The sequence below is a fragment of the Phyllostomus discolor genome, chromosome 6, assembly GCF_004126475.2.
Source record: "Phyllostomus discolor isolate MPI-MPIP mPhyDis1 chromosome 6, mPhyDis1.pri.v3, whole genome shotgun sequence".
Classification (NCBI taxonomy): domain Eukaryota; kingdom Metazoa; phylum Chordata; class Mammalia; order Chiroptera; family Phyllostomidae; genus Phyllostomus; species Phyllostomus discolor.
This window is the reverse complement of record NC_040908.2, coordinates 164,275,765-164,342,337: the sequence shown is the minus strand read 5'-3', so window position 1 is coordinate 164,342,337 and position 66,573 is coordinate 164,275,765. Positions and strand designations below refer to the sequence as shown.

General features: G+C 53.7%; 4 protein-coding genes across 5 annotated transcripts in view; 2 read left to right on the top strand and 2 right to left on the bottom strand.

Annotated features, from left to right (window-relative positions):
• PLAAT2 (phospholipase A and acyltransferase 2) overlaps positions 1–4,735 on the top strand; it is an 18,441-nt gene extending 13,706 nt beyond the window's left edge. The window contains exon 4 of the mRNA XM_036029620.1: positions 4,679–4,735. Coding sequence (XP_035885513.1) covers positions 4,679–4,720 — 42 coding nt within the window. The 3' untranslated portion in view covers positions 4,721–4,735. The remainder of the gene's footprint in view (positions 1–4,678) is intronic.
• A 23,615-nt stretch (positions 4,736–28,350) lies between these two features.
• On the bottom strand, positions 28,351–34,306 carry LOC118501017 (phospholipase A and acyltransferase 4-like). Its single transcript, XM_036027597.1, has 4 exons — positions 34,274–34,306; positions 32,150–32,258; positions 30,037–30,305; positions 28,351–28,748 (listed from the first exon to the last, which is right to left on the bottom strand). Exons 1-4 carry the CDS (start codon positions 34,283–34,285, stop codon positions 28,626–28,628), a joined length of 513 nt encoding a protein of 170 aa, XP_035883490.1. The 5' UTR covers positions 34,286–34,306; the 3' UTR covers positions 28,351–28,625.
• Positions 34,307–38,637: 4,331 nt separating this feature from the next.
• On the bottom strand, positions 38,638–48,069 carry LGALS12 (galectin 12). Of its 2 annotated transcripts, none has more exons than XM_036029618.1 (9): positions 47,703–48,069; positions 45,851–45,939; positions 45,527–45,740; positions 44,663–44,782; positions 44,040–44,078; positions 43,383–43,409; positions 42,706–42,794; positions 39,414–39,564; positions 38,638–39,043 (listed from the first exon to the last, which is right to left on the bottom strand). In XM_036029618.1, the coding sequence occupies exons 2-9, from the start codon at positions 45,889–45,891 to the stop codon at positions 38,897–38,899; spliced, it is 828 nt and encodes a 275-aa protein (XP_035885511.1). In that variant the 5' UTR covers positions 45,892–45,939; positions 47,703–48,069; the 3' UTR covers positions 38,638–38,896. The 2 variants fall into 2 exon arrangements, with proteins under 2 accessions (XP_035885511.1, XP_028373041.1); XM_028517240.2 differs by having other exon boundaries at positions 47,565–48,068.
• Positions 48,070–57,426: 9,357 nt separating this feature from the next.
• The window catches only part of PLAAT5 (phospholipase A and acyltransferase 5), a 14,058-nt gene continuing 4,911 nt past the window's right edge, over positions 57,427–66,573 (top strand). Inside the window, exons 1-4 of the mRNA XM_036030019.1 lie at positions 57,427–57,455; positions 58,966–59,094; positions 60,352–60,460; positions 65,242–65,350. Of these exons, the coding sequence (XP_035885912.1) occupies positions 57,427–57,455; positions 58,966–59,094; positions 60,352–60,460; positions 65,242–65,350 (376 nt within the window). The remainder of the gene's footprint in view (positions 57,456–58,965; positions 59,095–60,351; positions 60,461–65,241; positions 65,351–66,573) is intronic.

Sequence of the window (66,573 nt, the reverse complement as noted above, 5' to 3'; positions counted from 1 at the left end):
TTTGAGCACCCACCGTGTTTGACCAAAAACAGCATGAGCCCCGTGCCCCACCCTTCCTGTTCACCCCATCTCTCCCCAAGCAAATTTTTGTTTCCCTGGGTGGAAAAGGTCCTAAAAGTGACGTGTTTTGCTGATGTGGGAGAAGTGACACAAGAAACGGCAGCAGCGCTGAAAGGCATCAGAATCAACGAGTCAAAAGCAGGTCTGAGCAGTGGAGAGAAGGTCTCGATGGTTGTGCTGCATCCAGCAGAGAGTGCTTTCAAGATGACTGAAGTTTACACATGTAAGAATAAATACATCTCTTTTATAAATAAACTCCAATGTTCTGGACCCCCCTCATATAATCAATATTGGACCTAAGACACATTGTCGGACATTCCTGACAGCGCTGTGGCCAGTGGGGAGGCCCACACAGGAGCCGCCAGCTCCCGGGGCCCCCAGTCCATCCCACTGGGTCCGAGTGTCATGTTCTAGGTGGGGTGGGTGGGGAACAGTGCGCACAGCAACTGAGCACACCCAGTTTATGGTTCCGACTGAAGGCTGAGGTTCCCACTGAGCGCCCCTCCCTTAAGAAAGTGCCCCCAACATGCAGGCACAGCCCAGACCCTGGACCCTGGACCCCGGGGGCTGCAGCTCTGCTCTCTGCTCTAAGCCTCCCGAAGTGTCGCCCTGACTAGGGGGGTAGCGTTCACTAGTTTCCATCCGTTCAGACATTGTTACGACTCTGTCAGGGTAGCTGAGAGCTTACAGAAAATGGACAAGATGCAAAGATTATTCTGACAACGGACTGCTTCTGGGGACAGTGCAAACCCTCGTGTCCAAGGTTAGGGTGACAGGCTCTGGGGGACACGCAGCCCTGGCCCTCAGTCAGCAGTCCCACCCCAGCATCCCTCCATCCTGGACGGCACTCACACCTGCGTCCCACATTCCCCTCCGACCTGGCAGGCCGGCCTGCCTCCCCTGCTCTCCAGGAGCTAAAGAGAGCCTCGGGGCCCGCAGGTGCGTCTGTGAGAGGATGCTCTTCGTGACGTGTCACCGTGAGAGCTGCCTCTGTTGAGGACAACTAAGTCCACACTCAGGACTCCTTTTCTGTGAAATCACGTGAGTGCCCAGGACAGAGCACTGAGGAACCTTGTCCTTTATGTGACCACAGACACTCAAAGCCTTTGCTGGTTTCAGTGACATCAGCCCTCACCTGCCCTGGTAACCGGGCACCGAGCTGCAGAGCCCCCAAGGCCGAACCACCTGGCTGCACTGGGGCACCCATGAACCTCCTTCCCTGCCCTGTCAGGTACTGGGTGACACACTGGGGTGATTCAGAGGGACATGGATGTAGGGTGACCCACCCACTGCTCAGGGAGAAACCAGCTCAGGTTTCCCATGGTGGCATTTGGCTTTGAGGTATTCTCATTATGTTAACAAAACTTTGAAGATTATACTTTCACAGTCCTTACTTGTAGAAGTCAAATGAACCACGTAGCCATCTCCCATGTAGATTGCCCAGTGCTGGTAGATAGGACGGGAAATCTCAATCAGGTCTCCAGGATTGCATTTGCTACTGAACTGGAAGAGAAAATGCCAGAAGGGTGTACACAGATGTCCAGGCCCCAGAAAAGGCCCCGCTTGTAGACCCTGCTTGGCTTGAGGACCCCTGGCTGGTGCTCATCACCTGGTGAGGGTGTGTGGAGCACCCGTTTGCACTGGTTTACAGACTGAGGCTCAGAGAGGGGGCAGGGAGTGCAGGGAGCACCTGGCGGGAAAGCAGCTGCACTGGGTCTTCTCTGCCCCGGGTCTCCCAGTCCCTGCGTCCCTGCCCCCTCCCCTCCGACAGCTCCTTCCTGGGCCCCAGTACACTGCCCAGGGAGTGGCCGTTTCGTCACTGGAGAATATTTCCGTTTTACTCTCCTTTTCTACCTGACCTCAGCAAATAGCAGCCCCTCCACTGCCCTCACCCCAGGACACCCGATCTGAGGCCAGGGGTCAGCTTCCCTTTGCCCTCCTTCCTGCCAACACCCAACACCGGTGTTGACCCTGGAAGTTTCTCCTGATTCACGTCCTTGCTCATATCCTCACAATGACTTGGTTCAAGGCCTCCCGGTTCCCCATTATGTGACCCTCATGGTGTCCTGAGCAGCCCCCTGCCTCCTGTGCCTCCCCCTCCCCCTCCAGTCTCCCCAAGACCCACTGTGGCCTTCCCACAGGGCCCACCTGGAAATGACCTTTGTCTGACCTCAGAAGGGCCCATCTGGAAATTGTTGTCTCTGGCCTTAGGGCTCAGGCTGGCCCGTGGGCAGCTCTCAGGCCCCTCATGCCGACCCTTCCTGGACCCCTGGCCCTCCCAACACTGCCGCCCAGGCCACTGCAGGCCTTGCCTTCCCACCAGGCAGCTCACTCCCACCTCTGCCCCTCTGCACACACATGTGCTTCTCTGTCCTCCTCTCCGCCTGTCCCACCCCCACACCTCCTCTCCCCACATCAGACAGACACCCCTCCTCTGAGATGCTGCCCTGAAGTCCCCAGCCTGGCTCAGCTGACACACTCTGGGTCCCCAGGCCCCGGGGACCTGCACCTCTCCCCACAAGGACCACGTGGCACTGCAGGTCCCTGTGCCTGTCTGTACCCCTCTGGGCTTTGAGCTCCAGTCAGGGAGGTCCCTGTGTGCTGGGCCCTCCCTCCTGCATCTCCAGGATCCCCCCCCTAGGGGCCTGGTCTACAGTAGGAGGGAAGGAAGTGTGTGAGGAGGAGGAAAGTGGGGCGGTCAGCAGGGTCGGGATTCCCCAGCTCCTCCTCTCTGTGCCCAGGGCAGGGTGGACCCAGTGCCGGCTCCATCTGGGGCGGGGTGGACACGACTAACTAAGGCCAGGCCAGGGTACTGTGCAGAGTAGCAGGGGACAGACGGAGGTGGGCTTGGGCCCCTCTGGGTCAGAAATGGTTCCCCAGGGACTTGCCCAGTTTTGTGTTTCCCCCAACACAGCCCTGCCCCTGGACCCAGGATGCAGATGGACGGGCTCCGGAGTGTGCAGTGCGCCTTCCCAGAACCCCCTCATTTCCAGGAGTAGCCCGAGACCAGCGGTTCCTTCTCAGCTAAACACACACAGAGCTCGGCCTGCCCCCCTGGGGACGGGTGTGAGTCTGGACCCCAGGGTGACAGGAGGGGAGCTGTGGACTCAGCACGCTAAAACTCCAGGGCACAGTGCCAGGCAGGACCACCTGTGTTGGAGCAAAGGGGGGAGAGGACAGACTGGGGCTGAGAAGGCCCCGATCTGGGGTGGCAGCAGACGGAGACAGGCCAGGGATTCGCTCACTTCCCAGGTCCCCCCATCAGCCTGGACACCCAATACCCTCCCAATTGGGGGCCCCAGGTCCCCCCATGGTGCCAGATTAGGAGACAAGGCTCATTTGCCTGAAGACCTCACTGCCCTACCCATAAAAAGAGCATTCGAAGCAGCATAGTTTTCTCTAAAAGTCTCCAAAGACGAGCTCTGGAGGTCAGAGGGCCAGAGCACAGGCGGGGCCCTCGCAGGAGGGGAGCTGCCCGCCGCCCAGAGCCACCGACAGGAAGGTGCGGGGACTTACCTCGGAGCCCATGGCGCTGCGTGGTGGGTGCTGCTGGTGGGACAGGCTTTATATGGAAGCTGAGAATTCCACTTTCAGTTTCCTTATGATACTAAGAACAACTGATTACTAAATAGCTTTAATGTTTTTTAAATTTGTGGATTCCAGCACGAGAGGAAGGGGGGGAGAGAGAGGGAGAAGCATCGCTTGGTTCCCCCACTCATCCATGCACTTCAGTTGCTCCCTGTGTGTGTCCCGACCGGGGGTCAGGCTGGCCACCGCGGTGCCTCAGGTTGACGCTCCAACAACTGAGCCACTAGCCAGGGCTGAACGTGCTTTGAAGGGAGACTCGGGATTTCTCTGAGGGGACAGGCCTATAATTACATGCATGAAACCATGGGGTCACTGGGGCTTGGAAGCCACGTTACAATGTACCCAGGCCCGGCACAAGTGTCCCGACACCAGGAAGGGGAGGCAGGAGCACCCCGAGCTGTCCACCCCCAGGTGCCACAGAGGCCCCTGCCTCGTAGCAACTACAGGAAGTACAGGAGCCGCAGGGCAGGACTGTCGGGGTGCTGTCCTCCATGGGGAAGCTTCTAGAAAGTGGGCGCCTTGGCATGAGGAGGCCCAGCAGCCCATGGCCGTTAGGAGGCACGGGGCTGCGAGAAGCAGACATCATCAAAAAGGGGCTTCAGCAGCCTGGCCCAGGAAGATGGAGGCAGCTGACTCGGGGTCAGCTCAGCAGGGCACCAAGGCCACAAGTGACCCAGGCCCTCCCGTCTTCTCTCTCGCTGGTCCGAAGGCCTGCAGCAGCCTCCAGCACCACCGGCCACAGAGAACGAGGCCACCCCGAGCACCCCCTGCATCTGCAGGAGAGGCGCCTTGTGCTGAACAACACCAGGAACTTTGTTGACTGGGAGAAGGTGGTGACGGGAGACTCACTGGTCAGGCAACCAGTGGGTACCAATCTGTCACCTGACCCACCGTGACAGAATCCGTTCTTTGTGAGGATTGGACTAGTCTGATGGCTTGCAATAAATCCACAGACCAGTGGGTGAAACAATGGAAACGTGTTTTCTCACAGTTCCAAAGGCCGAAAGTCTGAGTTCAAGGTGCTGCCAAGGTCAGAGTCTCTGTGTACATGCAGACAGCCAGGGCCTCATGAAGCCCCACGTGCCCTTCTGTCAGTGCACCCACAAGGAGCAAGTGCATGGTCTCTGGTATCTTCTCATACGAGGGCACAAGTCCCCTGTGGGTGATGCTGAGGGTGGGCTGATGGGGTTGGGGGACCCAGGACCTGGGGAGTGAAGGAACCCCCTGGCCTGTCTGCCTTGGCTGCTGCTGCAGGTCGGCGCCTTCTCAGCCCCAGTCTGTTCTCTCTCCACTTTCCTCCAAGACATCTGTCCTGCTTGATCACATGCACTTGAACTTTAGCACACTGACTGGGCAGCTCCCCTCTTAGCCCGGGGTCCGGACTCACACACGTCCCCAGGAGGGGCAGGCCGAGCCCCTGTGTGTGCAGTGGAAAAGGAGCTGCCGGACTCGGGCTATTCCTGGAAATGGGGGGATTCTGGGAAGGCGCATTGCACGTTCCACGGCACACCCACCCCATCACTGCCTCTGGGGAAGCATTCATTGCAGCCAACAGTAATGTGGGCTGTTCCCTGGGCAACCCCTTTCTTCTCCAGACAGTGTCCCTGCTCACCTGCGTCTGCCCCCTGACACTGTGGTCAGTGCCCAGGCCTGGTCTTAGTTAGACATTCAGTTTCAAAGTCAAAAATCCCCCAGTTTTCCCCAGATGGAGCCGGCACTGAGCCAGCGCCCTGCCCTGGGCACAGAGAGGAGGAGCTGGGGAATCCTGCCCCACCTTGCTGGCCGTCCGACTTTTGTCCTCCTCACACACTTCCTTCCTTCCCACTGCAGACCAGGCCCCTTGGGGGATCCTGGAGATGCAGGAGGGAGGGCCCAGCACACAGGGACCTCCCTGACTGGAGCTCAAAGCCCAGAGGGGTGCAGACAGGCACAGGGACCTGCAGTGCCACATGGTCCCTGTGGGGAGAGGTGCAGGTCCCTGGGGCTTGGGGACCCAGACAACGTCGCTGAGCCAGGCTGTGGCCCTCAGGGCTGCTGTCAGAGGAGGGGTGTCTATCTGATGGGGGGGTGGGGAGGAGGAGTTGAGATGGGACAGGTGGTGGGACAGAGAGAAGTGGGGGTGTGTGCAGAGGGGCAGAGGCCTGAGGGAGCTGTGTGGTGGGAAAGGAAGTCCTTCAGTCAGTCTGATGGGAAGTGTGCTGGGGGATTCAGGGGGGTCAGGAAGTATGGGCAAGAGGGGCCTGAGAGCTGCTCAAGGCCAGCCTGATACCTGAGGCTAGAGGAAGGTCATGTCCAGATGGGCCCTTTGGGAAGCCACAGTGATTCTTGGGGAGACTGGAGGGGGAGGGGGAGGGACAGGAGGCAGGGGGCTGCTCAGGACACCATGGAGGTCTCATAATCTGCAACTGGGAGGGGCTGAACCAAGTCATTTGTGAGGAGAAGAAAAAGGAGGTGAATTGAGGAGAAAGGTCCAGGATCAACACTGGTTGTTCGGTATTGGCAGGGGAGGAGGGCAAAGGGAAGCTGACCCCTGGCCTCAGATCGGAAGCCTGGGATGAGGGCTGTGGGGGTTTGTCATTTGCTGAGGTCAGGCACATAAAAAGGAGAAAAAAATGAAAACTGCTCCGATCACAGAGCTGCATGCACAGGACCAGGGAGAGCCCTGGCAGCGGAGACCCAGCAGGCCGCCCTCCAGCTGACTGCTTTGGGGGCTTCCTCCACCACTCTGAGCCTCAGTTTCCCCACCTGCACAAATGGGTGCTGCCTCCTCCCCTGGACACTGGGAGGGTGGCAGTGACGGTAGGAAAAGTGCCGGCAGAGCCTGCTGTGTGACAGCATCAGCCCCCTCCCAGTGCGGGAGGCTGGGCAGCCCCACCAGGGCCCCTGGAAGGCTCAGCTCCCTGAGGATGCTGTCAGTTCCTGACTCTCACTCAGGTCAGCAGCTCCAAGGGTGGGTGTCCCGGGGCCAGAGGGAACAGAGTATGAGGCGGGGCCTGTTGGGGCCATGGACGGCCAGGGCCAAGGCGGGATGGAGCCGTGAGGGTCCGTGTGTGAAGGACAGAGAAGCTCCAGGCTCAGCTGTGTGCCCACACCAGGGGCCCCAGCCTCAGGGAAGGGGTCTCAGCTGCGGGCTGTTGTGTCAACATGCTTGGCACACATGCACAGTGCACCTGCATGTGCACGTCTGTGCTCCGGTGTGTGCTCGAGCACCCAGCACACACGCAGCACACATGAGCTCAATAGGCACACTCACATGCATGACATACATACGTGGGCAGATCTTCACTATCCCAAGACACAAGGTTGTTTTTCAAGGCTTCCAGCCTTCGGCACAACCAGATCCCAGCCTCCCAGTTTCCCACAGGGCCGCCCCTCAAATCCACAGCAGGCTGAGGGCTACACAGGAGCCAGGGACCCCCTCACGCACACCCTCAGCAGGTGATGAGCACCAGCCAGGAGGTCCCAGGCCAAGCAGCATCTCTCCAGGCAGGGGTTTTGCTGGGGCCTGGAAATCTGTCCACACCCTTCCAGCATTATCTCTTGCAGGTCAATAGTGAATGCAATCCTGGAGACCTGGTTCAGATTTTCCGCGTTGGCTACCAGCACTGGGCACTGTACGTGGGAGATGGCTACATGGTCCATGTGGCTCCTCCCAGTAAGGACTGTGAAAGTATAATTTTCAAAAGTTTTGTTAACATAATGAGAAAAACTCAAAGCCAAATGCCAGGTTTCTTCCTGAGCAGTGCGAGGGCTCACCCTCCATGCATGTCCCTCTGAGTCACCCCAGCGGGTCCCACAGGGCCTGACAGGGCAGGGAAAGAGGTCCGTGGGGGCCCAGTGCAGCCGGCCGCTTCGGCACTGGGGGCTCAGCAGCTCGGTGCCCGGTTACCGGGGCAGGCGAGGGCTGATGTCACTGAAACCAGCAAAGGCTCTGAGTGTCTGTGGTCACATAAAGGACAAGGTCCCTCAGTGCTCTGTCCTGGGCACTCACGTGATTTCACAGAAAAGGTGTCCTGAGTGTGGACTTAGTTGCCCTCAACAGAGGCAGCTCTCGAGGTGACACGTCACCAAGAGCATCCTCTCACAGACACACCTGCGGGCCCCGAGCGCTCTCTTTAGCTCCTGGAGAGCAGGGGAGGCAGGACGGCCCGCCAGGGCCAGGTCCGAGGGGAGTGCGGGACGCAGGTGTGCGTGCCGTCCGGGACGGAGGGATGCTGGGGTGGGACTGCTGATGGAGGGCCAGGGCTGCGTGTCCCCCGGAGCCTGTCACCCTGACCTTGGACATGGGAGTTTGCAGTATCACCAGAAAGAATCTTTTGTCAGAATAATCTTTGCATCTTGTCCATTTTCTGTAAGCTCTCAGCTACCCTGACAGAGTCATAACAATGTCTGAACGGATGGAAACTAGTGAACGCAACCCCCCTAGTCAGGGCGACACTTCGGGGGGCTTGGAGCAGAGAGCAGGGCTGCAGCCCCCAGGGTCCGGGGTCCAGGGTCCGGGCTGTGTCTGCATGTTGGGGGGACTTTCGTAAGGGAGGGGTGCTCAGTGGGAACCTCGGCCTTCAGACGGGAACCATAAACTGAGCATGCTCAGTTGCTGTGCGCACTCTTGCCACCCCCCCCCCGCCCAGAACGTGACACCCGGACCCAGTGGGATGGACTGGGGGGCCCCACCAGCTGGTGGCTCCAGTGTGGGCCTCTCCACTGGCCACAGCACTGTTAGGAACTTCTGAGAATGTGTCTCGGGTCCCATATTGATTATATGAGGGGGGTCCAAAACATTGGAGTTTATTTATGAAAGAGATGTATTTATTCTTACATGTGTAAACTTCAGTCATCTTGAAAGCACTCTCTGCTGGATGCAGCACAACCATCGAGACCTTCTCTCCACTGCTCAGACCTGCTTTTGACTCGTTGATTCTGGTGCCTTTCAGTGCTGCTGCAGTTTCTTGTGTCACTTCTCCCACATGAGCAAAACACGTCACTTTTAGGACCTTTTCCACCCAGGGAAACACAAAAGTTGCTTGGGGAGAGATGGGGTGAACAGGAAGGGTGGGGCACGGGGCTCATGCTGTTTTTGGTCAAACACGGTGGGCGCTCAAAAGGCTTTGACCTCTTCGGGAAATACACAAGGGCACCGACGGGAATGGAGAACAAACACGGTTTCCAGTCATTGTTCACGGCGGCTGAGCCGGGGCACAGCCAGTATTCTCATTATCGGGAGGGGCTGGTCAGCTAGACGGGGATCATTCTCATAACGGACAACAAGGCAGCCACTGGCCACCCCATCACTAACACCATGAAAACACATCACAGCTTGTTCAGTCAAAGGAGCAACATCTGTGACTCCCCCAGTCACGTCTGGGAAGGGACGGACACCAAGAGCTCAGTAGCGGGGTCCCTTCGCCCTTCCTTCTGGTCTTACTACTCTCTCTCTCCCCACCCAGTCTTCCCCCCACCCCCGCCTTTCCCGCAGTGCCTGACCCCAGTGTCTATGAATCCAGGTGAGTACCTGGGGGCGGGTTCCTCCAGCATTGGCTCCATTCTGAATAGACCTGCTGACTGATGAGGCGGGGGGCTGCATGTATCAGGTGAACAACTGGTTGGACAAGGAGCTAAAACCACTGCCTGTGGAGCAGATTCTCAGTTCTGCCCAGAGGATGATTGGCAAGAAGTTGCCATATGATATCAGCAAAAAAAATTATGAGCAGTGTGTCACCGAACTGAGATATGGTGAGCCCAGATACCTGCAGGTAAGACCCTCTCTGGGTGGTCCCTTTCCCTCCTGGAGGTCTGCTTCAGGTGGGGTGACCAGGCGTTGCACCCAGAGGGAATAGTTACCCTGAACTATGCAAAAGCGGGCTCTGGGGGATCCCCTCTGGCAGGGAGGCGGGACATCTGAGAGCCCTTCTCAGGTCTGCTTCTGATCCTCTCAGGGTCTTTGCACAGGTCACCTCCTCTCTGGGCCTCAGTTTCCCCATGTGCAGAAGAGGTGGTAGGAGGACCTCTGGGGCTCTGGCCAGCCCTGTCTCTTCAGGGTCCTTCACCTGCAAGTCCCCCTAAAGGCAGCCCCTGGGGCCCCTGTGTGTGGTCAGGGAGCATCTGGGCCCACCCAGCACCATGGCAGGCCAGCTCTCCTAAGGCCCCAGAGACCACTGGGGCAGGAGGTGCCCGGTCAGTGGACCCACGTGCCAGCTCCAGGACACCTTTGTGTCCAACCTGGGCACAGCTTTAATCCCTCCCTCTCCCTCTCTTCCCAGTGTGTTGTCCCAACATAGCCAGCTAGTGAGGGGCAGGAGCAGGATTCAAAGCCCAGTTGCCCTGCTCTTCACTGCTGAACCACAGCGCCCCCACATCTGGGGGCCCCGAGGCTGGATGGATGGGACCTGGGTGAGAGAGAGTGGGGGCAGGTGGGGCAGGTGTGCAGGGGGTAAGGGTTCGATGCTGAGGTGGGGTGCATGTGTCCAGCCAGATGTCCAGGCGGACATGTTGAGCAGCAGATGGACATGTGAGTCTGGAGTTCAAGGCTGAGGGGGGCCTGGAGGGCCAAGTTTCCAGGCTGCCCTTGTGAACAGTCCACAGTGTGGCCATGGTTTCCCAGGGTCTCCCCTCAGCTTCTGCCACAAGCGTCCCCCTGCAGGGGGCAGCCCCAAGTAGAGCCCAGACCACAGAGCCGTTCCCATGTTGATCCCAGAGCTCTGGGCCCAGGACCCCAGGCACAAAGCCTCCTCCCCACCCACCCAGGCCAGGAACACTCGGCCTCCCCCAGGGAGTGCACACAGAGGACTCCATCAGCCCCTCCTGCCAGTTGGCTGGACAAATCCAGACAAGCCCACCACTGAGAAGTGGTCACCACTTCTGTTTCCCAGGGAATGGGGCCAGCATCCTGTGTGGGAGAGGATGCTGGGCTCGCCTTGGGAGGGAGGGAGGATCTACCTGGACTGGCTGAGGATCTGACAGGGGCTGCCCACTTTCAGGTTGAAAATGCAGTGAAGAGAACAGAGCTCCTTGGAGCCTTAGGTGCAGTTGCTCTCGAAGCAGCCACCCTTGCTGAATCTGTAGTGAGGAACTGATCTCACCCCAGTGACAGCCTGAAGAAGCCACAGGATCCTGCCCTCGAAGCCGCTGAGCAGCCAACCGCCCCCACCTCTGCTGTCTCCCTGACCCTGGCTCTCGGGCAGCCCATAGTTCTGTCCCTCGCTCTCCCTCTCGCTGACCAAAGGATGGAATAATTGTACCAAGACCTACAATGAATAAATGTATCTGTCTTTCCCTTCACAGAGGAATTCCACTGTGTGTTGTGTAGACTTCTAAACCACACGGGAGGAGGTTCAGTGTCTGTTGGGGACACCAGCAAGCTCTGGCCATGTGGCCCTGGGGGACGCTCCTGACTCCCAGGCCTCAGGTCCTTCTCTCCGAGATGGACTGGGGTCCATGTCCCGGTGACAGCGTGAGGGTCGGGTGAGACAGTGGGCAGGAGACCCCTGCCCCTGTCTGGTCTGCAGCAGGAGCTCAGAGGACCGTCCCCGTGGTTCTGTGCAGACCAACCCTTGTTCCCACTGGACATCACTCCTTTCACTCTCAGGGGCAGAACACCAACACGAGATGCTCCCCCCACCACCATCCTCCCGTGGAGTCCCGCCCTCTGGTACTCGGAGCCCCTCCCAAGGCATGACCCTCCCCCAGTGACCCCCCTCAGGCAGCCCCCCTGGTAGAAAGTGCTGCTTTTCTCTTTGAACTCAGGGACCTCCTCCTCACCACCTGTGATAGCAGAGGGAATGCTCTCATCTCTGGGCGCCCCCCTTGCCGAGGCTCCAGCTGCCCCCGGGGGGGATGCTGAAGACCCCCACCCCCACACTGAGGGCAGGACACCCCTCTGTGGGACACTGGGATGGGGGTGCCTGGCGTCACAATTGGCCCAGACTGGTAGAATGGGCAGCAGTGAGAGCGGCCCCTGAGGTAGACTAAGGACCTGGGGTATGATGCTGTGTCACTGCAGGTTCAGCGATTGTGACAACAATGTCCCCTCGGGGGCTGTGGACAGTGGGGGAGGCTGTGCATGAGTTGAGTCGGGGGGTCGGGACATCTCTGTACCTTCCCTCGGTTTTCCTGTGAGCCTAGAACTGCTCTAAATAGTAAGCCTTTTTAATAAGTTATCAGACATGATATATTTGACTTTACAAAAATTTGATTTTCTTTTTTTTAATATTTAAAAGTATTTTATCTTTTTTCCTTTGAAAATTTTTTAATTTAAGTTGTGGAAGTACAATTTTCTATCTTTTACTCCCATCCCAATCCACCCACCCAACCTTCCCCTCCTCCCTCCCATTTCCACCGGCCCCTAGTTTTTATCCATGTGCCCTTATACTCGTTCCTGTAAACCCTTCCCCTTTTCCCCTGAAATTCCCCTGATATTCCCTCTCTTCTCCCCTCTGAACTCTGCCAGTCTGTTCTTTATTTCAGTGTCTTTGGTTATATTTTGCTTGTTTCTTTGTTTTGTTGTTTAGGTTCCTGTTAAAGGTGAGATCATATAGTATTTGTCTGTCACTGACTGGCTTGTTTCACTTAGCGTAATACTTCCCAGTTGCATCCATGCTGTCACTAAGTGTAGGAGCTCCTTCTTTCTTTCTGCTGCATAGAATTCCATTGTGTAAATGTACCATAGTTTTTTGATCCATTCATTAGTGATGGGCATCTAGGTTACTTCCAACACTTGGCTATTGTAAATTGTGCTGCTATGAACATTGGGGTGCATAGGTTCTTTTGGATTGGTGTTTCAGGGATCTTACGATATAATCCTAGCAGTGGAATTGCTAGGTCAAAAGGCAGATCCATTTTAGTTTTCTGAGAAAATTCCATACTGTTTTCCATAGTGGCTGTACCAGTCTGCAGTCCCAACAACAGTGAAATAGGGTCCCCTTTTCACCACAACCTCTCCAACACTTGCTTGTTGCTTTGTTGATAATGGCCATTTTGACTGGTGTCAAGTGGTATCTCATTGTGGTTTTAATTTGCATCTCTCTGATAGCTAGTGATATTGTGCACCTTTTCATGTGTTTCTGGACCCTCTGTATGTATTCCCTGGAGAAGTGTCTGTTCAAGTCCTTTGCCCATTTTTTAATTGGGTTGCTTGTCTTCTTAGAGTGGAGTTGTGTAAGTTCTTTATATATTCTGGAGATTAAATCCTTGTCTGAGGTATCATTGGCAAATATGTTTTCCCATGCAGTTGGTTCTCTTTATTTTAATACTGTTTTCTTGAGCTGTGCAGAAACTTTTTATTTTGATGAGATCCCATTTGTTTCTTCTTTCCTTTATGTCCCTTGCTCTGGGGGACATATCAGTAAAAATGTGGCTGCGTGAAATATCTGAGATTTTCCTGCCTATGTTTTCCTCTAGGACTTTAATGGTGACATGGCTTATATTTAAGTCTTTTATCCACCTTGAATTTATTTTTGTGTGTGGTGTAAGTTGGTGCTCGAGTTTCATTTTTTTTTGCATGTAGCTGTCCAGTTTTCCCAACACTATTTGTTGAAGAGACTGTTTTTACTCCATTTTATGTTGCTGTCCCCTTTGTCAAATATTAATTGACCGTAGAGACTTGCGCTCATTCCTGGGCTCTCTGTTCTGTTTCATTGATCCATTTGCCTGTTTTTATTCCAGTACCAGGCTGTTTTGATTACAGTGGCCTTGTAATATAGTTTGGTATCAGGTATTGTGATCCCTCCTACTTTGCTTTTCTTTCTCAAAATTGCAGCAGCTATTCAGGGTTGTTTATGGTTCCATATAAATTTTTGAAGTGTTTGTTCTATGTCTGTGAAATATGCCATTGGTACTTTAATAGGTATTGCACTGAATCTGTAAATTGCTTTGGGTAGTATGGACATTTTGATGATGTTAATTCTTCCAATCCATGAACATGGTATATGTTTCCATTTGTTTATGTCCTCTTAATTTCTTTCTTCAGTGTCGTGTAGTTTTCTTTATACAGGTCTTTTACTTCCTTGGTTAGATTTGTTCCTAGGTATTTTATTTTTCTTTTTGCTATGTCAAATGGGATTATTTTCCTGATTTCTGTTTCTGCTGTTTCATTGTTGGCATACAGAAATGCCTTTGATTTCTGGATATTGACTTTGTATCCTGCAGTTTTGCCAAATTCGTTTATTACATCAAGCAGTTTTTTAGCAGAGTTTATAGGATTTTCTAGGCATGACGCTATCATGTCATCTGCAAACAGTGACAGTTTTTTTTCCTCCCTTCCAATTTGGATGCCTTTTATTTCTTTTTCTTGTCTGATCACTGTGGCTAAAACTTCTAGTACTATATTAAATAGAAGTAGTGAAAGTGGACAACCTTGTCTTGTTCCTGATCTTAGTGGAAAAGATTTTAGTTTTTGCCCATTGAGTATGATGTTGGCCATAGGTCTCTCATGTATGGCCTTTATTATGTTGAGGAATGCTCCCTCTATTCCCACTTTGCTGAGTGTTCTTATCAAAAATGGGTGCTGTACCTTATCAAATGCTTTTTCCTCATCTATTGATATGATCATGTGATTTTTGTCTTTGCTTTTATTTATGTGATGTATTACATTTACTGATTTCCAAATATTGAACCATCCTTGCATCCCTGGAATGAATACCACTTGGTCATGGTGTATGGACTTTTTAATGTATTGTTGGATGTGGTTTGCCAATATTTTGTTGGGGATTTTAGTGTCTATGTTCATCAGTGATATTGGCCTGAAGTTTTCTTTCTTTGTTGTGTCTTTATCTGGTTTTGGGATTAAGATGATGCTGGCTTCATAAAAAGAGTTTGGGAGTCTTCCATCATTCTAAATTTTTTGGAATAGTCTGTGAAGGATAGGGATTGGCTCTTCCTTAAATGCTTTGTAGAATTCACTGGTGAAACCCTTTGGACCTGGACTTTTATGTGTTGGGAGTTTTTTGATTACTGCTTCAATTTCATGTGCTGTTATTGATCTGTTCAGGCTTTCTGCTTCTTCTTTATTGAGTTTTGGGAGATTATATTTTTTTTAGAAATTTGTCCAGTTCACCTAGCTTTTCAAATTTCTTGGCATACAGTTCTTCATAGTAATTTCTTACAATCCTTTGTATTTCTGTGGTGTCAGTTGTAATCTCTCCTCTTTCATTTCTGATTGTGTTTATTTGGATCCTTTCTCTTTTTTTGTTGATGAGCCTGCTTAAAGACTTGTCAGTTTTGTTTATCTTTTCAAAGAACCAGCTCCTGGATTCATTGATCCTTAGAATTGTGCTTTTATTCTCTATGTCATTTCATTCTGCTCTGATCTTGGTTATTTCCTTCCTTCTGCTTGCTCTGGGTTGTCTTTGTTCTTTTTCCTCAAGTTCTTGTAGATGTAGGGTTAGGATATTTGGTTGAAATGTTTCTATCTTTTTTAGGTAGGCCTCTGTCGCTATGAACTTCCCTCTCAGGACTGCCTTGGCCATGTCCCATAAATTTTGGGTTGTTGTGAGTTCATTTTTGTTTGCTTCCAGAAACTTTTTGATTTCTTCCCTTTTTTCATTCTTGACCTATTCATGGTTTAATATCATTCTATTCAATCTCCATGATTTTGAGTGTTTTGGGTTTCTTCCCTTGGGGTTGGTTTCTAGTTTCAGTCCCTTGTGGTCAGAGAAAATGCTTGGTATAATTTCAATTTTCCTAAATTTGTTGAGGCTTGCTTTGTGTCCTATCATGTAGTCTATCTTTGAAAATGTTCCATGTGCATTTGAAAAGAATGCGTATTTTGCTTCTTTGGGATGAAGGGCTCTATATAAATCCATTAAGTCCATTTCCTCTAGGGCATTGTTCAATGCTACAATATCTTTGTTGATATTTTGTTTGGAAGATCCGTCCATTTTTGACAGTGGGGTGTTAAAATCCCCTACTATAATTGTGTTGCTGTCAATATCCTTCTTAAAGTCCTCTAAAATTTTCTTTATGTATTTGGGTGCTCCTATGTTGGGTGCATATATATTTACAATGTTTATGTCTTCTTGGTGGATTCTTCCTTGAGTATTATGAAGTGACCTTCTGGGTCTCTTTTTATGGCCCTTTTTTGGAAGTCTGTTTTGTCTGATATGAGTATTGCTACCCCGGCTTTTTTTTTTTCCTGTTCATTTGCTTGGAAAAGTTGTTTCCAGCCCTTCACTTTTAGTCTGTGTAGATATTTGTCCTGAGCTGGGTCTCTTGTAGGCAACATATGTGTGGGTCATGCTTTCTTATCCATTCAGCTATTCTATGTCTTTTGATTGGAGCATTTAATCCATTTACGTTTAAGGTTATTATTGATAGGTACTTATTCATTGTCTTTTATGTACATGTGTTCCTCTCTCTCTCTCTCTCTTTTCCTTCCCTTCCTTAAAGCAGTCCCTTTAGCATCTCTTGCAGTGCTGGTTTGGTGGAGGTGTATTGTTTTAGACTTCTTTTGTCTGGGTAGCTTCTTATTTGACCTTCTATCTTGATTGAGAGCCTTGCTGGGTAAAGTAGCCTTGGCTGCAGACCTCTGGTTCTCATTACTTGGAATATTTCTTTCCAGTCTCTTCTGGTTTGGAGTGTTCCCATTGAGAAGTCAGCTGCTAACCTTATTGGGGCTCCCTTGCATGTTACTTCCTGTTTCTCTCTTGCTGTTTTTAAGATTCTCTCTTTGTCTTGGTATTTTGCCATTTTAATTATGATATGTCTTGACGTGACCCTCTTTGGGTTCCTCTTGATTGGAACTCCCTGTGTTTCCTGGATTTGTGTGACCTTTTCTCTCATCAAATTAGGGAATTTTTCCATTATTACTTTTTCAAATAGGTGTTCTATTCCTTGCTCTTCTTCTCCTCCTTCTGGTATCCCTATTATACAGATTTTATTACGTTTCATATTGTCTTGCATTTCTCTTAATCCCTCTTCATTCTTTCAGTGCCTCTTTTCCTTTTCTTGCTCTTTCTGGGTGTTTTTTTCTACTTTGTCTTCTGGCTCGCTGATTTGATCTTCTGCTTCATTGATCCTACTTTTGATTCTTCCTACTGTGTTCTTCAGTTGAGAAATTGTATTCTTCATTTCCTCTTGGCCCTTGTTAATAGTTTCTATTTCCTTTTTCATGTTGATGTAGTTTTCAGTGAGTTCATTGTAGCTTCCCTGTAGTTTCTTCTTTTAAATATGTTTTATTGATTATGCTATTACAATTGTCCCATTTTCCCCCATCACTCCCCTCCACTCTGTACACCCTCTCCCACCCATCCCCCTTTAGTCATGTCCATGTGTCATACTTATAATTTCTTTAGCCTCTACATTTCCCATACTATTCTTACCCTCCCCCTATCTATTTTCACCTACATTCTATGCTACTTATTCTCTGTACCTTTTCCCCCTCTCCCCTCCTCCCACTCCCCTGTTGCTAACCCTCCATGTGATCTCCATTTCTGTGGTTCTGTTCCTGTTCTAGTTGTTTGCTTAGTTTCTTTTGGTTTTGCTTTAGGTGTGATTGTTAATAATTGTGAGTTTGCTGTCATTTTACTATACATGTTTTTTCTTTATATCTTCTTTTCTTAGATAAGTCCCTTTAACATTTCATAAAATAAGGGCTTGGTGATGATGAACTCCTTTAACTTGACCTTATCTGAGAAGCACTTTATCTGCCCTTCCATTCTCAATGAAAGCTTTGCTGGATACAGCAATCTGGGATGTAGGTCCTTGTCTTTCATGACTTGGAATATTTCTTTCCAGCCCCTTCTTGCCTGTAAGGTCTCTTTGGGGAAATCAGCTGACAGTCTGATGGGAACTCCTTTGTAGGTTACTGTCCCCTTATCTCTTGCTGCTTCTAGGATTCTCTCCTTCATTTTTACCTTGGCTAATGTAATTATGATGTGCCTTGGTGTGTTTCTTCTTGGGTCCAACTTCTTTGGGACTCTCTGAGCTTCCTGGACTTCCTGCAAGTCTATTTCCTTTGCCAGAATTGGGAAGTTTTCTTTATTATTTGTTCAAATACATTTTCAGTCTGTTGCTTTACCTCTTCTTCTGATACCCCATAATTCAGATGTTGGAATCTTCAAAGATGCCCTGGAGGTTCTTAAGCTTCTCCTTGTTTTTTTTTGAATTCTTATTTCTCCATTCTTTCCTGTTTGGTTGTTTCTTTCTTCCTTCTGGTCCACTCTATTGTTTTGAGTCCCAGTTTCCTTCCCATCACTATTGGTTCCGTGTGCATTTTCCTTCATTTCTTTTATGGTAACCTGCATGTTTTCATCTAATGTGCACCCAAAATCAACCAATTCTGTGAGCTTCCTGATCACCAGTGTTTTGAATTGTGCATCTGATAGGTTAGCTATTTCTTGATCACTCAAAAGGATGAGTTGTGGGGCACTGATTTGTTCTTCTATTTGAGCCATCTCTCTCTCTCTCTCTCTCCTTTTTTTTTTTTTTTTTGGTCTGGTTGCTCCTGTTCCGGTGAGGGGTGGAACCTTAGGTGTTCACCAGGGCTGGGCACTCCAGTTGCTAGATTGTGATGTTGTATGTGAGGGCCGGGGTTGAGAGGGAACAATGGTAGTAGCTCCGTTCTCTGTGGGACCTCAGTCCCTTCCCTGGGATCCTGGGTTGCACACTCTGCCCTGCTCCACAATCGCCACCTCACTGGGTCTGCCGCTGCCACTTGCGTACTCAGGGTCCACCTGCTGCGATCTTGTGTGCCCCAGATGCCTTTTGTGTTCCTGGTTGCCTTATGTGCCCAATTCTCCTTGTTCTCCGTGCCACAACCTGCACCCAGGTGCTCTTCTTTGCCCCTTCTACCAGTCTGGATGAACAGGTCTATTTCAACTTCTTGGCTGTCTGATTTCCATTCAGATAAATTTTCTGTCAGTTCTGGGTGTTATTCTGCCTCTGAATTGTTGTTGTTCCAATCTTGGTTGTGTGTGAAGATATGGCACGTTCACCTATACCTCCATCTTGGTCAGAAGTCTCTCCTCTTTCAAATGATTCATGTGTACAGTCCCTCCTTTCATTAAATGTGCATTAAGTATACTTATTCTATAATCTGTGTCTAATAATTCCAATATAGAAAGGCTTTGTGAGTTATTCACCTCTGTTTTTTTCCTACTCTGTCTTAATAATAGTGGCCTATTTCTTGTTTTGGTTTCGTTTTGCTTGGTAGCTTTAAAATTTTTCGCTGATATATCATAATCCCTGAACTTTTCTGAGGAAATTCTCCTTTAGAGAACACTTGCATTCCCTTCAGCAGCTGTCAAGGGGCCCAGGCATTTTATTCTTCTTTTTTTATACACTCACCCAAGAACATTTTTTTTTTCATTGCCTCTAGAAAGAGAGAAGGGGAGAGAAAGAAACATTGATGCGAGTGAGAAGCATCCATGGGCTGCCTCCTGCAGGTGACCACACCAGGGCTAGTGCACATCTCGACTAGGGTCCCTCTGGTCCCGGTCAGGGATCATGGTCACCCCAACTGGAGCTCAAACCCACAATCTCAGTTGTCACCTGACCGGGGATTGAACACTCAACCTATCAGTTCAATTTGTATTGAACTTATTGGGGTGATATCACTTAATAAAATTGTGCAAGTTTCTGGTGTACAGGGCTATAGGGCGTGATCTGTGTGTTGTACTGTGTATTCCCTGCACTGAGTCAGATCTCCTTCCGTCTCCGTTTATCCCTTTTACCCTCTTTCCCCTCCCCCGCCCCCCACCCCCCCACTTCCCTCTGGTCATCACCACACTGTTGTCTGCATCTAAGAGAATTTTTAAAATCCCTTCCCACTTTTTTCCAGCCCCCAACCCCTCTCACATCTGACAGCTCTATCTATGAGGTTGTTTCCATTGTGTTAACTTTGTTCATTAGATTCCATGTATAAGTGAAACCATGGTATTTGTCTTCCCCTGACTACTTCACATCACTGAGCATAATGCTCCCCAGGTCCATCCATGCTGTCACGCAAGCTGATATTACTCTTTTACAGCCGAGCAGTATTCCACTGGGTAACCGTACCACAGCTTTTATATCCGCTCCTGTACTGACGGGTATTTGGGCCGCTTCCAAAACTCAGCTGTTGTAAACAACACTGCAATGAACATAAAGGTACAAAAAATAAGTTTTTAAAAAATTTAACCACCTCAGGCCGGGCAGGGTGGCTCAGTGGGTTGGAGCATCATCTTGACACCAAAGGTCTCCCATTCAATTCCTGGTCAGGGCCCATACTTAGGTTGTGGGTTTGATCCCTGGTTGGGGCCATGTGAAAAGCAACCAATTGATGTTTCTCTCTCATATCAATATCTGTCCGTCTCCCTGTCTCTCTCTCTCCCCATCCCTCCCTCCCTCCCTCTCTCTCTCTTTCTCTCCTTTAAAATTGATTTATTAAAACAAAATCAATAAATATACCCTCAGACAAGGATTAAGAAAAAAATTTACCACTGCAGAGTTACCCTCTGCTACTTCCTAGCATGCCCTGGGCGGGGTCTCAGAAGGGCCGGGTCCCATTGTTCTCCTGCTTCCTCCCAGGCTTCTGCCACCAGTGACCCTACTGAGTGGCCAGTCCATCTGGCTATTGTCTACGGCCACCACCACAGCCACAACACTCTGACTTGGGAATTCGGGGTGTCACCTCCCCTGGCTGTACCTGCCCACACAGGAGGAAGCTGGTGGGTCCTTGACCCCCTCCCTGCAGGAGAGACCAGGCTGAACCCTCACACGGGGCTCCCCTGGAGGCTCAGGCTCTGAGGCTGTGGGACAAGTGAGGAACTTGTCCACGCTGCTACCAAAGGGGGCCGTGTGCTGACTCCTAGGCTGAGATGTCAGCTTCCGTGTGGGGGTTCCAGAAGGGTCCATGCTTGCCTTGCTGCCAGGCTCTCTCCGGGTCAGGGGCCTAGCTGCTCTGTGAGGCCCAACAAGCAGGAGGCTGAGATGCAGGAGGAGGCTTCTCACCTGTTGCAGTCTAAGGCCCCCCAACAGGAGAGGGAGCTTGGGGGTCAGATCCTGTGAGTGTGGTGACCTCAGGCCTCTAATTCCAGGGAGCAAATCTCCTCTGGGACAAGACCCAGGCTGTCAGCAGCTCTGGAGGGACCAAAGGTCATTGCCAGCTCCAACCCCACCCCCCAAGTGCCCCAGTAGCAGAGGTGCTTAAAGGTGGAGGTGGCTCACCCATTACCTCCTCCAAGTGAACCTGCCTCTGAGGTCAAGCCTAAGATGCATCAGCAGAGGGGATTAGCCTAGTGAGGTCACCTGACCCATCAGCTATCAACTACCACCCTGAGCCAGGCTGCAGTGAGCTGAGCCAGTCAGAGTCTCTCTCAGGAACTTGAACAGGGACCAGGCGCTGCAGGCCTTGCAGGACATGCAGTTGAGCTGATGTAGGAGGAGAAGGCCCAGCATGGTGGGGGCCATAATGGTACTGGTTATTTCTGGAACCAAGAGACACAGAGTAACAGGAGGAACAGGGAGCCTCAGTCACAGGGTCTGGGTCACGTGTGTGGCCAAGACTCTTCCTCTCAGTTCCAGCTGCTGAGGTCCCGGCCCCTGAAGTCCAGTGCTTCCCAGTCTTGTCCAACACAGGTGTGTCTGCCCCCCCCTGCATCCTCAGGCCATAAAAAGAACACCCCACCCCTCCCCCTGCCCACAGAGGAAACCTGAGAAAAGCACTGAATGGCCCCAGGGCTTGGAGCTGGCAAGCAGGCTGCCCCACTGCCCTTGGCATCATCGGGTAGGATGAGCTGTGGAAAGGCCTGGCCACCCCGCCTGGCTTCAAGCTCAAAGACAGGGCATACCCAAGCTTGGGTAGCTATGGAGCATCCCTGGGCGCTGGCTTCCTCCTTTCTAAACCAGAGGATGTGAGCTCTTCCAATGGACCACAGGCGTTCAGATGTCCCTGCAAGACTCAGGATGGGGCGGACTGGTGCGGGGCAGACATCCAGGTCCTAGTCCCAGCTTCCCCCACTGGCTTGTGGTCTAGAAACTATCACCGGTCCCCTCTGAGCCAGAGCCGGGGGGACCTCAGCACGCTAGGGTGACATTTCTTAAAAAGTAGGAAAGGCAGCCAGTGAGCAAGATGAGGCCTGACCTGGAAACCCAGCGCCCCACTCACCACGTGGCCTCAGACAAGTCCCTCTCTTGTCACGGGCCTTTTATCAGTTACAGATTGAAGGTACTGGATGAGGTGATGTCCACACTCCCCCAGCTCTAAGCTCTCTGATTTGCTTCTAAAGGAGACCTCAGCCTCCTGATCACCCAGGCTTCCAGGGAAGCTGGAAAGAGAAGTGTACTGGATTGGCCCTGGAACCGTTGGGGAGGCAGATGAGTTTCGTCCTCTTGCCAGTAGAGGGCGGCCTCTCCTAAACTACTGGGAGCTATTTGCACATGTCAGCAATTTACTTTAGGATGCGTATTTACCCAAAAGAGATGAAAATGTATGTTTACATGTATAAAACAGACCTGTATGGGAATACTTACTATGGCTCTAATAATGGCTATCAAAAATAAAAAAATTGGAGTTCTGGCCAAGATGGAGGCGTAGATAGATACGCTTCACTTCCTTGCTGAGCCAAAAGAAGGACAACAACCAATTTAGAAACAAAAACAACCAGAACTGCCAGAAAATTGAACTGCAGGGAAGTCCGACAGCCAAGGAGTTGATGAAGAAACATTGGTCTAGACTGGTGGAAGGGGCGGGGACTAGAGCTGGGGCAGAGAGGATGCCAAGTAAGGCGGTAGCTGGGGGCTGGAGGGTCCCACATTCCTGTGTGCATAAACTGGGAGGAACAAGTGGGGATAGAGACAGGCCGAGCAACCCAGAGTCCCAGCGCAGGGAAAGAAAGCCTCAAAACCTCTGACTGAAAACACCTGTGAGGATTGAGGCAGCTGAAGAAACTCCTGGCCTCACAGGAGAGTTTGTTGAGAGACCCACAGGGTCCTAGAGCACACACAAACCTGGGAATCAGCACCAGAAAGGGTAGAGCCACTTGTGGGAGGTGAGGGAGGTAACTGAAATCAGGGAGAGAGCCAAGCAAGGGACATTGTTCCTTCTCTTACCCCTCCCCCGCACACAGTGCCACAAAGCAGGGACTTGGTTGCCCCGCCCTGGTGAATACCTAAGGCTCAGCCACTTACTACATAACAGGCAAGCCGAGACAAAGAAATATGGCCCAAATGAAAGAACAGATCAAAACTCCAGAAAAACTAAGCGATGAAGAGATAGACATCGTATTTGATGCAGAGTTAAAAACACTGGTAATCAGGATGCTCACAGAAATGGTTGAATAGGGTTCCAAAACAGAGGAAAGAGTGAAGGCTACACACAGTGAAATATAGGGAACCAACAGTGAAGGGAAAGAAACCAGGACTCGAATGAAAGTTTGGAACAAAAGGAAGAAATAAACATTCATTCAGAACAGAATGAAGAAACAAGAATCCAAAAAATGAGGAGAGGCTTAGGAACCTCTGGGACAACTTTCAGTGTTCCAATATCTGAATCATAGGGGTACCAGAAGGAGAAGAGGAAGAACAAAAAATTGAAAATTTATTTGAAAAAATAATGAAGCAAAACTTCCCTAATCAGACAAAGGAACTAGACATGCAAGTCCAGGAAGCTAAGAGAGTCCCAAAAAAGTTGGATCCAAGGAGGAACACACCAAGACACATCATAGTTACATTAGCCAAGATGAAAAGATAAGGAGGGAATCTTAAAAGCAACTAGAGGAAAGGAGACAGTTACCTACAAAGAAGTACCCATTAGACTATCAGCTGATTTCTCAAAAGAAACCTTGCAGGCAGGAGGGGGCTGGAAAGAAGTATTCCAAGTCATGAAAGGCAAGGACCTACATCCTACACCTATCCAGCAAAGCTCTCATTTAGAATGGAAGGGCAGGTAAAGTACTGCCCAGATAAGGTCAAGTTAAAGAGTTCATTATCACCAAGCTCTTATTAGGTGAAATGTTCAATGGATGTATCTTTATTAAGAAAAAGAGGACCAAAACTATGAATAGTAAAATGACAACAAACTCACAACTATCAACAACTGAATTTAAAAACATCAATAGTCTAAGAAAACAACTAGAACAGGGAGAGAATCACAGAAATGGAGATCACAGGGAGGGTTATCAGTGGGGGATGGGGAGAATGGGGGTGGAAGATACAGGGAATAAGAAGCATCATAGGTAGGCACACAGTAGGTGGGGTGGGGGGGTCAAGAATAGAACAGAAAATGAAGAAGCCGAAGAACTTAAACCTCCGACCCACGGACATGACCTAAGGGGGTGGAATGTTAGAGGGAATGAGAGTACCAAGAGGAGGGACATAAAGGGGAGAAATCATGGACAATTGTAATAGCAAAATTAAAAATATATACTAAAAATAAAAATTAAAAATTAAATGCAAAAAGAATTTAAAAGCCACCCCAAGGTGCTTCAGCTTGTGAACAGAGAACAGGTGACCTCACTAGGCCAATCAGCTCTGCCGATGCAGCTTAGGCTTGACCTCAGAGACAGGCTCGCTTGGAGGGGGTAATGGGTGAGCCCCCTCCACCGTTCAGCACCCCTGATACTGGGGCACTTGGGGGATGGGGTGGAGCAGGCACTGACCTTTGGTCCCTCCAGAGCTGCTGACAGCCTGGGTCTTGTCCCAGGGGAGATTTGCTGCCTGGAATTAGAGGCTGGAGGTCACCACACTCATAGGATCTGACCCCCAAGCTCCCTCTCCTGTTGGGGAGCCTTAAACTGCACCAGGTGGGAAGCCTCCTCCTGTATCTCAGCCTCCTGCTTGTTGGACCTCACAGAGCTGGGCCTCACAGAGCAACTGGGCCCCTGACCCGGAGAGAGCCTGGCAGCACCAAGGCAAGCACGGCCCCTTCTGGAACCCCCACATGGAGGCTGACATCTCAGCCTGAAGTCACACACGGTCCCCTTTGGTAGCAGCGTGGACGGGTTCCTCGCTTGTCCCTCAGCCTCTGAGAGCCTGGGCCTCCAGGGGAGCCCTGTGCAAGGGTCCAGCCTTGTCTCTCCTGCAGGGAGGGGGTCAAGGGCCTGCCAGCTTCCTCCTGTGTGGGCAGGTACAGCCAGGGGAGGTGATGCCCCGAATTCCCAACTCAGAGTGGTGGTGGCTGTGGTGATGGCCATGGAGAATGGCCAGATGGACTGGCCACTCAGTAGGGTCACTGGTGGCAGAGGATGGGGAGGAAGTGTGAGAAGTTGGGGACCTGGCCCTTCTGAGATCCTGCCCAGGCCACACTAGGAAGTAGCAGAGGGTAATTCTGCGTGGTGAATTTTTTTCTTAATCCTTGTCCGAGGATATATTTATTGATTTTGTTTTTAAGAGCCAGAGTTTGGGAAGGAGAGAAAGAGAAACATCAATCAATCGCCTCCTGTACATGCCCTGACCGGGGATCAAAATCGCAACCTAGGGACATGCCTTGCTCAGGAATCAAACCCAAAACCTCTTGATGATGGGACGACCCTCCAACAAACTGAGCCACCTGGCAAGGCCTGAGGTGGTTAATTTTTTAAAAGATTTATTTTTTTTGCACTTCTATGTTCGTCACAAAGTTATTCATAATAGCTGAGTTTTAGAAACAGCCCAAGTGCCCATCAGTAGATGAGTAGATAAAAAAGCTGTGGTATATTTGCACGATGGAACACCAACTGGGAATAAAAAAGAACAAAATCTTCCCTTTTGGGACAGCATGGATGGTCCTGGAGAGCATTAAGCCCAGTGAGATGAGCTGGTCAGAGGAAACAAATACCACAGTTTCACTTACGTGTGGAATCTAATGAGCAACATAAACAAAGCAGAATCTGACGCACACAGAGAGAACAGACTGACCGCTGTCAGAGGGGCGGGGCTAGGCAGGGCCGGGTGCAGAGGGTGGTGACCAGAGGGGAAGGCAGGGGAGGGGAGGTAGGAGAGGGTAAAGGGGGATAAATGGTGGTGGTAGTGTGACAGAGCAGACCTGGGGGGAGTGAACAATATAGTATTACCAGAGGGATGCCCCCTTTTTCTCCGAGGTTTCCCCCACCATCTACTAGGTTCGCTTTGCCCACTGCCAGAGGAAAGACGTCTCTCAATGCCAGAGACTGGTGAAAAGGAAAGGAATTATTTATTTAAAAGTTATACAGACTTAGAGTAATGACTTAATGTCTTCACTAAAATACCAAAATTCTTTAGAATACCCACAAACGTACAAGGTTCTTTCTTCTCCCCTTTGCCCAGTCCAGGGCACAGTATCTCGGGCAAAGAAGCAGAAGTCCATGGTTCAGGCAGCCCCTCATTTCTGGCACCATCCACTGTGTCACCACCACGATCTCCAGTTAATCCAAAGCCACGTGGCACCTGCTCATGGCCCAGCAGCAAGAGTCCTTTCACCCCTTTCCTTCCAGGCAAAGTGTCTCCTGCTTCCTAAACCACGTAGAAAAAGGGAGCCCATAAAGCCACATGGTCCTAACTCTCGCCCAAGCCTCATAGTCCCAACCTACTCTGCCAAAGCTGTGTGGTCCCTCTTGGTATGGCTGCTGACCCTGGGTTTAAATGCCCGCCCTAATCTTCCTCTGCAGCCCCATTTCTGACTCCTCCCACAACCAGTCACACCTGCCAGCATTCCCGCATTCCTCCAGCTCTACTGGGCTGCCATAGTAAGTCCGGGCAGGCATGGTCCTGTGTTGTGGAGACAATCATCTGCAAGCTGTCACACAGGCTCTGCAACTAGGGGCAGTTGCCTCCCAGTTACATCCCGGGTGGAAGTAACTTCCATCCCGCTGGCTCAAAGCATGGCCACAGCTGTTTAACACATCTGTGAAACCAGCTAAAGGTTACAGATATTGTAAACGACCATGCCAGGGGTTAGCTGCAAAGCTGTTGCTGTACAAAACAGCTCTCCATGGCCCTGCTCCATGCGTCCCATCCCCCAGCTCAGACTGGTGGGGGGTGAGGACATCATATATATATTTTTCTAATATTTCTCGGACACCCTGAGTTCTGGGCCCCATTACAAATCCCTATTTGGGGCCCCTTCTTGGCTGCACCCTGTAACAGTAGAAGATGATGTCGTGTGGTGAACATACATTCCAACATACAGATGATGTGTTGTAGAATGGTACACCTGAAACCAATATAATTTTATTAACCCGTGTCGGTGCCATAAATTCCATAGACATTTTTAAAAAGAAAAAAAATATGTCGTCTAAAATGATTGTGCTGCCCCAACTGGTAAACTCGGTTGGTTGGAGTGTCATTCTGTAACCAAAATGCAGCAGGTTTGATTCCCTATCTGGCCACACACCTAGGTTGCAGGTTCAATTCCTGGCTGGGGCGTGTGAGGTTCCCCAGCTGGGATGCACACAGTCCTGGTCCAGGCGCGGGAAGGAGGGAGCGGGTCACTGCTTTTCCCTCGCTTTGATTTTTCTCTCTCTCCTTTCCTCTCTCCCTTCCCCTCTCTCTAGAAGCAATGGGAAAAAAGTCCTTGTTTAGGGATAAATGATAGTAATTATAATAAAATGAGGTTCCCGCTTGGCAGCTGCTTATGGGAATGTGAGTCTTCTCTAAAGGAGAACGTTCTCAGAAAAGTTCTAGAAAAACATGATCACATCAAAAATGTAAAAGCTAACAGGCAAAAGGAAACCAAAACAAGAAACAAGCCTCTGAGAGAGAGAGACAGTAGGAGAAAAACAGAGCGGAATGGGACTCACAAAGCCTTTCTATATTGAAATTATTAGACACAGATTATAAAATAGGTACATTTAATCTATATTTATATGAAAGAAGGGATTGGACACGTGAATTATTTCAATGAGGAAAAAAGGAATATTTTTAAATGATGGAGTAGATCTGATAAAAGAAACTGAGTGAGTATTTGGGAATACAAAAGAGAATAATGAGAATATTTTGCCATGAAGAAAACCAAATTTTGTAAAGTCAAATACATCATGTCTGATACCTTATTAAAAAGACTTACTATTTAGAACAGCTTTGGGCTCACAGAAAAACCGAGGGAAGGTACAGAGATGTCCCGACCCCCCCGACCCCACTCATGCACAGCCTCCCCCACTGTCCACAGCCCCCGAGGGGACACTGTTGTCACAATCGCTGAACCTGCAGTGACACAGCATCATAACCCCGGTCCTTAGTCTACCTCAGGGGCCGCTCTCGCTGCTGCGCATTCTACGGGTTTGGGCCAATTGTGACCCCAGGCACCCCCATCCCAGTGTCCCACAGAGGGGTGTCCTGCCCTCAGTGGGGGTGGGGGTCTTCAGCATTCACCCCGGGGGCAGCTGGAGCCTGAGCAAGGGGGGCGCCCAGAGATGAGAGCATCCCCTCTGCTAGTCACAGGTGGTGAGGAGGAGGCCCCTGAGTTCAAAGAGCAAAGCATTACTTTCTACCAAGGGGGCTGCCTGAGGGGGGTCACTGAGGGAGGGCCATGCCTTGGGAGGGGCTCCGAGTACCAGAGGGCGGGGCTCCACGGGGAGGGGGATGGTGTTGGGGGGAGCATCTCGTGTTCATGTTCTGCCCCCTGAGAGTGAAAGGAGTTATGTGCAGTGGGAACAAGGGTCGGTCTGCACAGAACCATGGGGACGGTCCTCTGAGCTCCTGCTGCAGACCAGACAGGGGCAGGGGTCTCCCACCCACTGTCTCACCCGGCTCTCACGCTGTCACTGTAACTTGGACCCCGGCCCATCTTGGAGAGAAAAACCTGAGGCCTGGGAGTCAGGAGCGTCACCCAGGGCTACACGGCCAGAGCTTGCTGGTGTCCCCAACAGGCGCTGAACCTCCTCCTGTCTGGTTTAGAAGCCTACACAACACACAGTGGAATTCCTCTGTGAAGGGAAAGGCAGATACATTTATTCATTCTAGGTCTTGGTACAATCATTCCATCCTTCGGTCAGCAAGAGGGAGAGTGAGGGACAGACCTGCGGGCTGCCCGAGAGCCGGGGTCAGGGAGGCAGCAGAGGTGGGGGCGGTCAGCTGCTCAGCGATTTCGAGGGCACGATCCTGTGGCTTCTTCAGGATGTCACTGGGGTGGGACCAGTTCCTTGCTCAGTTGCAGATTGAGCAAGGGTGGCTGCTGCTGCAGCAGCCGCCTCTTTGGCTCTAGCCAGCAGTGCGTCCATCTCAGCGTTTCGATCCTGAAAGTGGGCAGCCCGTGTCAGATCCACAGCCCATCCAGGCAGATCCTCCCTCCCTCCCAAGGCGAGCCCAGGGTCCTCTCCCACACAGGATGCGCCCCCATTCCCTGGGAAACAGAAGTGGTGACCACTTCTCAGTGTGGGCTTGTCTGGATTTGTCCCGCCAACCGGCAGGAGGGGCTGATGGAGTCCTCTGTGTGCACTCCCTGGGGGAGGCCGTGTGTTCCTGACCTGGGTGGGTGGGGAGGAGGCTTTGTGCCTGGGGTCCTGGGCCCAGAGCTCTGGGGTCAAGGTGGGAATGGCTGTGTGGTCTGTGCTCTCCCTGGGCCCGCCCCTGCAGGGCGATGCTTGTGGCAGAGGCTGAGGGTAGACCCTGGGAAACCATGGCCACACTGTGGACTGTTCACAAGTGCAGCCTGGAAACTTTGCCCTCCAGGTCTCCCTCAGCCTTGAACTCCAGACTCACATGTCCATCTGCTGCTCAACATGCTCGCCTGGACCTCTGACTGGGCACATGCACCCCACCTCAGCATCGAACCCTTACCCCCTGCACACCTGCCCCTCTGCCCCCACTCTCTCTCACCCAGGCCCCACCCACCCAGTCTCGGGGCCCTCAGATATGGAGGCGCTGTGGTTCAGCAGTGAAGAGCAGGGCAACTGGGGATGATTGGCAAGAAGGTGGAGTACGATATTAGCAGCAAAAATTGTGAGCACATCCCCTAACTTCTTGAATCCTGCTCCTGCCCCTCACTAGCTGGGTGTGTTGGGACAACACACTGGGAAGACAGGGAGGGGGAGGGGTTAAAGCTGTGACCAGGTGGGACACAAAGGTGTCCTTGAGCTGGCACATGGGCCCACTGACCGGACACCTCCTGCCCCAGTGCTCTCTGGGGCCTTAGGAAAGCTTGCCTGCCATGGTGCTGGGTGGGCCCAGACGCTCCCTGACCACACACAGGGGCCCCAGGGGCTGCCTTTAGGGGGGTCTTGCAGGTGAAGGGCCCTGAAGAGACAGAGCTGGCCAGAGCCCCAGAGGTCCTCCAACCAGCTCTTCTTCTACACATGGGGAAACTGAGGCCCAGAGAGGAAGTGATCTGTGCAAAGACCCTGAGAGGATTAGAAGCAGATCTGAGAAGGGCTCTCAGATGTCCTCCCTCCCTGCCAGAGGGGATCCCCCAGAGCCCGCTTTTGTATCGTTCAGGGTAACTATTCCCTCTGGGTGCACCGCCTGGTTGCTCCACATGAAGCAGATCTCCAGGAGGGAAAGGGACCACCCCTGAGAGGGTCTTACCTGCAGGCATCTGGGCACACCATATCTCAGTTTGGTGACAAAATGCTCACAATTGTTGCTGCTAATATCGAACTCCACCTTCTTGCCAATCATCCTCTGGGCAGAACTGAGAATCTGCTCCACGGGCAGTGGTTTTAGCTCCTGGTCCAACCCGTTGTTCACCCGATATGTGGATCTCTTCACCACATCAGTCAGCAGCACCTTCTCTACCATCGCTGTCTTGCTCAGAACAAAGCCCGCTCTGGAGGCGCTTGCTTCTGGGGAGTCACCTGGAATTGGAAACACTGGGATCAGGTGCTACAGGAAAGGCGGGGGTGGCAGGGGTGGGGAAAGAGAGGGTAAGACCAGAAGGAAGGGAGAAGCGAGCCTGGTACTGAGCTTTCACTGTCCGTCCCTTCCCAGACGTGACTGGGGGAGTCACAGATGTTGCTCCTTTGACTGAACAAGCTGCGACGTGTGTTCATGGTGTTCGTGCTGGGGTGGACGGTGGCTGCCTTGTGTTCTGTTACGTGAATGGTCCCCATCTAGCTGACCAGCCCCTCCCGTTCATGAACATGTTGGCTGTGCCCTGGCTCAGCCGCCGTGAACAAGGACTGGAAACCGTGTTTGTTCTCCGTTCCCCTCGGTGCCCTTGTGTATTTCCCGAAGAGGTCAAAGCCGTTTGAGCGCCCACCGTGTTTGACCAAAAACAGCATGAGCCCCATGCCCCACCCTTCTATTCCCCGATCTCTCCCCAAGCAACTTTTTTGTTTCCCTGGGTGGAAAAAGTCCTAAAAGTGATGTGTTTTGCTGATGTGGGAGAAGTGACACAAAAACGGCAGCAGCACTGAAAGGCACCAGAATCAACGAGTCAAAAGCAGGTGTGAGCAGTGGAGAGAAGGTCTCGATGGTTGTGCTGCATCCAGCAGAGAGTGCTTTCAAGATGACTGAAGTTTACACATGTAAGAATAAATACATCTCTTTCATAAATAAATTCCAATGTTTTGGATCCCCCCCTCATATAATCAGTATTGGACCCGAGATACATTGTTGGACATTCCTGACAGCGCTGTGGCCAGTGGAGAGACCCACACCAGAGCCGCCAGCTCCTGGGGCCCCCCAGTCCATCCCACTGGGTCCAGGTGTCATGTTCTGGGAGGGTGAGGGGTGGGTGGGGAACAGTGCGCACAGCAACTGAGCACGCTCAGTTTATGGTTCCCATCTGAAGGCTGAGGTTCCCACTGAGCGCCCCTCCCTTAAGAAAGTCCCCCCAGCATGCAGACACAGCCCGGACCCTGGACCCTGGACCCTGGGGGCTGCAGCCCTGCTCTCTGCTCCAAGCCTCCCAAAGTGTCGCCCTGATTAGGGGGGTAGCGTTCACTAGTTTCCATCCGTTCAGACATTGTTACGACTCTGTCAGGGTAGCTGAGAGCTTACAGAAAATGGACAAGATGCAAAGATTATTCTGACAAAAGATTCTTTCTGGTGATACTGCAAACTCCCGTGTCCAAGGTCAGGGCGACAGGGTCTGGGGGACACGCAGCCCTGGCCCTCGGTCAGCAGTCCCACCCCAGCATCCCTCCGTCCTGAACGGCACACACACCTGCGTCCCCCACTCCCCTCGGACCTGCCGGGCCATCCTGCCTCCCCTGCTCTCCAGGAGCTAAAGAGAGTGCTCGGGGCCCGCAGGTGCGTCTGTGAGAGGATGCTCTTCGTGACGTGTCACCGAGAGAACTGCCTCTGTTGAGGGCAACTAAGTCCACACTCAGGACACCTTTTCTGTGAAATCAGGTGAGTGCCAGGACAGAGCACTGAGGGACCTTGTCCTTTATGTGACCACAGACACTCAGAGCCTTTGCTGGTTTCAGTGACATCAGCCCTCGCCTGCCCCGGTAACTGGGCACTGGGCTGCAGAGCCCCCAGTGCCGAAGCAGCCGGCTGCAATGGGCGCCCACGGACCTCTTTCCCTGCCCTGTCAGGTACTGGATGACTCACTGGGTGAGGCACATGGATGTAGGGTGACGCACCCACTGCTCAGGGAGAAACCAACTCAGGTTTCCCATGGTGCCATTTGGCTTTGAGTTATTCTCATTATGTTAATGAAACTTGAAAACTACACTTTCACAGTCCTTACCTAAAGCAGCCAGGTGGACCACGTAGCCATCTCCCATGTAGAGCGCCCAGTGCTGGTAGCCAACACGGAAAAACTGAATCAGGTCTCCTGGATTGCATTCGCTACTGACCTGCAATAGAAAATGCCAGAAAGGTGTACACAGATGTCCAGGCACCAGAAAAGGCCCTGCTTGGTGACTTACTGCTTGGCCTGAGGACTCCTGGCTGGTGCTCATCACCTGGTGAGGGTGTGTGGAGCACCTGTTTGCGCTGGTTTACAGACTGAGGCTCAGAGAGGGGCAGGGAGTGCAGGGAGCACCTGGGCGGGAAAGCAGCTGCACTGGGTCGTCTCTGCCCCGGGTCTCCCAGTCCCTGCGTCCCTGCCCCCTCCCCTCCGACAGCTCCTTCCTGGGCCCCAGTGCACTGCCCAGGGAGTGGCCATGTCAGGACTGGAGAATATTTTCGTTTTACTCTCCTTTTCTGCCTGACCTCAGCAAATAGCACCCCTTCCACAGCCCTTACCCCAGGACGCCCGATCTGAGGCCAGGGGTCAGCTTCCCTTTGCCCTGCTTCCTGCCAACACCCAACACCGGTGTTGATGCTGGAACTTTCTCCTGATTCACGTCCTTGTCCATCTCCTCACAGATGACTTGGTTCAGAGCCTCCCGGTTCCCCATTATGTGACCCTCATGGTGTCCTGAGCAGCCCCCTGCCTCCTGTGCCTCTCCCTCCCCCTCCACTCTCCCCAAGACCCAATGTGGCCTCCCACAGGGCCCACCTGGAAATGACCTTCCTCTGGCCTGAGAACTCAGGCTGGCCGGTAGGCAGCTCTCAGGCCCCTCAGGCCAACCCTTCCTGGCCCCCCAGCCCTCCCAGCACACTGCCCCCCAGGCCACTGCAGGACTTGCCTTCCCACCAGGCAGCTCACTCCCATGTCTGCCCCTCTACACACACATGTGCTTGTCTGTCCTCCTCTCCGCCTGCCCCACCCCCACACCTCCTCTCCCCCCATCAGACAGACACCCCTCCTCTGAGATGCTGCCCTGAACTGCCCAGCCTGGCTCAGCTGACACTCTTGGGTCCCCAGGCCCCGGGGACCTGCACCTCTCCCCACAAGGACCATGTGGCACTGCAGGTCCCTGTGCCTGTCTGCACCCCTCTGGGCTTTGAGCTCCAGTCAGGGAGGTCCCTGTGTGCTGGGCCCTCCCTCCTGCATCTCCAGGTTCCTCCCCATAGGGGCCTGGTTTGCAGTAGGAGGGAAGGCAGTGTGTGAGGAGGAGGAAAGTGGGATGGTCAGCGGGGCCGGGATTCCCCAGCTCTTCCTCTCTGTGCCCAGGGCAGGGTGGACCCAGCGCCGGCTCATCTGGGGAGGGGGGAGGGGGTGGGGGTGATTTTTCACTCTGGATCTAATGTCTAACTAAGGCCAGGCCAGGGCACTGTCCACAGTAGCAGGGGACAGACGGAGGTGAGCTTGGGCCCCTCTGGGTCAGAAATGGTTCCCCAGGGACTTGCCCGGTTTTGTGTTTCCCCCAACACAGCCCTGCCCCTGGACCCAGGATGCAGATGGATGGGCTCCGGAGTGTGCAGGGCACCTTCCCAGAACCCCCTCATATCCAGGTGTAGCCCAAGACCAGCGGTTCCTTCTCAGTTAAACACACACAGAGCTCGGCCTGCCCCTCCTGGGGACATGTGTGAATCTGGACCCCAGGGTGACAGGAGGGGAGCTCTGGGCTCAGCACGCTAAAATTCCAGGGCACAGTGCCAGGTGGGGCCGCCTGTGTTGGAGCAAAGCGGGGAGAGAACAGACTGGGGCTGAGAAGGCTCAGATCTGGGGTGGCAGCTGAGGGAGACAGGCCAGGGATTCGCTCACTTCCCAGGTCCCCCCATCAGCCTGGACACTCACATATGTCTCTTCTTTGGGACCCCAGGTCCCCTCATGGTGCCAGATGAAGAGACAAGGCTCATTTGCCTGAGGACCTCACCGTCCTGCCCACAAAAATAGACTTTGAAACAGCATAGTTTTCTCTAAAAGCTTCCAAAGATGAGCTCTGGAGGTCGTCTTTGGGCCGGGAGCACAGGCGGGGCCCTCGCAGGAGGGGAGCTGCCTGCCTCCCAGAAACACCGACAGGAAGGTGCAGGTACTTACCTGGGAGTCCATGGTGCTGTGTGGTGGGTGCTGCTGGTGGGACAGGCTTTATATGGAAGCTGAGAGTTCCACTTTCACTTTCCTTATGCTGCTAAGAACGACTGAATGCTAAATAGATGTGGTATTTTTTTTAATTTGTGGATTCCAGCACAAGAGGAAGGAAGGGAGAGAGACAGAGAGAGAGAGGGAGAAGCATCGCTTCGTTCCCCCACTCATCCATGCACTTCAGTTGCTCCCTGCGTGTGTCCCGACCGGGGGTCAGGCTGGCCACCGCGGTGCCTCAGGTTGACGCTCCAACAACTGAGCCACTAGCCAGGGCTGAACGTGCTTTGAAGGGAGACTCGGGATTTCTCTGAAAGGACAGGCCCATAATTACATACATGAAACCATGGGGTCACTGGGGCTTGAAAGTCTGAGTTCAAGGTGCTGCCAAGGTCAGAGTCTCTGTGTACGTGCAGACAGCCAGGGCCTCACAAAGCCCCATATGGTCTTCTGTCAGTGCACCCACAAGGAGCAAGTGCATGGTCTCTGGTGTCTTCTCATACAAGGGCACAAGTCCCCTGTGGGTGACGCTGAGGGTGGGCTGATGGGGGACCCAGGACCTGGGGAGTGAGGGAACCCCCTGGCCTGTCTGCCTCGGCTGCTGCTGCAGGTCGGAGCCTTCTCAGCCCCAGTCTGTTCTCTCTCCACTTTCCTCCAAGACATTTGTCCTGCTTGATCACACGCACTTGAACTTTAGCACACTGACTGGGCAGCTCCCCTTTGTCAGTCCCAGGGTCTGGACTCACACACGTCCCCAGGAGGGGCAGGCCGAGCTCTGTGTGTGCAGCGGAAAAGGAGCCGACGGACTCGGGCTATTCCTGGAAATGGGGGGATTCTGGGAAGGCGCACTGCAGGTTCCAGCATGCTTCACCTGCACCCCTACTCCTGGGGAAGAGGTTTGTTGCAGCCAAAAAATTTTCAGGCTGTTCCCTAGGTAACCCTTTTCTTATCCAGACAGGACCCAAGCTCACCTCCCTCTGTCCCCTGCTACTGTGGACAGTGCCCTGGCCTGGCCTTAGTTGGACATTAGATTCAGAGTGAGAAATCCCCGCCTGCTCCCCAGATGGAGCCGGCGCTGGGCCCAGGCACAGAGGGGAAGAGCTGGGGAATCCCAGCCCCACTGACCGCCCCTCTTTCCTCCTCCTCACACACTTCCTTCCCTCCTACTGCAGACCAGGCCCCTATGGGGAGGAACCTGGAGGTGCAGGAGGGAGGGCCCAGCACACAGAGACATCCCTGACTGGAGCTCAAAGCCCAGAGGGGTGCAGACAGGCACAGGGACCTGCAGTGCCACGTGGTCCTTGTGGGGAGAGGTGCAGGTCCCCGGGGCCTGGGGACCCAGAGAGTGTCAGCTGAGCCAGGCCGGGGACTTCAGGGCAGCATCTCAGAGGAGGGGTGTCTGTCTGATGGGGGAGAGGAGGCACGGGGGTGGGGCAGGGGGTGGGAAGGAGAGAAGTGGGTGTGCAGATGAGCTAGCAGAGGAGCGGAAGTGTGAGGGAGCTGTGTGGTGGGACAGGAAGTCCTGCAGGGGTGGGGGGATGAGGGGAGAGCGAGGGAGGGCCACAGGGGTCAGGAAGGTTAGGTGCAAGGGGACTGGGGGCTGCTGCAGGGCGGGCCGGTGCCCGAGTAAAACAGGTAGAAAACGTGTTGCCTAAAATCACTCCATGCAGTCAACTCTTCCAGGACCATGGCGGTCGACAATAGGCAGCTATAAATCATTGGTCCAGGAACTACCCTGATTTCCTTTAAATTCCTTTTTTTTGGGGGGGTTTCAAGCGAAACCTCAACCACAGACGCTAACTCCACATGTGGTTTAGAACGTCCGTTTCCGCAACCCACAGTGAGTGCCGGGCAATTCCAGAGCGCCTCGAGTCACAGAGGTCTGCCCACACTGCAGTGTTCCCCTCGCAGCCCTGATTCCTGCCCTGGAGGGCCCTCGGGTGGGGGTGGGACCCTGACAGGAGGAGTGGGGCGGGGAGGAGGAAAGGTGGACCCGGTTGACCAGCGAGAGACGTGGGCAGAGGAAAGACCCGGCTTGGACTTCTGGCACCCGAGACAACATAAGCGGAGCCCGGGCTCCTGCCTCCGGACAAGGGGCCATGGTGCCCTTTCCTCGGGGTGTCATGTAGGCGGAAGGGCTGGTGGCAGGTGTCCACCCTACTGCTGACACCTGTGTGACCCCACGACACCCCGGTCCCAGGCCCAGCTGGGAGTTGAGTAAAATCCCTGGAATGTGCCTCCGTCTCCACATCAGTTCTGAGGGCCTGTGAGGCCAGAAGGGCTCCGTGGAGGCGGCTCAATGGGGCCTCGGGCACCACAGGCAGGGGTGCTGAGCTCCAGGGCCCACCTGCCAGGAGGAAGGGGACGAAGACCCACTTTCCAGTGTTGCTCGGATGGACCCAGCGCCGAGACACTGGAAAGGTGCTGGCGCACACGGTCCCAGGAGAACATACGTGCAGGAACACGGTCACACGTGCTTGAATGAACGCGCACTCGGCAGACACAGTCCTTGGACCCTCCCCGTTTCCTGTGTCTTCGGTGGGTGCGGTGCTTTCCCTCGGTTCCGGTCCCCAGCGCCCACACAAAGGGGATTCTGTGCGAGTGACCCTGGCGTCCTCACACGACAAGTGCTCGCATGTCTTCTTTCCCAGGAAGTGAGGAAGCTGCAGCATTGCCCCTTCCCCCAAAGAAGCCACTTTCGGCGGGGGGGGGGGGGGGGGGGGGGGGCGAGGAAGGGCTCAAGTTCATGTACTTCTGACTGTTCCCATGCAGGCCGGCCAAACGCCCTACCCGGAGAGCTGGCTGACATTTTCCGGCACGGCTCCGGGCAGTAGGCCACCCACGTGGGAGACGGGAATGCGGTTCCCTTGGCCGGGCAAGTGGGGAAGGTTTTCTGTGTAAAGGTCAGCCCCGGCGTTAGAAGCCGGGAGAAGCGCACGCTGAACTGTAACGCTGCATGCTTCCCGCAGGGCAGCTTCAGCTCTTTGGGGATTAAAGCCTCGACCTCTGTTCTGTATCAGATCGAATTTGTCGTACATTGAGCTGCATTTTTTTTTTTTTTTTGGTAAACACTCTCACAGGTCCCAAACAGGACTTATTTGCAAAAGGTCCATGCCGTGTCCGCCTGGTTGCACGGACTGAGCGGGGCCTGCGGAGCGGGAGTCCTGCCTCCAAGTCCTGGCTCCACCACGTCTCGGCTGAGACCATGCTCAGTCTCCCGGAGGCTCAGGGGACAGCCCCACACAGGGGGGACTGTGACAGGCCCACTCCAGCACGGGGCCCAGCACAAGGGAGGGAGCGCAGAACAGCTGTCTCCTGGACAGTCTGATGGCAGAGCGATAGCAGAGAAGGGGCTGGAATCCCTGGATCGTCCGCACAGCGAGAGAGAAAGAGAACAGGAGGCGGTGACCAGTGGAAGGCCATCCATGAGCGGCCTGTCCTTCTTCCCTGCTCCTTTCGCACGGCACCGACACCCTCCTGACCTGAGAGCCTGCCTGTCTGGGATTCCCAGGGACATTCTTTAGCGACCTGGTCAACAGTCCCCTGGACGAGGACATAGTCCCCGGCCTGCAGGTGAGAGCTTCCGTTCTGTGACATTGTTAAACGGATGGAGGGGACCTGTGAGCGTGGGTGACACTCTGTCCCTGATCTGTGATATTGTCCCCATGGCTTATTTTCTAAGGCTCTGCTTGTGCTGGGGGGAGGGGCGTTGGCAGCATCCACCGGCCGACACATTATTTCCCACAATGCCCATCAGAGCCGTCATTGACGGAGCTCCAACTCGGTGCGAGGCGGTCAGGCCGTGTGAGCAGCTCAGTCCTCACAGCCACCCGGACAGGCTGATGCTGTTGGTCACAGCCTTCTGAACGAGCACCCTGCAATCGCCCGAACCCGTGAACTTGGAGCCTGTGGAGGGGTCAGGATTTGGGCCCACTTTGGGTTTTCTCCTCCTGGGTCAGCGCTGGCGTGCTTTGGAAACCGGACTCTCAAGGACCGTCGTGGGGAGCCCTGAGCGAGCGTACGGACCAGGAGACGCAGGAGCGGCTTCCGACTCCGGGTCCCCACAGACCAGCTCGGTGACAGCTGACAAGTACTTTGCTAGTCTGCCGCACAATTCGTCCTCCTTCCGTCCACATCGCCGGGCTCCAACGAGCGTGAAAGGGGTGGGGAAGTGCTGGAAGGCAGAGCCACTCAGATGACGCTGAGGTCCAGGGCACCGTGGGATGGTGACAAGGACGACCCTGAAGGTCCACGGGGCACACACCGGCCCCCGGCCTGGACCATTTTCTCCAAGGCTATTAGATGACAATGACACAAACGTCTGAATTCTCTAAGACACTTTATTTTGCGTGTCTTTGTTATCTTACAAAACCCACCTCCTTGTCTAGGCCCTGGAAGAAGACAGGGCGCCGGCCCTGGGTCCTGGTGGAGGGCGGTCCAGAGTTGGAGGAGCCTGCGCGCCCTGGGCCTGCCCTCCGCTGTGGGGCCGGAAGCCCCTGCAGCCTCTGCTCAGGGCTCCAGACACTTGAATGAGGGCAGGAGGCCAGACCGCGGGGCCCTGGGTGTGGGCCGGGTCCCTCCTCAGTGGTGCACACAGTACAGCTGGACGCTGCCACTGACGCGAAGCTCCCGCAGCCGCTCCAGGGCCTGCTGGCCCAGCACGGTGGCCCCCAGGGCCTGCCCATTGAGCGCCAGCTTCAGCCCTCCCTCCTGGCACAGGAGCAGCACCTGCGGAAGGAAGGCGGGACGCTTCTTCCGGATGGAGCTCCGCCTCCTCCTGATGGCCCACCCTGCGAGCCCCTCCTCCCTCGCATGTCCCAAGCTTGTCCCCAGCCCTCCCACAAGGAACTTCGCGGGGCTGGGCCTCAGTCCCGCCATCTGCAGCAGGGGTTGCTTCCTTTGGAGGAGAGGTTCCCCACCCTGGGCGCACACGGGAGCCATCGGGGGCGGGGTGGGGGGTGCTGTTCAGTAACTAGTGCCGCGGACACCAGGACGGAGGGTTCAGAGCCCGGCAGGAAGGTCCGGCCAAGGATGTCCCCGCCCCCTATGGTCCCGCCCCACCATGGTCCGGGATGGGAGTGCTCGCGCTCTGACCCACCTCAAAGAATCGCTGGGGGTAGAATAGGAAGGGGGCCGAGATCAGCCTCTTCTGTCCCCAGGGTGAGACCCAAGCCAGTGTTCTGTCCGCAAAGGAAGCCCTGAGCGTCACAGGAGCCCGAGCAGCCTCGTCCAGCAGGCGCAGCGTGAAACTGCAGGGAGGGGGACGAAGCAGACGGGCTCGGGTTCTGGCTCTCTGGGTTGTCTCCCCACTCCTCTGGGCTGAGGCTGCTGGGGCCTGAGGGGAGGGATGGGGTGTATGTGGGGGCGGGTGGGCAAATTCCACCCCCACAATCCAGCTCTCGGACACCTGAAAGCTCAGAGAGGAGAGCCCTGCCACTCCCTGGCTGCAGGACCGCGGGGGGCAAATGACCGTGCCCAGGCCTCAGTTTCCCCTCCTCAAAACAAGGATGATTATAACGTGAGCAACGGTAGTGTGTACTGTGCGCCACGTGCCAGCATTGTCTCCGGCGTTTGGCAGACAGCGTAGGGGTTAGGGCGAGACCGGCTGGACTCATCCCTGGCTCCGCTGCTTCCTAGCCCTGTGACCTTGGGCAAGTCAACGTCTCTGTGCCTCCGTTTCCTCATCTGTGATGTGGGAATAACAACGGTGCTGTGCCTGCCTCTGGGGCTGCGATGAGCATCAAATGAGTTAACATGGTCAACTCCTATTAGAACAGCAGCTGGTATAGAATAAGCCCTCAAATCACACTGGTTGTTTAAAAAACATACTACAAAACACCCTACGGACCTCTCAGGGCCAGTGATGGGAACGGAGGAGGTAATGTTGGTGACATTTAGCAAGTACCTGGCCCACACGAGGTGTTCACAAATGGTTTGCTTCTCTGGACTCCTGGAAACCCTGGGCCTGAGGTCCACCAGCGCAGTTCGCTGAGGACAGGATGTTAATGCACATCCTCTGTTACCGGGAAGAGTGGGGGCTTCAGGTGGAGTGTGAACCAGGATTCAGGACCCCAGGGTTGGGGGTCTTTCTGCTGCCTGGCTTCTGCCTCTCTGATAGGGCTGCCAGATTCTGTTTCATGTCCGGGGGGTTTCCAGAGTCACTTTGTTTGAAACAACAGCCCAGAAGCTGTTGACTGAGCCCTGGGCAGGAAGTGGGTGAGTGGGGAGGAGACACAGGTTCAGATGGGTGGGGAGGTGCGGGGTGGGGGGCAAAGGCCTGGAAAAGGCCTGCCCTGGTCGTTCTGTTCCAGGAAGAGGCTCTCTCCATTTCCAGCTTGGGGAGGGGACAGCAAGAGCTCAATGCTGGGCAGAAGTCCAGGAGGCAGGGACCCTGGAGAGCGCTCTCTGCATGGAGTCCCCAGCCCCAAGCCACGCCCCCTTCCCCAGGCTCCTCCCCAGAAAAGGTTTTGTTTTTCCATTGGCCTGAGAACTCCTGGGGACCTCAGGGTCCCCCACTTTGGCCTGGTCCAGCACAGCCCTGGGCTGGGTACTGGATCCTCCACGGAAGCTGGGGTGGAGCTCTGTGGGGCCACAGCCGAACCCCCCTACTCTCAAAGCTTGGGGAAAGGGTTAGAGCAGAAGGACAAATTTGTGTGCACATGCACCCGAGCCCTCAGATTCTCGCCCCATTTGTCCAGTTCAAACCACAGCTGCTTTTTGGAAATCACACTGGCTGCGGCGGCGGCAGCAGCATTTCTTGCAGACACTGTGCTAAGTCTCAATGACGGTGTCCCATGGCCGGACTGGCCTGCAGAAATGGTCTGGCTGGGCCACACTGCCCTTCAACGTTAAAGTCACACCCCATTCACCCACTGAGAGAGCGGATAGAAAAGATGGCTTCTAGCTCCTCTTTAAAAATAATCGGGTCTGACGTGAGTGGGTCTATGGAAATATCCTTTCCACGTCCCCAGCTTCCCAACCTGGTGCCTCACTATTTACGCGACCCGTCAGGCCTCTGAGGGCACAAGAATTCGTGGGCCTTGCGAAAGAGCAGTTGAATGACTTGCTGTGTCGTTAATAACCACACGGCTTTGAGCTTGGATATGAACCTTGGACATGAACCTGGCCTCGTGCCCCCGAGCTTTTTGGGGAGCAGGGGAAGGTGCTCTTTATGGCTGGGAACCATTGTATTGTTCTCTAGGGTTAGAATTGTGTCTTCCCTTCTTTTTCTCCTGATGGGGAAACTCAGGACTCCTGACTCAGAGATGCAGTGACTTGCCTGAGGCCACACGGTTTATAAGGGGTAAAACCAGGAATCCAACCCAGTGGTGCCTGGCTTTGGGGGTTGCGCCTGCCTCAGAATCCAGGAGTGGGCAGGGCAAGAACTTAGAGAGGTCAGTGACTTCAAACACAGCCACAGAACCAATGGAGACAGAGGGGGAGAGCAGAGGGCGGGTCCCTTACTCCCTGGCCCCGCCCCAGAGAGAATGCTGGTGCTGCCCTCTCTGTGGAACACTTGCTGTGTGCCTGCCCTGGGACCAGCATCTACACCGCCCCTGGGGTCAGCACTGTCATCACCCCCTTTTACAGACGAAGGAACAGTGGCACAGAGAGGACAAGGAATGGCTAGAGCAGCACAGTGTCCTCAGCAGAGGTCAAAGCCAGGCAGGCGATGTGACCCAGAAGTCATGAAATGCAATGCAATTCCAGAAAGATGAAAAGAGGAGGGAAGGAGAGAAGGAGAGAAGGAGGGAGGGTGGGAGGGAGGAAAATAAAAAGAAGCAAAAAAAAAAGGAAGGAAGGAAGGAAGGAAGGAAGGAAGGAAGGAAGGAAGGAAGGAAGGAAGGAAGGAAGGAAGGAAAAGACCATTGTCTAACTGGCTTTGAACCGCAGGTTTGGGAAAGGGAGCGGGAGCGCCCCCTGGGGGAAAAGTTAGGCAGCGTTCGTTGTATGCTTGGTGACTGTGTCCCTCCAAGTCCCCACTTGTCAGCACCAGGCCTCCTCTGGGGCCGCCTGGCTGTGCTTCCTAAACTCTGCACCATGTCACCGTTAGAGGTCACATCCTCTGTCGGGGTCTCAGTCCCAACTCCGCTTTCAAAGGCCTTTCCTGAGGCCCCTGGGACAGCCTGACCAGCTTTACAGGCATGGAAGATACTCCGGAATCGGGGCTGCGGGGGCCTCGAGGGTAGGTCGAGTCCTGGTCCGCAACCCAGCTCGCCCTTTACAAGCTCCGCCACCCTGGCAGCTTACTCCTCCTCTCTGCTCCTCTGTCTCCTCATCTGTAAACTGAGGACTAAATGGTGGCTTTGGGGCCAGAAGAGGCAATGTGCACAAAGCTGGCGCCTGCCTGGCGCAGACAAGCTCGGCCCTCCCGTCATCTGCACACTTACTCCTTGGGCTCCGGCAAGACCAGCCCCCGCAGCACGATGACCTGTCCTGGCCAGAGCCCCTGGGGGAGGGGGTGTGAGCAGGGCACCTCCTGGAGGAATAGGGGAGATGACTGGGAAGTTGACTCACAGAGGGGCTCAGGGAGGCTGCTGGCCCTAGGGGTCGGGGCATGGGGGCCTTGGAGCAGGTAAGTCTCTGTCTCTCCACCTGCAGGGGGGAGGTGGGGAGGGGTGTGTGGGGCTACTCAGCTCTGTTCATTTATTTAACACCTGCTGCCAGCCTGGCCCCCTGCACTCTGCCCCCTGGCCTCTCCAGGCTGCAATAGGTGCCCCTCTATGCTGTGAGCAGCGTGTGTCCCCACCCTGCACCCCGAAATGTAGTGGCCCGTTCATTGGTCTGCCTCCCCACCAGCCTATGAACAACTGGGGGCCTGGGGACTGGCTTGTCCCTCCGTCCTAGAGCCTGACACTGAGCCTGGCACAGAAGAGTATCAAAGAACTGTGTGCAGAGGAAGGGAAGAAAAGGCCAAATGAAGCTGGAGCTTCAGCCTGCACCCACAGCCTGCGCTTTTCAATGATGGGACGGAAGACCCTGATGCTGGGGCGTTCCCACCAGGTGGGGGTGCCCCTGACCCGGGATGGGGCTCCACCTGCTCCAGAACGAGGGGGAGGTCACTCACCAGCCCAGGGCTCCCCGGCAGGAAAGGCTGTCAGGGACGGGAAGAAGGGGTGCGGAGGTCACGTGATGTTGGCTCAATGAAAGGGAACGTCTTGGCGTTATTATTAGGCCTTGGGCACCTCTGGGTTTGTCTCTCGGAGTCAATGCGGGTGAATGATGGGAGCCCCTCTGGGGTCCTCCTGGATTCAGAAGGACACCAGCTCTGGAAAATGGGGAGAACTGGCCCGAGGGTCTGTCGTTCACTCCCCATGTGGCCTTGGGCGAGTGCCTGGGCCTCATGTCCCCTTCTGCCCTGCAGGCCACCCCCAGCTTCCTCGTGGGGTTGTTCTGCGAATGGGATGCTCCAGTCCACAGGGACCTTCTGATAGGAATACTGGGCCTGCCCCTTCAGGGCAGCCCTCCCTCCCCCTGCCCCCTGCCACCCATCTTCCCAAGCAAGAGACTGGACAAGCTGCGACAGGACATCCAGGCTGTCCAGGGACCATGGCAGAGCCAGCCGTGTCTTTGGCAGCCATGCAATGAGGGAGGGGCAGCTGGGCCTGAGCAAGGGGAGCAGCAGCCTAGCCAGCGAGGGGCAGGTCACGCTGGGGCAGGGAGAACCAGGGGCTCAGCTCCTATGTCTGGGTCAAGGGGCCCACCTTGCTCCCCAGAGACTCACGTGCCCCACGGGATACTCGCTGCTGCCCTCTGAAAATGGCTGTGGGGAAAGAGAATGAGCAACAGCAGGATTTAGGGTGGCTGCAGGCCCTGGGGGGCCATTTATCTGGCCCTGGCCTGCCCTGCCTGTGCCCGGATGCTGGCAGAGGCCGCCTTGGCCTTGAGAGCTCCTCATTCTCCCATTGGCCTTGTCAGTGGTCCTCACACCTGGCGCTGTGAACGCTCCGACGGCGAGGCCCGCCTCAGGTGCACTGAAGCAGCATCTGTGTGGGGCCCTGAAGCTGGCACTTCAATAAGCTCCTCAAGTGGGAGTGACACTGCCAGCCCCGGTCTGGGACCCAGGGCTCTAAGTCTCCAAGTGACTCACCTCCTGGCCATTGCTCCTCCCTCTGGACTGACCCTACACCCAGTACGGACGTCTGCCCCAGGATCTTGGGGCACCCCTATGGTCACTTTCTCCTCCCGTCGCCCCACTCATATCCGACACCTGGACAGAAACCCTCCATCTCAGCCATAACTGGTGTGACAGGGCTTGTCCGGGGCAGGAGGAGGGCCCCGGCCAGTCCAGGTGTCAGAGGGAGTCAGAGGTCACTGCCACCCAGTCTTGGCCCAAAGGCAACTTACATTGATGTTCAGGAATCCAACAGCCTGCACCACGATGTCCCCAAATATGCCCAGCGTGTCCACACGGGACAGCGGGAGCCGGTAGCGAAAGTGGAGGAAGTGCTGTCCGTTCACACTCACCTGGAGACACACGGGGGCCGCCTCGACTCAGCTCCCGGTGGCTGAGGTCGTGCCAGGCATCGGTGAGCTCTCTTACCCGGAATTTCCCTCATTTCCCTTCATCCCAGCTCTCTGAAGCAGGTATATTTTGCAGGTGAGGTGACAGGGCTGGCAGGTGACGGGCCTGGCAGGTGGCCAAGCGGGCCTTGGAACCGAGGCACCTTTCAGGCCCCTCCCTGCCCCTGACAGCACCTCCCCACGTGCCGCCCTGTGTTCTACCTCCACAGACCTGCCAGCAGCCTCAGCATCTTCCTGTCCCCAGGTGAGGGCACTGAGGCTCAGGAGGCTGTACAGACCCCTATTCCGTGGGCCCTCCCTCCACTGCTGGCTCCCACCAGCTCCCTCCCCCTGGAGACATCCGAAGACCCCCTCATCTTTCTGGCAGGAGTCACATCAGCAGTGAAGGCCTTGAGGTCAAGTTCTCTCTCCTTGCCCCCTGCTCCCCGAGCCGTGAGATGGGGGAAGGAAAGTACCTTCCTCTGTGGTTGTTGAGAGGACCCCGTGAGCTGATGTTTAAGGGCTCAGAACAGGGCTGGGCATATGCAGGCGCCCTAGACACACTGGGGCTGTGGCCGTGGCCCCTCCCTGGGGCCAGGCACCATAGAGCTGTGTGGATCGGGCCCCACGGGCCCAGGGCAGCTCCTTGGTCCTCTTGGCACTCGACCCCTCCCACAAGTTCTAGACACCCGATGCCCCTGGGATCACCTTCATTTCCTCATTTCCAAAGAGGAAGAGGATGAGGAAGCCTCCTCCCCTCTGCAGGGCCAGGCGGGGCCACCGGGCCTCAGTCTGCCAGAGCCCATGGTGCAGGGTGTTGCAGATGACGTGGGGCTTGGTGGTGTGGAAGCGCGGGTTGAAGTGGATGGCGATATCCGGCCGGGGATGCAGGCTGCAGCCGCACTGGAAGTCCACCTGGAACCTGGTTGGAGGGAAGGCTCTCCAAGGGCGCTTCCGGCCAGAGACCCCGGAATTCCCAGCTCTGTGCCTCTGGGGCTGAGCCCCAGCACCCCCGTGGAGCAGCCCCCTTACCTGCGTGCATCTAGAGGGACCTCTCCCTGCAACATGACCATCTTGCCTGCGCGTAAGCCACCAAAAATCGTTGTGACATAAGGAACCACCTGCACAAAGAGAGAAACCCATCCTTAACAGGGGTGAAGACAAGGTCAAGGGTCCCCTATATCAGAGGGGTGGAGAGGGAAAAAGAACAAGAAAGCTTGATTCTCCTGCTCCAAACAGAAAAAGTCCTGTGGGGAAAAATTAGTTTTCTCTGAAATGATGTCTCTGTCTAGTCCCCTTTCCTCGACCTTCACATGTCAAAGGGGCCACATGTGCCCCAGGGAAGCCAAGGTCAGCTCCACTGCCCCCTGGAGCACCAGCCCAGCCGCCCTCCCCAGTGAGGCTCGCTGTCCACTGGAGGCCACCCTGGCCTCCAGGAGTCTGCCGTCCGGGCTTCCTGAGGACTGTGCGCTGGCCAGAGCCCGGGACCTGGGAGGCAGAAGGATGGACAAGCCGGGCCCTGCCAGAGGCCCCTGCTGTGGATGCCTGGAGAGATGCCTACCTCCCAGTGGCCCGGCCCAGCTTCCCAGGCTCCCCTCGCCCCGCACAGAAGCCCCCCGGCACACACTTTCAGCACAGCACACACTTTCACAACTTCCTCCCTCCTCTGGGGCTGCCTCCTCCTCTCTCTCTACATCCTGTGAAATCGGACTCGGCTTTCCAGGCTCCTGACGTCTTCTCAAACACCATGCGCTCTGGTGCCTGAATTATCTCTCCCGTCCCCATGCTCCGGACCCCTTGGCTGGCTGGCTGGCTGGCTTCCGGGGAGACGTGTGGCAGGCCATCCATACTGGGGGGCACAAGGTCTTGAAAGCGGAAGCCCTGTCTCTCCCTGCTGTGGGCTCAGTGCCCTGCCTGGCACAGGTGGGCTCTGAACAGGTGTCATTCAGGGATGAATGTGAACGCGCAGCAGCAGGTGCAGGTCGAGCAATGTCACAAGACCAGCCTTCCCAAGGTGTTCTCCCCCTCCCAGCAGCCTTCCGAAGCCCAAATCTCCTAGAAGGAGCCGAGACCCAACCGCACTGCCCTCCAGGTGGGAGCTGCAGCCTGAAGACTGGGGAGGGGTTGCAACCCGGACAGCTGTTTCGCCCCATCACTCAGGCACCCGGGGAGGTGCAGAGGTTCAGACGCCAGAGCACCCACAGCTCAGCTGCGCCCAGCATCGCAGTCCCTCCCACTGAGCAGCAGAGGGCCAAGCAGAGGGAGAGTGATAATCAGTGCTCGCTGGTGGGAGGGTGCAGCTGGCGGGGCTTCGGAGCATCTGCACCGGCACTGAGCTGGGGGAAGAGGCCAGGAAGCCCCGCCCCACCCCTGGGCCAGAAGTACCCACCTGTCTGCCTTCTGGGCTGGAGGTGAGACTGCCCTTCCTAGGTGCTCAGTGTCCCCATGACCTCCCCCAGATCCTCCTACTCACCCACATGCAGCAGGAGCACAGGCCTGTGCCTCCAGGATCTACTGCTTCCCAAGCAAGGACCCTGGGAGCCCAGCTGTCACGCGCACTCAAGTGGGAATTAGCTGGTCAGCGCTGTGCTAAGCTCAAGGGCACTTTTCCTGAGCCCGTGGGCAGATGATGGGCAAGCTGGGCGCAAGGCCAAGGGCCCCTCTGCCCACCACCTGGGAGTCGGGCCCCAGCGGGAAGGACGACGCCCCGAGTCCTGGGAGCCTCCAGACCCGGGTGGCTGCTCACCGGGTGGAAGACTGGCGGCTGCAGGATGAAGGTGTCAGGAAGCGGGTCCAGTATTTCTCCAGGTGACATGGGGGATGGGGCGCCTCTACTCCAGCTGCTGATCCCGATCCAGGGCCCTGCCCCACGGGGCTGACTCACCCTTCCCAGGGCCCTCGGTGCCCGGGGCAGCTTTTCCAGCTGTTAGACCTAATGCCATGTGCAGCCTGCCCGGGAGGGCGGAAGTCTGCCGCTGGTGCCACACCCCAGCTCTCCGCCCGCCCGCCGCACTGGGGCTGAGACAGCAACCCGTGTCCCGGGGACAGGAAACTCGCGCGAACTAACCAACCAACTAACTAACCAGCCCCTCTGGGTCTGAAGCACACGGCTGGCCGTCGCAGGGGCTGGGTGGCAGGTGTGGGGTGCGGGCCGATGCTGGCTCGGTGAGGGCCAGGGAAGGTTGCTGGTTTCCGGGGCTGCCCTCTGAGCCCTCCTCGGTCAGGGGCAGGCGCGGTGGCCCCGCCCCCAGCTTCCCAGACACCTTTGACTGGCTTCCCATTCTCTCCTCCCCCCCGGACCCTCCCTCAAAAGGTTTTCGTCTCTCTCCCTCATTTCTTTGCCCCTTTCCCCACTCTTCTCAGTTTTGTAAGTTTTCCAGTTCCCTGGGGCTCCATTTCAGCACCAGCTGGAAATGCCAGGGTCCAGCTGGTGTCACAAGAAAGTGGGGTAGGGGGAAGTGAGAAAAGGGAAGGAAGGCAGGAGAGCCCGCTTAGGCTCGGGAAAGGCAGCGCGGCACAGTGGCGGGGGGGGGGAGGGGGGGCGCGGCGGATGGAGCTGCACCCGTGGAGACCTGGGTTCTCGCTCAGCCTCGGTTCTAAGGTGCTCCGTGCCCTGGGACAAGGCGCTTCCCCTCTCTGGGCCTCCCTGTACTTATCTGTGTATAGAGAGATGTGTGTTTCCAAGGGAGGTCTCTCTCTGCGGGCGGGGGGGGGGGGGGGGGGGGGACACAGAGATCTGCATTTTCATCAGGCTCCGCGGGGGCCCTTTAGAATAGAGGCATCTGGGCCCGGGTTTGGTTGGAATTCCGACAAGTCTCTCCCTGTGAAAAGCAGCACAGCTGCTCAGCTCTGTCCTGAGCTGGGAGGTTCCAGGGTCTGACCAGCGTCACACTTGGCAGCAGGGGATTCCTGGCGGGGCCAGGCAGGGCAAAGGCTCCTGTGCAAGAGGTGCTGGGGAACAGCAAGGGGCTGCTCTGAAGGAGGGCTGCCTGCCGCGCCTCGGCTGTGGGGGGAGGGGAGGCATCTTAGCTGCTGCACAAGGGCAGGCAGCATCTGCTGAAAGCTTGTTAGAAATGCAAATGTTAGGGTCCCAACCCGGGACCTGCTGAGAAGGGAATCTCTTGAGCTCGGGCCCAGGAATCTGCATTTCAACGCACCGCCCAGGACTCCCAACAATGAACGCATGGGAATGTTTGCGAAGCGCTGACTTAGGTCCTAACCGGCAGGACTGCAGGTAGCGAGCCAAGGAGTGTGCTCAGACATTTCAGGGGTGGTGGGGCTGGGCTCCTGAAAGTGCTTTGTGTGGAGAAATTTGATCTGAGGTGTGTTCAGGTAGAAAACTCCACGTACAGTGTGGGGCTTGGGGGTGGGGGGTGGGGGGAGGAGAAACCACAGGTGGAGAAACCAGCTGGACAGGGGCCTGGAGCCCCACGCCGGGAGTCAGACCTGGGCCCCGTTCCCAGTTTCCCAGCCCTGTTCTTCCGGAGTGAGGTGAGTGTGCCATCCCCTCTTTCCCCTTCCAGCCTCTGTGCCTGTCCGGAACTCAGGGCGGGGTGAGTTTTAGGTTACTTTTCTCAGGAGGTTGTAGACGGGGTGCTTAGACCACTGAAGTGTAACTCCTCACCGATTCCGGAGGCCGAGAGCCCAAGATCAAGTGTGGCAGGTCCTTTGGTTCTGAGGCCTCCCTCCTGGGATTGCAGGGGGCGGCCCCTCGGTCTGGGGGTTTGTGTCTTGACCTCTTCTTATGAGGAGGCCAGTCATCCTGGCCTAGGACCCGCCCCTGAGCCCTTGGTACCCGTTCAGAGGCCTACCTCCAAACACAGGCACACCCCAGGAACACACCCCTGAATCGCATCAGGACTTCCACGTGCGATTTTGAAGGGGACACCATTCAGCCCGTCACAGAGGAGTGGCTATAACGGAAACCCATGGCTATTGCCACAGCCCGGCGTGCGGGTCGGTGACAACTGAAGGTGACTCTGGGTTGCGGCGCCCCCAGGGCCCGTGGACCGTAGGAGGTTCCAGAATAAGAGAGGGCCTTAGTGTCTGTTGGTCTGTCGGGCTGGGGGAGGGCAGATCCTTCCTCCTGAGCAACAGTGAGGGGAACCTTGGGGAAGGGCCCAGGACAGGGCTGACCCTGACCCTGGCACCGGCAGGGCAGGCTCCGCCTCTTCCCCAGGCTGCCGCCCGGCCGAGCTCCCCACTGCCTGGACCTTTCTGTCAGAGCCCCAACCGCACATGACTTGTCACTGTCTAGTGAAGTCTTGTTTGCTGTCTGTCCCCCACCGCCCCAGCTCTCCAAGTGTCGGCTCCACCAGAACACACCTGGAGGGCAGGTGTGCTCTCACGCCCCCAGCGCCGAGCCAAGGCGGGACCCAGAGCACGTGCTCACGGTGCTCTGAAAGGCGGAATGGCTGTAACAAGTGGGCGTCTATGGCTCCTGTCCAGTCCCTGCCTCCTTCTCCGCCTCTCCCCCAGCCGAGGTAGCACTGTGGCCCAAGCAGAAACTTACTTTTCTCACCGGCTGCAGAGTGTAAGTGAGGCAGTTTTACCTGTATCTCTCCAGGACCGGTTCATTGGGAAACATAATCCGCCATCAGGGGTCTCCGGGCGCCCCGCCCTCCCCATCCTCTGAGCCAGCGGCCTCTGCCGCAGTCCCTGACCGTGAGCGCCGAGGCCCGTCTCAGTCCATGGATCCTCTGTCATGAGGCACCCGCGTGGCATCGTCCTGGCACATAGGGCGAGACAGTCTACAGAAGCAGCAGGCAGGAAGAACTGACAGAACCTGAGAAGAGAGGTCAGGGAAAAGGGGTCCGAAACACCCGCCTCCAATGTCTTGGGCCAAAGGATCGAGAATATTCTCATGGCATTAAGAGAAAACAGGGAAGCTGAAGGCACAACCTGGAGGGTGGTGAGCTGGCTCACTAAGTTCAAGGCCACTTTGGAGAGGTGGGGGAGCAGGAATCGGTCTGGGTGGAGCCTGGACACGGGATGTTCCATCGGTGTTGGTGAAGGAATGAAGACGCGGTTGCCTGACCACACATTGAGACATTCTGGAGAAAGCAGTTGCAATGACTCGGCACCGCTCTGCCCTGTAGTGAGTTTCGGTGGCTCCTGCCATTGCTGGTGAGTGGGGCGGAGGTTGTCAGGGGGCAGGAGCAGCCCTCAGGCTGGTTCTCAGGGCACTCCCAGTCTCAGCGAAGAGAGGGGACACACACTTGGGGGGGACAAGTAGGAGGACAATGCCAGCTGCTCTGCACTCCCTTTTCCCCCTCAGAGATGGACCCACGTGGGAGGAAATATCGTAGAACGGGGGTGAGACCAAGCATCAGCCACAACCCCTGTAGGCTGACACAGCGCCTCTCATGACTTTGATGTGTAGCCTGCTGGGGAGGAAAAACATCCCCTCTCGTGGGTGGTTCAATAGTTAAATCCACATGAGACGGGGTAACCAGGGGAAATAACTACATTTCATTACTTTTGTGTGTATGTGTGGCTTTCTGAGCTAAGGATGAGATGAGGTGACTTGGGGCTTCAGAGGGGAGCAAGGCCCCTGCAGGACAGTAAGAGGTAAACTCCTGTAAACTTCTGTAACAAGAAGTTTACCTATAGGTGAGTCACGAGAAGTTATGTCTGGCGATGACTCTCATTATGGGCAAGACTCCAAATTTGAATTCTTTAAGGGGGAGGACCTGAGAGTTTCTCATGAGTCTGCAGAGGCTTGGTGGCCTTCAGCTCAAAACAATCCACATGTTAAAGTGGCACATCTGGAGGGAGACCTGTTCTGAACCCCCTCACTCCCCAACTTTTCCCTCGCTTGTGGGTCATGGTGTGGTGTGGAGTGTCAACTCTATACCCAAAGCAGCCTGAGTTTTTTCCAGCCACTGGTCTCGTCTGCATAGGTTGACTCTCTCTTCCCTGCTGGGGCGCAGACCTGGTGACACCTCAGCCCGTTCCTGTCACTTCCAGTCACCTTTGGTTCCTGCAGCGCAATCCAGTCCAGCCCTGGTCCTCAATGTCTGTTGGTGTCAGAAAAAGAAAGAGAAGCCAAACACGTTTACTGCCTGAGGGCGGAACACGTCACCACTCAGGAATCCTCCTGGGAAAAAAGTCATCAAATCTGAATCGGACTGAATCTGATGACTCAACCAGCTGTTCCTAGACACACAGGACACTACGGCGGCAGAATGCAGACTGTGGGAGACTTACAGGGCCCCCGACCCAGTTTCTCCAGTTAAAAGTTACAGGAAAAAAAGTGGGAGGGGAAACCTATAGGGCGGAGGTTGGCAGACTTTCTCCGAGTAAAGGGGCCAGGCAGTAAATCTCTGAGCCTCTGAAGGCCGTAAAGTCTCCGGCGCCACAGCCGGGAGTCACTTCTGCCCTGGTGGTGGGGACATTGCTACAGGTAACAGGTAAATGAAGGGCATGGTTACATTGAAGTAAAACTTAATGGACGCTGAAAACTGACTTTGTAGGATTTTCACATCCCACAAATACTCTTCTTGGATTTTTTTTTATTTTAATCATTGTTCAAATACAGTTTTCTCCTTTTTACTCCCAATCCAGTCCCCCCTCCTACCCCTCCCCACTTCCCTCCCATTACCACCCTCCCCTTAGTTTATGACCATGTGTCCTTTAAGGTTGTTCCTGTGAACCCTTCCCACTGTCCCCTTAAATTCCCTCTACTCTCTTCTGTGGGCACTGTCAGCCTGGCCTCTATTTCAGTGTCTTTGGTTATATTTTGCTTGTTTCTTTGTTTTGTTGTTTAGATTCCTGTTAAAGGTGATATCATGTGGTATTTGTCTTTCACTGCCTGGCTTGTTTCACTTAGCATAATGTTTTCCAGCTCCATCCACGCTGTTGCAAAGAGTAGGAGCTCCTTCTTTCTTTCTGCTGCATAGAATTCCATTGTGTAAATGTACCATAGTTTTTTGATCCATTCATTTACTGATGGGCATCTAGGTTGCTTCCAGCACCTAGCTATTGTAAATTGTGCTGCTCTGAACATTGGGATGCATAGGTTCTTTTGTATTGGTGTTTCAGGGTTCTTAGGATAGAGTCCCAGCAGTGGAATTGCAGGGTCAAAAGGAAGATCCATTTTTAGTTTTCTGAGGAAGTTTCATACTGCTTTCCATAGTGGTTGTACCAGTCTGCAATCCCACCAACAGTGCACTAGGGACCCCCTTTCTCCACAGCCTCTCCAACACTTGTTGTTTGTTGCTTTGTTTATGATGGCCATTCTGACTGGTGTGAAGTGGTATCTCATTGTGGTTTTAATCTGCATCTCTCTGATGGCTAGTGATATTGAACATCGTTTCATGTGTCTTTGGATTTTCTGTATGTCCTCCTTGGAGAAGTGTCTGTTCAAGTCCTTTGCCCACTTTTTAATTGGATTCCTTGTCTTCTTAGAGTGTAGTCATGTTAGTTCTTTATATATTTTGGAGATTAAACCGTTGTCTGAGGTATCATTGGCAAATATGTTTTCCCATACAATTGGTTCTCTTTTAATTTTGATACTGTTTTCTTTAGCTGTGCAGAAGCTTTTAATTTTGATGAGGTCCCATTTGTTTAGTCTTTCCTTTATGTCCCTTGCTCTAGGGGACAAGTCAGTAAAAAAGTTTCTTCGTGAAATATCTGAGATTTTCCTACCTACGTTCTCCTCTAGGACTTTAATGGTGTCACGTTTTATATTTAAGTCTTTTATCCACCTTGAATTTATTTTTGTATATGATGTAAGTTGGTGCTCAAGTTTCATTTTTTGGCATGTGGCTGTCCAGTTCTCCCAACACCATTTGTTGAAGAGGCTATTTTTGCTCCATTTTATGTTGCTGCCTTCTTTGTCAAAATTAATTGACCATAGAGACTTGGGCTTATTTCTTAGCTCTCTGTTCTGTTCCATTGGTCTATGTGCCTGTTTTTATGCCAGTACCAGGCTGTTTTGATTACAGTGGCCTTGTAGTATAGTTTAGTGTCGGGTATTGTGATCCCTCCTACTTTACTCTTCTTTCTCAAAATTGCAGCAGCTATTCGGGGTCGTTTATAATTCCATATAAATTTTTGAAGTGTTTGTTCTATGTCTGTAAAATATGCCATTAGTACTTTAATAGGAATTGCATTGAATGTGTAAATTGCTTTGGGTAGTATGGACATTTTGATGATAGTAATTCTTCCAATCCATGAACACGGTATATGTTTCCATTTGTTTGTGTCTTCCTTGATTTCTTTCTTCAGTGTTGTGTAGTTTTCTGAATACAGGTCTTTTACCTCTTTGGGTAGGTTTATTCCTAGATATTTTATTTTTCTTTTTGCTATTTCAAATGGGATTTTTTCCTTGATCTCTGTTTCTGCTGTTTCATTGTTGGTGTACAGAAATGCCTTTGATTTCTGGATATTGACTTTGTATCCCGCTGTTTTGCCAGATTCATTTATTAGGTCAAGCAGTTTTTTGGTAGAGTCTACAGGATTTTCTATGTATACTATCATGTCATCTGCAAACAGTGACAGTTTTGTTTCCTCCTTTCCAATTTGGATGCCTTTTATTTCTTTTTCTTGTCTGATTGCTGTGGCTAAAACTTCCAGTACTATATTGAATAGAAGTGGTGAAAGTGGACAGCCTTGTCTTGTTCCTGATCTTAGTGGAAAAGATTTTAATTTTGCCCATTGAGTATGATGTTGGCTGTAGGTCTCTCATATATGGCCTTTATTATGTTGAGGAATGCTCCCTTTATTCCCATTTTGCCGAGTGTTTTTATCATGAATGGGTGCTGTACCTTATCAAATGCTTTTTCTGCATCAATTGATATGATAATGTGGTTTTTGTCTTTGCTTTTGTTTATGTGATGTATTACATTTACTGACTTGCGAATATTGAACCATCCTTGCATCCCTGGAATGAATCCCACTTGGTCATGGTGTATGATCTTTTTAATGTCTTCTTGGAATTTTAAAGCCATTTCACAGTGCGTCAAACCACTCCTGGTTGTCAGGCCACACAAAACCAGAAGGTGTGGGCCATCCACGAGCTGGAGGCAGCCGCCTCCCACTGCAATTTATTTTTTTAAATATATTTTATTGATTATGCTATTACAGTTGTCCCATTTTCCCCCTTCTCTCCCCTCCACCCTGTACCCCCTCTCCTTTCCCCCCCTGTTCCCCCCCTTTAGTTCATGTCCATGTGTCATACTTATGAGTTCTTTAGCTTCTATATTTCCCATACTCTTCTTGCCCTCCCCCTATCTATTTTCAACCTACATTATATGCTACTTATTCTCTGTATCTTTTCCCCCTCTCTCCTCCTCCCACCCCCCTGTTGCTAACCCTCCATGGGCCCTCCATTTCTGTGGTTCTGTTCCTGTTCTAGTTGTTTGCTTAGTTTCTTTTGGTTTTGCTTTAGGTGTGGTTGTTAATAATTGTGAGTTTGCTGTCCTTTTACTATACATGTCTTTATCTTCTTTTCTTAGATAAGTCCCTTTAGCATTTCATAAAATAAAGGCTTGGTGATGCTGAACTCCTTTAACTTGACCTTATCTGAGAAGCACTTTATCTTCCCTTCCATTCTAACTGAGAACTTTGCTGGATAGAGTAATCTGGGATGTAGGTCCTTGTCTTTCATGACTTGGAATATTTCTTTCCAGCCCCTTCTTGCCTGTAAGGTCTCTTTGGAGAAATCAGCTGACAGTCTGATGGGAACTCCTTTGTAGGTGACTGTCCCCTTATCTCTTGCTGATTCTAGGATTCTCTCCTTCGTTTTTACCTTGGCTAATGTAATTATGATGTGCCTTGGTGTGTTTCTTCTTGGGTCCAACTTCTTTGGGACTCTCTGAGCTTCTTAGATTTCTTGGAAGACTATTCCCTGTGCCAGATTGGGGAAATTCTCCTTTATTATTTGTTCAAATATGTGCTCAATTTGTTGCTTTTCCCCTACCATTCTGGTACCCCTATAATTCGGATGTTGGAACGTTTAAAGGTGTCCTGGATGCTCTTAAGCTTCTCCTCGTTTTTTTGAATTCTTATTTCATCATGCTTTTCTGCTTGGTTGATTCTATCTTCCTTCTGGTCCACTGTATTGTTTTGAGACTCAGATTCCTTCCTTTCACTATTGGCTGTCCTCTGTGTATCTTCTGGCAGCTCTTTTATGGTAACCTGCATCCTTTCATCTAATTTGCGCCCAAAATCAATCAATTCCGTGAGCTTTCTGATCACCAGTGTTTTGAACTGTGCATCTGATAGATTGGCTATTTCTTAGTCGCTCAAAAGGATGAGTCCTGGGGGACTGATCTGTTCTGTTGGAAACATATCTTATGTCTTTCCCTGTCTCTCCTTCCCCCCCCCCCCCCCGGTCTGGTCGCTCTTGTTACCGTGGGGGGCGGAGCCTTAGGTGTTCACCAGGACTGGGCACCCCAGTCGCTAGATTGTGACGTTATATGTGGGGGCGGGGGCAGGAGCGGGGACGGAAGGGAACAATGGCGGTAGTTCCTTTCTCCTGGGCTCAGACCTTTCTCTGGGATCCTGGGCTGCGAGCTCTGCCCTGGTCCACAATCGCTGCCTCACTGGATCCACCAGCCGCAGCTTGCGTACTCAGGGATCACCGCTGCGTTCTTGCGCCCCGGATGGCTGTCGCCCCGATTTCGTGCCAAATTTTCTCCGACCTCTGCGTGCCGCCGACCCACACCAGTCCCGCGCCCCCCCGGCTTGTCTTCTCCTACCAGTCTGGATGAATGGGTCTACTTCAACTTCTTGGCTGTCCGAATTCCATTCAGATAAATCCTCTATCAGTTCTGGGTGTTATTCTATCTGTAAATTATTGTTGTTCTAATCTTGGTTGTGCGAGGAGGTATGGTGCGTCCACCTATTCCTCCATCATGCCGGAAGTCCCCCCACTGCAATTTAAAAAATTTAAGAGACACATCAAGTGATTGTAACTGATGGACTTTATTTGGATTTTGTTTCAAATGAACAGTTAAAAATTGTGTCAGCAATCGGGGTGATAGGAACGTTGGCTGTTTGATGACGTTATGGAAGTGCTAGAACATGTTTTTAAATGTGCTGAGAGTATTGTAGTCATTTTTACTTTTGAAACACTCTTTACCTGTTAGAGATACACGTGCCCAGAAGTATTTACAGATGGAACTGCATGCACTCTGGCACGTGCTCCAGAAAAACCGGTGCAGGGGAAGGGGGGTGGGGGGGTGTAGATGGAAGGGGACTGACCCTGTATTGGTCATGGGAGGGGCTGGTGAGAGGTAAATGGGGATCCGTTATTCTGCTTCCTCTACTTTCATCTGTGTGTGAGATTTTCAATAATAAAAAGTAAACCACATGAACACAAAACACCCCAACCAACCAACCAACCAAAGAACCCCCTCAACCCTGCACGGCACCTTGGCAGCGGGCAGCTGGGGCTCCCCCCACCCCCACTCCCGCCTCGTTGCTCTGGGAGAGATGCATGGCTTCGCAGGCTGGAGGTGGCCGGGCAGTTTGCTCCTTGGGGCACCCTCCTTGCAGTTCCCTGGACAGAAGGGGGCGGGGTAGGGAGGAGGAGTGGGGCTGACAGCCCCAGCGCACACAGGGAGCCACCTGGGGCTCCCTCTAGTGTGGTTCTAGCCGTAATGCAGGGCCCTCTGCCTCTGCGGCCTTGGTAGGGACAGCGTGCCGGCACAGCCCTGCTGCTCCACACTCTGCCACTGAGGACCCTTCCAGAGAGGCCGTGGGATCTCCGTGGGGGCCTTCCAGAAACAGAAGTCCTTTCTCCTTCCGGCCTAAGCCCAGCCAGGCAGCCTGGACCAGGGGTGGTTCTTCCCCTCCCCCTCAGCTCCAGGGCACGATGCCACCAGAACCTCTGGGTCCTCATCTGAGCTCCGCACCAGCCAGGAGTTAACGTCCACTATAGGACCTTCAGGGGTCCTGTTCTTGGAAGAAGACAGATGAATTCAGAGGGAAGGTTTGCGATGCACAAAGGATTGATAAGCCAAAGTAGGGACACACATGCAGGCAATCTAAACAAATGTCTGAATAATAGATTTTAACTCCTGCGAGGCCTTTCCCGGGCCCACCTAATCTGGCCGCCACTGCTCTCTCCGGTTGTTGCTCGGGTCTTCTCCGCGACATTCAGTTTCTCCAGCCGCATCACGTGCCACCTCTGAGCTTTTAAGCGAACCGTTTTTGCGTTCCCTTGCACCCCTCGAATAATCTCTTAACCCCCTTTCCCTGACTTTCCTCGCAGAGCCCTATTGATGCCCGCTCTGTTTGGCGACGCGCTCAGCACGCCCCCCTCCACCCTGGGCCCCGCGCGCCCCTGCCGTTTGTGCGCGTCCCGCGCTGCCCCCAGCACACTGAACCCCCCAGCTCCGGCTCCGGGGGACCTGGGGCCGTGCCCACTGGGAACTGGCCTGGAGCAACGCCCCTTGCGAGGCCCGGGGACGCGCCTGTCCGCAGCAGGGGGATGGGTCTGAACCCCGCCTCCCGGAGGAAGGGCCGGCTCCGTTCCTCTAGGTCCCACGGGTCCTGCCCTAAACCGGCCTCCGGAACGGCAGGTATGGGACCCGATGACCATCAACATTCAGCTGTTCCCCAGTTGGGGCCCGCAGGAACGGGGCCCCTCCTAACTGAGCCGCGGCGCCGCTGGGGCCCCACAAAGTCACCATGTTGCCTTTAAGACCCCTTCTTGTAGGCGTTCGTTGGTTGTGCGAAATGCCTGTTAACCGGAACGAGTGAATATTTCGGAATGATCGCTTACCGTTAATTTATTCAGAGCGAGGCAGGCACCCAGAAGCTACCCTCCCACTGCGTTTCAGGGGGGAGGGGGACAGAGGCGGCGGCAGCACCAGGGCAGGTAAAGAAGGGCTGCAGAAGTCTCCACAGAAGCCTCCGCAGAAGCCTCCGCCCTTGGGTTTAGCCCCAAGGTTTCTGCGGTCTGGGACAGACTCCTCTGAGTTCCTCACCCTCTCGGGGATCCTGACCCCGGGTCGCCCTCTCCAGCATCCGGTCCTATACCCCCTTCATTCAGTCACCCAGAAACAGGTCAAAGACTAGCCAGTCTGTCAGGGTGGGGACTAGAGCTCCCAGCCCACCTTCACTGTTAAGGTGACCACCTGAACCCCCACTCACCAGATTTCACCCCCCCCCACACACGTCCCTGGCCACGGAAGGCAAGTGTGGTTTAAATGGCATTTTTTTCCCCTTGAAATAGAACACGTGGGATCCCAAGTGTCGGTCCAGGTCTTGCCCAAGCAGCCAAAGCAGGGGCCATTAAAACTGGGCAGAAGCCTCCAGAAGGGGTAAGGCTCTTTGCAGGGAAGGACTGGCTGGGTCTTTGGGCGGCAGAGCCTTTCGAGGAATGGGTTTTGCTGGCAGTTGCGCCAAACAAATCCTGGTGGAGTTTCTGTGCAGACCAGCCTCCCACCGACCCCGTAAGCAGGAGGCAGGTGTGGCCCTAGCGACAGAGTGGGACCGGGCCTGGGACTCGCTGGCAGGAGGTGCCTCTCGCAGCCATGCCTGGCCACAGGGCCCCTTCTCCAGAGCCCTGAGGACAGAAGTGCTTTGGGAGGCCTTTCCAGTATTGCCAGTGGGTGACTCACGAAGGATGCAGCCAATGCCCTCAGCTGGCTTTCATTAGAAACATGGTTTGCCTCTTTTTAAAATTTCGAGGGGCTGCAAATTTCCAGTGGAGCTATAGTAAAAACGACAACCGACCCCCGACCCCCGACCCCATGTCCTATACTTTCCAGAAGAGCACAAGCTGGAGAAAGACAAAGAAGGTGCCCTGTTGCATCGGTAACGTGCCGATGCAAACATCTGCTTCCTCATGTAACCCTTTTGACAATTGCAGGAGACAAATGTCACCGCCTCTGTTGTATAGACAATCACACTGAGTTCTGACAGGTTAACTGACCAGCTCAGGTTCGGACATGAGCCAGAGCCAGGTTTGAAACCCAGGTCTCTTCGGCTTCAGTGCATTTCAATCTAAGAAGCATGTTCTTGGTCTCGGGTCCAGTCCTCTCCTACCGCATGTTTTATCCAAGGAGAAAATAGTCCGACTTCTGTCACATTACTTGCAGTGACCATGTTGTGGCCCCACATGATTTCTGGGGAATATGGCCCTACCTGTTGGAAGAAACAGCTCAGGACCTCACGGGGCCTGCCTGTGGCAGTCGGACCCGAGTGACAGAGGAGGACCTGAGGCCTCTTGTGTGTCATTATAAAGCCATCATATACGGTTACCGTTTTTTCAAAGCTATATGCGAGTATCACTTTGATAACGTTTTAAAAAAGATTATTAGCAAGTAAAAAAAAACTCTGAGAGCTACTCCTTATTATCATTCACATTTTAGAACAATGGACTGAAAAGCAGCAGTAACTGGCCATTATTTTGGATGACAGTGAACAGTATCGCAGGAGCAAGCTTGAGGGGAAATGTTTCCTTGACTCTCAAAACCGAGAGCTCCCCTAAAACCACGACTCTGAAGGAACACGGGGTTTCCAGTAAGTGTGAAGAAGTGTTCCTTGTTAACTGTATGATCACCACATCCGTTTAGGGAGAAGCCCGGGGTCAGCTCGGAGACCGCGCCCACCCAGAAGAGAACCGAGTCCAGCGTGTCCCTGAAGTCCGAGACCGCAGGCAAGTTGACAAAGCCAGCAGCCAAGGTGCGTGTGACCAGACCCCTAGGCGGCCCTGGCGACTTCTTCTCCACACCCTGAATTCTACTTTATTTAGACTGTGTGGCAGCGTGAGCTGCATACTGATTTGGGATGTTGGCTGTATGCCTTTTTCATTTTAAAAAAATAGCTTTATGGAGGTATGACTGACATGCCTACATCTGGCGTACAGCAAATGACACATATTTAGAATATACAGCTGAATGTGTTTTTGATATACGTATATACCCGCAAAGCCATCCCCACAACCCAAACTTCCTGTTCCCCTTCGTAAGTCCCTCCGCCTCCCCACGCTGCCCCCATCCCCAGGCGACCACTGATCTGCTTCCGGTCACTCTAGATTCGTGTGCATTTCTAAGACAGCTTTATAAGTGGAACCATATTATATGGGCCCTTTCTAGTCTGCTTCTTTCTCATAACTTTACATAATTACTTGGACTTATAGCCGTGTGGTTCATTCCTCTTGGCTACTGAGCAGTGTTCCACGGTACCGACGCTCACTTTTCCGTTCACTGGGTTGTTGTCACTGCTTGGCTATTACAAATAACACTGTTACGGACACTTGTGCACAAGTCTTTGTAGAGACCTGTGTTTCCTCTTGGGGGATATCCTCGCATGTGCTTTCAGTTTAATACTTTGTGAAATCACCTCCTGCGGCACACTGACGCAGACAGCTGCCGCCGCCTCTGTCGCCCAGGGTGGCTGCTGCCTTCAACACTTGGGAAGAGTCCTTTGAGACAGAAATGTACGCATACCTGCACTTCTAAGGGTGGTCTCGGGGATCTCATTTGATAGCATCATAGGCAAAAAAATGTGGTAAGAGATGAATAGGGTTTTACTCAATAACAGTGAAATCCGGACTATATAGCGTTACTTCTCTAACATTCTTTCCTCAGCAGAGATCTGGGAGGAGGGTCTTGGCCCACGGGGTCCTCATGGACTATTGGGGGGCAGGGGGAGGAAGGCGATAAGAACCTCCATTCCAATGTGCGAACAGCCACATCGCCACTCCCAGCATGAAACTGTGTATATCGTTAATACATGGGTCATTCCCTTTCCCCTGTTGTAGGGGTTAGGACAAAAACCCACCATGATGTCACTTCAAGCTGTTCCGTTTTCCCCTTCACCCAACTCAGGCCTGCGCACGTGTCTCTGAAGGGTGTTCACCCTTCACCTTCTTGAAGGTTGCTTGTCTGCCGTGCCGTTTTGAGGCCCCCGATGCATCCCTTCAGTCAGTCACTGAGCTCCTGTTTCTGCTGCTTTCGCCAAGCCGTGCGCATGCCCTTGAAAACACACAGATCTCCTCACTGCTGTGTGCAACCGGGTGGACTGATGCCAAGATCAGGTGGACAAGATATTTGTGTCCTGAGGTCCTAGCATGTAAGGAACGCCAGCCGGCTCTTTTCCTCAAAGGAAGCCTTAGAGATTGCTGGCCGTGGACATGGGTCCAGACGCCCCCTCTCCGTGCCCACATTCTCTCCTCTTTTTCTTTGTATCTATTCGTCATCTCCAGATGCATCCTGTGTCACCCCCCTTCCCTGCTCACTCGGCACCAGCCATGACAGCTTCCTTCCTGTACTTCTGATGAACCCAAGAGTTTCCTTCCTCAGGGCCTCTGCACTCACCAGACAGCACTTACTGTTGTTACGGACTGCATATATGTGTCATCCCCCCGCCCACCCAATCTGTATGTTGAGTCTCTAATCCCATGTATGGCTGTCTTTGGAAGACGTGATGAAGGTTACATGAGATCCTAAGGGTGAGGCCCTCATCTGAAAGCATTAGATTAGAGACTCCAGAGAGCTGGCTCTCTCCCCCTGTTCACACACCAAAAACAAACAAACAAACAAACAGTCACAGGAGCACACAGCAGGATGACAGCTGCACACAAGCCAGGTGAAGAGGCCTCAGAAGGAAAACTACCCTTCTTGCACCTTGATCTTGGACTTCCAGCCTCCAGAACGGTGAGAAAATAAACTTCTGCTGTCTAAGGTGCCCGGCCTGTGGCACTTTGCACGGCAGCCAGAGCAGACAAACACAGGTGTTCTCTTGGGAGAGGCCCTCCCCGGCCTCTCTGCAAAGTCTGACTCTGTGCTTTTGAACTTGGCCCCTCCCACTTTGTCAGGACCCCTTGGGGGCTGATTACTCTTTTTTCTCTGCCGTCTTCAACATCCCTCTTTCTGTTGGAGCTGCACGGCAGAAGAACTTAACATATGCCGCCGTCTTTCCCAGCTTGAAAATTCCCTCCCTTCACCCCTTGTTCCCCTTCATTCCCACCCAGTGCCTCTCCTCCCTTTCACAGCCAATACCTTGAAAGAGGCGCCCGCCCTTCTGGTCTGCAGTTCCTCTCTCCCCATTTCCTGTCTCGCTCATGCCAGAAAGGGCTCCCCTCCACCACATTAAGTTTTAGGATCCCCATGTCCATTTATTTTTTTTTAAATGCCTACTGGTATTTCAAGGGGGGATCATGTTGAATTTGTGGATCCATTTGGTGCATTGCCGCCTTATTATGATAGTTTTCAAGTCCATGAACATGGAGTGAATTTTCATTTATTCAAATAATTAATTTCCTTTAGCCAGAGTAATATCGCAAAAGAGCAAAGTAGCTTAAGCAGCTCCACAGAAGGTCAGTGAAGCACGGATGAGCCCGACGCCCTTTTGCTCAGTGACAGAAGCCAGACACGGGGGACCCCATGACATTTGATTCCCTTTCTGTGCAGTGCCCAGAAAAGGCTCCTCTGGAGAGACAGAAAGCAGATTGGTGGTCGCCTGAGGCGAAGGGTAGGGGAAGAGGGGTGAGTGATGGCTGATGGGTATAAGGTTGCGAGGGGCCAGGGGTAAGAAGTGGGTCTGACCGCAGATGGATTGAGGAATTTTGGGGGGATAATGGACAGGTTCTCAAATAGGCCTCTGGTGAAGCTTGTGCAATTGCTGTGAATTTACTAAAAGTCATTGAACTATATACCTAAACTGTGTGCATTTGAGGGGTTGTCAATTATATCTCAGAAAAGGGTCAAAAGAAACAGGTGAAAAGCCCCTTTTACCTTTGAATTCACACCCTGGCAAATGCCGGTCCTCACCCAGGGAAGTGAGGCTGGGGACTGCGGGGAGAGCTACAGCCTCGCAGAAACCAGACCAACTGGGGAAATTGTTGCAAACTCGGGGGCAGCGACAACGATCTTGTCCAGCTGACACGAAGAAGGGGCGGTCCCTGCCTCTCTGCCTGGCTCTGACTCCCTAGCATGCCTGCTTCTCAGGGAGGAATGTGTGAGCCGGGCGTCTTCCCAGCACCACCAGGCACAAACGCGGAGACAGTTCGGGAGATGAGCAGGGCGGGCAACAGAACTGAGACTGCGTTTTTATGCTTTTATGGTGCTGAGCACATTGCTGGAGTAGGAGGGATGTGGGGTATGAGCTTTTTTCTAAGTTTGGGTTTACAGTGGCCACAGCTCTGGGATTGCTTTTCTTTTCTTCTTCTTCTTTTTTTAATTGTGGTAAGAGCACTTACCATGAGACGTACCTACCCCTTTAACAAACTTTTGGATGCATAGTAATGTGCCGTGCACACGTGCTGTCTCTCAGATGAGTGGGCTCTCTCCCCCAGGCCTCTTTGAAGAGTATCGGCTGTCTGGGTTCTGTCTGGAGATAGAAAGCACACAGCAGTTTAAACAGGGGGAGTTTAATGTAAAGAATTATTAAGATACCAGGAAGCTTGACATGGCCTCCCAGGGCTGAGGACTTGGCGGGCACTTGAGGAAGGACAAACCTGGAAGGGGTCCAGACCTCATTGGACCCACCCCCTGGGGCCCACCCCCTGGAGAGCAGGAAGTTGGTTTGGCCAGGCTGCAGCTGGTCTCTAGTTGCTGGGCATGTGCAACCCTCTGGAATGTAGCTGTCAAGCTGGCTCTCAGCAACCCATGGGGTGGGCATGCAGAGGAGCGGGGACCCTCTGGGCCACAGGAGGGCCATGCAGGGGACCTGCAGAGGGAATCCAGAGGCCAGCGGGGGCAGGGGCAGGAGGCTTTGGGGCACTTTGTTCATCAAGAGGACCCCAGAGGGGCTGCAAGGTTATGGGGACAGAGGGATCAGGGCTCAGGCAGACCTCCACCAGGTGTCTCCACACTGGGGCCACTAATCACGACCCCCTCTCCCAGGGCAGGACGTTACAGGGGAGCCCCTGCTTCTTACAACATCCTGCAGCGCCCTCTATTGGGAAAGCTTCACCGGGTGCTCCAAGTCAAGGAGAAATGCTTAAAGCAATGTTGTCAGTCATTCATGCAATGTATATAAGGAGGCTGTAATACCTAAAGAACCGGCGCAGCCACCAGCCTCGCTGCCTTTAGTGACGAGGGTGACAGCAGGAGGTGTGGGAGGGCCTTCGCTCCTTTGCGTGAAGAGGGCTTTCTCCAGCCTGGGTTTCCGTACAGTGGGTTTCTTTTTTCTTTTCTTTTTTTTTAAAGATTTTATTTATTTATTTTTAGAAAGGGAAGGGAGGGAGATAGAGAGAGAAACATCAATGTGTGGTTGCTGGGGGCCGTGGCCTGCAACCCAGGCATGTGCCCTGACTGGGAATCAAACCTGCGACACTTTGGTTCACAGCCCGTGCTCAATCCACTGAGCTATGCCAGCCAGGGCTGCGTACAGTGGGTTTCCACACAGAGAGGAGACGCAGGGCCTTCAGGCTGAGCTGTAGCTGACCCCCACACAGCGTCTCTGGAATTCCTCGGGCACACGCCCTGTCTCTATTACTGTATTTCTTCCCATCACAGGGCAAACCAAGACCCCGACCTGGAGACCTGATTGAGATTTTTCGAATTGGCTATGAGCACTGGGCCATCTATGTGGAAGATGATCGCGTGGTCCACCTGGCCCCCCCGAGTAAGACACTCTACTGAAATAGCAATGCTTCAGTTAGCAAAGGAAAAGACGTATCATTAATGATTGTGTTCCTCAGCTGCTGCCTTCCCTGAGCAATAGAACACCTAAAGCATGACTAGGCTTCCCTTTACCATGGGATAGAACTTGGTCTCTGTCCACCCAGCACCGCTGCATGCCCAGCCCTAAGGGAGACGCAAGTGAGAGTGGGCCCAGGCCCCTGACCGCCTAGGCCGCCCTTTCCTTTTGGTGTTGAATTTGAGGACCCGAGCCTCCCTCTGCGTTAACAGCACTTCCACGTCCTTCCTCGTGTTCCCGAGGAGGCCCCTGGGAGGGTGCGGGTGCTCACCTGCTCTGACGGTCCCTTGCTTCCTGTTGCCCCCCCACACCCCCCGCCCAGTGCTGCTTCCAGTTCCCTCACCACCTGGGGCACTTCCACCCTCACCTGGTCTGCCAGCTCTTCCCTGCCTGCCCCAGGCCGCCCCCCACCCCCACCCCCAGTGTGGACACAGCTCTCCTTTCATTTCCCAAGGCAGCGTTAACACAAGGCTGAGGCTACACTGGTGGCCGATGAAATGGCGGTAGAGGTGTGAGGATGACAGGTGGGCGGTGACAGAAAGTTACAGCATAGAATGGGAAACAGTATAAAGTTGGCCATCCAGAGCCATCGGTCAGAGTGGCCAGCTCAGGAGGCAGGACCTGGGGGAGCTGGGAGAAGGGGCAGGAGGGGGCTCCACAGCACTGGGTGCCTTTTGGATTTGCATCCTGTGCTCGTGCTGCCTGTTTTAAGACTAAATTACAGAAGGTCGCTGGTACCAACGGCCTGTGGCCTGTGGCCTGTGTGCCTCCATTGGCCCAGCCCTGACCTTGCTGAGACCTCCCATGGAGCACCCCCTCTTCCCGCTCCTCACCCCCTGTCCCATCCACTCACCCCCCCCACTTCCGGCCTGGAAGCCTGCTCCTGGAACAAAGAAGGTAGACATTGCTTCACATTACATCCCCCTCCGTCTCTCCTTTCCAGGAGCCTCCCTCTTGCATAACCAAAGGGTTGTTCACAGTTATAACCTCACCCTCCCCATCAGCAGCTTCTCTAGAAATGACGTCTGCCATCTCCTCCCGGGAGCTGAATTGCCTACTGCCAGCTTTTATGAAACTGGCAGATTTTCCTCAAATATGTAAGAAAAGAGCCAGGGGCGTTACTTGCCCTCAGACAGCTTATAGATGGA

Coding starts and splice junctions, on each gene's coding strand:
- LOC118501017 (XM_036027597.1), bottom strand. Junction 30,306..32,149: donor GGTCCACCTGGCTGCTTTAG/GTAAGGACTGTG, acceptor TTCCAATTCCAG/GTGACTCCCCAGAAGCAAGC. Junction 28,749..30,036: donor GTGTGCCCAGATGCCTGCAG/GTAAGACCCTCT, acceptor GCCCACTTTCAG/GATCGAAACGCTGAGATGGA.
- LGALS12 (XM_028517240.2), bottom strand. CDS start 47,633: ATGTCACCTGGAGAAATACTGGACCCGCTTCCTGACACCTTCATCCTG. Junction 44,783..45,526: donor TTGGAAATGAGGAAATGAAG/GTGATCCCAGGG, acceptor GTGTGTCTCCAG/GTGAGTGTGAACGGACAGCA. Junction 39,565..42,705: donor GTCTTGCCGGAGCCCAAGGA/GTAAGTGTGCAG, acceptor CCCTCCCTGCAG/TTTCACGCTGCGCCTGCTGG.